General features: G+C 43.7%; 3 protein-coding genes across 3 annotated transcripts; all 3 read left to right on the plus strand.

The window, feature by feature from the left end:
- Nucleotides 1-715: 715 nt before the first annotated feature.
- On the plus strand, nucleotides 716-3,933 carry LOC311100659 (KIF-binding protein-like; the record flags this gene model as incomplete). Its single annotated transcript, XM_084141592.1, has 7 exons — nucleotides 716-1,165; nucleotides 1,389-1,487; nucleotides 1,722-1,801; nucleotides 1,896-2,079; nucleotides 2,317-2,410; nucleotides 2,528-2,640; nucleotides 2,737-3,933. 7 exons carry the CDS (start codon nucleotides 716-718, stop codon nucleotides 3,613-3,615), a joined length of 1,899 nt encoding a protein of 632 aa, XP_083997718.1. The 3' UTR covers nucleotides 3,616-3,933.
- A 9,971-nt stretch (nucleotides 3,934-13,904) lies between these two features.
- On the plus strand, nucleotides 13,905-19,093 carry LOC311100706 (uncharacterized protein). Its single transcript, XM_084141663.1, has 3 exons — nucleotides 13,905-14,106; nucleotides 15,780-15,918; nucleotides 17,628-19,093. Exons 1-3 carry the CDS (start codon nucleotides 14,034-14,036, stop codon nucleotides 17,839-17,841), a joined length of 426 nt encoding a protein of 141 aa, XP_083997789.1. The 5' UTR covers nucleotides 13,905-14,033; the 3' UTR covers nucleotides 17,842-19,093.
- A 27,479-nt stretch (nucleotides 19,094-46,572) lies between these two features.
- LOC311101111 (vacuolar protein sorting-associated protein 26A-like) lies at nucleotides 46,573-55,157 on the plus strand. Its single transcript, XM_084142175.1, has 9 exons — nucleotides 46,573-46,674; nucleotides 48,521-48,670; nucleotides 49,583-49,658; nucleotides 50,158-50,314; nucleotides 50,521-50,685; nucleotides 52,479-52,585; nucleotides 53,039-53,107; nucleotides 53,288-53,430; nucleotides 53,905-55,157. Exons 1-9 carry the CDS (start codon nucleotides 46,672-46,674, stop codon nucleotides 54,019-54,021), a joined length of 987 nt encoding a protein of 328 aa, XP_083998301.1. The 5' UTR covers nucleotides 46,573-46,671; the 3' UTR covers nucleotides 54,022-55,157.
- The last annotated feature ends 200 nt before the right edge of the window (nucleotides 55,158-55,357 follow it).

Raw genomic sequence — 55,357 nt, forward strand, 5'->3', positions numbered from 1 at the left:
CATTAGCTCATTGTTATGGATGTATCCAAAGAAACGTAATTAGAAAAAAGCTTAAACAAGTTCAAATGCAGCTACTTTGCTGTTATTCTAGCTGCACTTTTTGACGCGACTGTAAATTAGCCGTAGTTGGCTAGCTAGCAAGCAAGGGATAAGAACGTTGCCAGCCAGTATGGCAATGGAACATTTCGAATGAACGACTGGGTCACGTCCATAGATACAGAACAAAAAGACTGAATGACTGGGTCGCGTCCATAGATACAGAACAAAAAGACTGAATGACTGGGTCGCGTCTCTAGCAACCGAACCGATAGAACGAACGACCAGCCGACTTGGGTAGCAACCCGAGATTTGTGTCGGGACTATATATTGTGGAAGGATGAAATAGTATTAATAAATTCATCAAAATAACGTTTTTAATGAAAATATGTAAATCAATATTTGAATATGTTGGCAACTCGTTGTATAAAAGTGCTAATGCCCTCAAAGCCGGTGTTTGGAGGATATGTTATCACGGTTTGCAGGCCCGAGACTAACACCCGTGCCAATATATCCTCCAAACACCGGCTTTGAGGGCATTATCACTTAATTGTCCAACACTAAATGCTCGTTTTTGTTTTCTGTTGCAAAAACGTTTAGCAACGGTGTGCCCTAATGGACACGACTCTGAGCACCCCCAACTACGGGTCCTCGGTTGAGTCAGACTGAAATAACAAACATGGCTTCCCCATACAGTCATGAGTGGAGAGCAGTTTGCGACAAATTTAATAATGCTCAAAATCTATCTGAAGTAGAATCAAGAAAAGACCCAGAAAATGACCCTTTTCGGTCGAAGTATAAGGCAAGGGAGCTTTTGAGAGAGATATACTGCTCTTTGAAGAATTTCGATGTCGGTGAAAACGAGAGCGTCAATGATGAAGCCGACCAGCGCCCGACAGAGCAGCCCGTTGACGGAGGAATGCAGGAGGGCTTTGGGAGAGGCCACTATGGAGCCTCCCCAGCCGGATCAAGAGCAGCTAAACTCGGGGCGGTGGAGTATTATCTTGGTGTAAACCACGTGGAAACAGAAGAGCTGTCTGCTGGAGAGGAACATTTGATGAATTGCATGACATTGCTGGAGAAGTGCAGCATATCACCAGAGAACGTGTCTTTGTTCATCCAAGTCAGGGTAATTAAATTAAATTAAATTGTATTCGTCACATACAGTTTACAGCCGGTATGTGCCAGCTACCTCAATCTAGCTATCTTTAATTTAGTTGCAACTAGCAGTCCAGTGCATAATATTTGTACAATGATCTATGCACACACATTGTCTAACTAACCTTAGCTAAAGATAATGAAGTAAGTAGCTAGTAAAATTCTGTGAACTGACTTTATTTTTATTTTTTCAGAATCAACTGGGCATTCTGTGGGCTGGCAGGGATGAAATTGAGAAAGCCCAAGGATTTTTGGAAACTGCAGAAGCAATGTATATTCGGTACATGAAAGAGGTAGCAAGGCATGAGACTGTCTAGATGCATAATTTACCTACTTAGCTAGGTTCGTTTTGGGACAAGAGCAAACAGCAGCATCATCATGCCTCATCATCTTTCATCAGGAAGGCCAGCCGCAGTGCATTCTGGATTATTGTCCTGTCAGACTGAATCCTATGGCGGCTGTTTAAGAATTTTGACCTTGAAAATGCTGAAGAGATAATCTATTGTTTTGTTTTATTCACACCATAGGATGGGCAACCCCCAATGGACCTAACTGAGTTCTTTGTGGCAGAGGAAGATGCATTACCCCAACAGGAGAGGACCAAGAGGTAGTGATGTCATTCTTGTGTGGAGTCTTTCAACAGTTTCAGAAATAAATGACATTGCTCTTTTAACTTTTCCCTTTTCAATCTCTTCAAACAGATTTGAAATGGCTTATACCCACACACTGTACTATCTTGCACAAGTGTACAAGAACTTGGAGCAGTATGAGAAAGCTGGGGGCTACTGCCACAGCACTCTGCAGAGACAGCTGACATTCAACCAGTTCATTCCTCTGGAATGGGCCATCAATGCAGCCACGTTATCACAATATTACATCACCAAGGTAAATGATAAACTGTAAATATGTGTTGTCTTCATCAAGATGAATGACTTGTCATGTATTTACAGTCGGTACATTACTTGATTTCTTCATAATGATATTTTGTATTTTATTAGGATCCCCATTAGTTGTTGCGAAAGCAGCAGCTACTCTTCCTTGGGTCCACACAAAACATGAAACATGACATAATACAGAACATTAACTATGGATTAATCTCACATGTTTTGTTCTTCCTCCCAGACCCTCTACATGGAGGGCAGGCACTGTCTATCTGCTGCCAGTGTCATAGCAGACCTGGCCGGGGAGGTCCCCTCAGAAGCCGCTGCCCAGGAGAGTAAGTTCTCACTCTGAAGTCATATACTCAGCCTTGACAGTATATGTTATTTCTGAAATGTTTAAGTTGTCTTTCTTTCTATACTCATTAATACACATCTCAAACCTTTTTCTTTAGGTGAAGCTGAAGCTGAGAAGCGAGACCAACTTAGACAGAAGAGAGCTGAAATAGCCAGGTGTTGGATAAAATACTGTCTTAATTTGTTGCAAGATGCCAAGAAACTTCTCGAGGTAATTTAGATATCTTCAGATCTAATGTAATTCCGTAGATGATTAGCCTGTAATTGTGAGACAATATCTTATTGTTATGTCTACTGCTCTGCACAGGACAACATTGGAGAGCTAGATATGGATCGTCAGGCGGAGCTGAGAGCAACACGGCTACATGAGGAGGAGAAGAAGGAGAGGGGAAGGAAGAGTGCTGTTCTGTTTGGTTCCAGTGACACCTTTGACTCCATCTGTGGCCTGGAGGAGAAAGTGAGTTGTGTCTTCCCCGTGGACTTTGAGGAGGCCCGCGCCATCTTCCTGGTTGGCCAGACCTACGTAAACCAAGCCAAGGAGTACTTTGAGATGGACGGCCACGTCACAGACCACATCGAGATCCTGCAGGACCACAGCGCTCTCTTCAAGGCCCTGGCCTTCTTCGAGGACGACCTGGAGAGGCGCTGCAAGATGCACAAGCGGCGAGTGGACATGATGGAGCCCATCTGCAAAGACCTGAACGCCCAGTACTACCTCCTCATCTGCCGCCAGCTGCAGTTTGAGCTGGCTGAGACCTACTACGAGATGATGGATCTGAAGCTGGCCGTGGCCAACAAGCAGGACGACCTGGATGCGCACACAGTCAAGAAGTTTAACCACCTCTGCTCCTCCTCCACTAAGTTCTACCAGATGTTCCTCGACTCCGTCCGCTCGCCAGAGGGCAAATGGCCAGAGAAACTGGAGGACGAGGTGCTGAGGCCGGCACTGGTGGCTAAGTTCCGGGTGGCTCGTCTACACAGCAGGCTGATCTCGTCCAGCACAACCGTTCAGCTGGAGAACCTGAGCCGCTCCCTGGAGTGCTACAACTTTGTGGTCCAGTACTGCAAGGACAACCCAGAGGCTAAAAGCGCCATCGAGACAGAGCTGGAGCTGAGCGAAGAGATGTCCAGCCTTCTGCCCCTCAAGATCAACCGACTCAAGGCAAAGTTGGCCTCCTCTAACTGACTCTGAATATGGACCTAAACTCCACACTACAAAGCCTGCTTAAACACCCCTATCATATATTGCATATGTAATTCTCCTCAACCCCCATCTGCATTTCCTGATGTCACTGTGTAACGTCTGTTACTTTTGGATAAATTAACCACACCTTTAATAACTTAAAACAATTAGCTATATGCATGATACCACATTATTTGCCTAATTTATTTGTTCTCCTAGCTGATTGAAAATAACTGTCATGTTGTATGGTATGTAGATCTGTTTATTTCCAACTGACAACACAAAATAAACATAAGGTGCAAATAACCTTACTTGTCTCTCAAAAATGTTCATTGTTGAAGTTAATTTGAACAATTAGGTTGGTTATGACGATCTGTATGTGTTCTTGTCCAGCAAGTGACAATTGTGTTTTTAATACAGTATCAAATCGTATCTATGTATTAGAGTTCCAAGCAGATTTGTTGCTGCATCAGAGCGGTCAGCCCTCGTCTGAGAGTAGGGCTTATAAGGAAACTGTAGAGGGCGCTGTTACTCATCAAATGGCTTCTGACGTAGATTTGCATGAAATGCGTTTAACAAAAAAAAACATTTTTCTCAGACCCGCACATACGATGATAGATTCGTGCAATACTTTTATTAATAATATCCACAGGCAGAGGGTACAGTGGAAGTCATTTCTCTAGCTACTTCATTCTATTAGTAGTACTACAATAACTTTCATTGTCAGAACTATACTAATTTGAAATGTAAATATACCCATTGCCCTCAGGCTAGTACAAGCATACAGTGGGGAAAAAAAGTATTTAGTCAGCCACCAATTGTGCAAGTTCTCCCACTTAAAAAGATGAGAGAGGCCTGTAATTTTCATCATAGGTACACGTCAACTATGACAGACAAATTGAGAAAAACAAATCCAGAAAATCACATTGTAGGATTTTTAATGAATTTATTTGCAAATTATGGTGGAAAATAAGTATTTGGTCAATAACAAAAGTTTCTCAATACTTTGTTATATACCCTTTGTTGGCAATGACACAGGTCAAACGTTTTCTGTAAGTCTTCACAAGGTTTTCACACACTGTTGCTGGTATTTTGGCCCATTCCTCCATGCAGATCTCCTCTAGAGCAGTGATGTTTTGGGGCTGTCGCTGTGCAACACGGACTTTCAACTCCCTCCAAAGATTTTCTATGGGGTTGAGATCTGGGGACTGGCTAGGCCACTCCAGGACCTTGAAATGCTTCTTACGAAGCCACTCCTTCGTTGCCCGGGCGGTGTGTTTGGGATCATTGTCATGCTGGAAGACCCAGCCACGTTTCATCTTCAATGCCCTTGCTGATGGAAGGAGGTTTTCACTCAAAATCTCACGATACATGTCCCCATTCATTCATTCCTTTACATGGATCAGTCGTCCTGGTCCCTTTGCAGAAAAACAGCCCCAAAGCATGATGTTTCCACCCCCATGCTTCACAGTAGGTATGGTGTTCTTTGGATGCAACTCAGCATTCTTTGTCCTCCAAACACGACGAGTTGAGTTTTTACCAAAAAGTTATATTTTGGTTTCATCTGACCATATGACATTCTCCCAATCCTCTTCTGGATCATCCAAATGCACTCTAGCAAACTTCAGACGGGCCTGGACATGTACTGGCTTAAGCAGGGGGACACGTCTTGCACTGCAGGATTTGAGTCCCTGGCGGCGTAGTGTGTTACTGATGGTAGGCTTTGTTACTTTGGTCCCAGCTCTCTGCAGGTCATTCTGGGATTTTTGCTCACCGTTCTTGTGATCATTTTGACCCCACGGGGTGAGATCTTGAGTGGAGCCCCAGATCGAGGGAGATTATCAGTGGTCTTGTATGTCTTCCATTTCCTAATAATTGCTCCCACAGTTGATTTCTTCAAACCAAGCTGCTTACCTATTGCAGATTCAGTCTTCCCAGCCTGGTGCAGGTCTACAATTTTGTTTCTGGTGTCCTTTGACAGCTCTTTGGTCTTGGCCATAGTGGAGTTTGGAGTGTGACTGTTTGAGGTTGTGGACAGGTGTCTTTTATACTGATAACAAGTTAAAACAGGTGCCATTAATACAGGTAATGAGTGGAGGACAGAGGAGCCTCTTAAAGAAGAAGTTACAGGTCTGTGAGAGCCAGAAATCTTGCTTGTTTGTAGGTGACCAAATACTTATTTTCCACCATAATTTGCAAATAAATTAATAAAAAATCCTACAATGTGATTTTCTGGAGAAAAAAAATCTCAATTTGTCTGTCATAGTTGACGTGTACCTATGATGAAAATTACAGGCCTCTCTCATCTTTTTAAGTGGGAGAACTTGCTCAATTGCTGGCTGACTAAATACTTTTTTTCCCCACTGTATAGGTCTTACCCTATCATAACCCCAATCTAAGACTATTCTTCCATTACTTAGGTTTTTGTAACAATTTTAGTGTTTAGAAAAAAACTGTGTATATATAAAAGGTATTATGTTGATGTCATGAACTTTCAGTCCTTGTGTCTATAGCTCTGTAAATGAATTTTGAATGTGGTTACATTTCCTCAGCCACATCTCTTAGTTTACCAAACAAAGTGGGAGGGCCAGGCTGATGAAATAACAAATTGTGCCTTTAATTGGAAATTACCCTTCTGCTATCTGTATTAGCAGATGTGACCATTCTTATTATGAATCACAATCTTTTCCTCTGATAAAAAAAAGCATACACATGCCCATCCTCATTTACAAACAAATATATCGTTTTTTAGATAAGCAAGCCTTCACTCAAATATGAACGTGTTAATGTGTTAATAGCTGAATATGAAAACATCTGATAAGCTTCATCTATTGCCAAATTATAAGTTCCTCACAGACAAGTTACCAAGAAGACATTTTGTTAGGCAAGTCGTTAAGCAGCATCTATCTATTGATAAACAGTGTTTTGTACAGTTGAAGTCGGAAGTTTACATACACCTTAGCCAAATACATTTAAACTCAGTTTTTCACAATTCCTGACATTTAATCCTAGTAAAAATTCCCTGTCTTAGGTCAGTTAGGATCACCACTTTATTTTAAGAATGTGAAATGTCAGAATAATAGTAGAGAGTGATTTATTTCAGCTTTTATTTATTTCATCACATTCCCAGTGGGTCAGAAGTTTACATACACTCAATTAGTATTTGGTAGCATTGCCTTTACATTGTTTAACTTGGGTCAAACGTTTCAGGTAGCCTTCCACAAGCTTCCACAATAAGTTGGCCCATTCCTCCTGACAGAGCTGGTGTAACTGAGTCAGGTTTGTAGGCCTCCTTGCTCGCACACGCTTTTTCAGTTCTGCCCACACCTTTTCTATAGGATTGAGGTCAGGGCTTTGGGATGGCCACTCCAATACATTTTTTTACATTTACATTTACATACCTTGACTTTGTTGTCCTTAAGCCATTTTGCCACAACTTTGGAAGTATGCTTGGGGTCATTGTCCATTTGGAAGACCCATTTGCGACCAAGTTTAACTTCCTGACTGATGTCTTGAGATGTTGCTTGAATATATCCACATCATTTTCCTTTCTCATGATGCCATCTATTTTGTGAAGTGCACCAGTCCCTCCTGCAGCAAAGCACCCCCACAGCATGATGCTGCCACCCCCGTGCTTCACGGTTGGGATGGTGTTCTTCGGCTTGCAAGGTACCCCCTTTTTCCTCCAAACATAACGATGGTCATTATGGCCAAACAGTTCTATTTTTGTTTCATCAGACCAGATGACATTTTTCCAAAAAGTAAGATCTTTGTCCCCATGTGCAGTTGCAAACCATAGTCTGGCTTTTTTATGGCGGTTTTGGAGCAGTGGCTTCTTCCTTGCTGAGGGGCCTTTCAGGTTATGTCAATATAGGACTCGTTTTACTGTGGATATAGATACTTTTGTACCTGTTTCCTCCAGCATCTTCACAAGGTCCTTTGCTGTTGTTCTGGGATTGATTTGCACTTTTCGCACCAAAGTACATTCATCTCTAGGAGACAGAACTCATCTCTAGGAGACAGAACGCGTCTCCTTCCTGAGCGGTATGACTGCTGCGTGGTCCCATGGTGTTTATACTTGCATACTATTGTTTGTACAGATGAATGTGGTACCTTCAGGCGTTTGGAAATTGCTCCGAAGGATGAACCAGACTTGTGGAGGTCTACAAATTTTTTTCTGAGGTCTTCGCTGATTTCTTTTGATTTCCCATGATGTCAAGCAAAGAGGCACTGAGTTTGAAGGTAGGCCTTGAAATACATCCACAGGTACACCTCCAATTGACTCAAATGATGTCAATTAGCCTATCAGAAGCTTCTAAAGCCATGACATCATTTTCTGGAATTTTCCAAGCTGTTTAAAGGCACAGTCAACTTAGTGTATGTAAACTTCTGACCCACTGGAATTGTGATACAGTGAATTATAAGTGAAATAATCTGTCTGTAAACAATTGTTGGAAAAATGACTTGTGTCATGCACAAAGTAGATGTCCTAACCGACTTGCCAAAACTATAGTTTGTTAACAAGAAATTTGTGGTGGTTGAAAAACAAGTTTTAATGACTCCAACCTAAGTTTATGTAAACTTCCGACTTCAACCGTATCTCAATCATTGCTCTGCTACAGGATCCAGCAGAAACTTAAATTCATCTTAGTTCGCCTTTGAAAGGTTCACAAATGCTTGATGATCATGTGTATGAATACTTTTTTTTATTTTTTATAAAGGAAACATTTTATTGTAACATTCACACAAACATGTAATAAATGACTTACATAGGAAATAGATAATAGCTCTGTGACTTAGCTAGATGTACATAATTGTAACTTTCAGGAGCTGTGAGGATTCTGAGTTAATTACAGAACTCTGTTGTTTTACATTTTAAGAGACATAAATGTGTCTCTGTGTCAAGATTTATTACCACTTCAGCTCTGTAAATATACTTTGAATGCAAAACCATCCAGATGGGGATTTTTTGTGTTGTTACCATGTGAATTCTCCTGAGCAAGACGCAAACGAGGCTGTGGGAGGCATTTAGCTCAAACTTGGTGTGACTTGGCTGTAGGATGAAACCTCAACCTGACAATGACAGTACAGTCTCTCTCTTCAAAAGCCCAATGAAGAGGAGTTATCTTTTCTCTGTATGTGCTAAATAGAGACTACAGACAGACAAGACAGCTGACGAGCATGCTTGTTATTTTATAAACATTCAAAATAGTAGCTAGTACTTATTTTTATTAAAGCTGGTTTCGGTGGTTGTCACGATCGTCAGGGAGAGAAGTAGACCAATGCGCAGCGTGATGAACGAACATGTTACTTTATTATATTAAAGCACAAAACAATAAACGACTCGTGAAGTCCACGGTGACAATGACCGAACACGGAACAAAAACCCACAAACACCAAGGGAAAACAGACAGTATAAATATGGCTCCCAATCAGAGACAACCAGCCAACAGCTGACACTCGTTGCCTCTGATTGGGAGTCACTCAGGCAAACATAGAATACACAACCTAGAACACCCAACATAGAAACAGAACACATAGAATGAACACACCCTGGCTCAACATATAGAGTCCCAGAGCCAGGGTGTGACAGTACCCCCCCCTAAAGGCGCGGACTGCGACCGCGCCTCAACAAGAGCAAAACAGGGGAGGGCTGGGTGGGCTCACCTCCTCGGCGGCGGCTCCGGCCCCGGCCTTGCCCACCACCCTCCAATAAACCCCCCATAGCGCCCCTGGTCCGGTCTGGCCCCGCTGGCTGGAGCTGACCTGGACGTAGCAGGAGCGGCTAGCTTCAGCTCCGTTGTGGAGCAGTTGAGCGGTACCTGATTTGGCACCGATGACCCAGGCACGGGTTGTGCCAGACTGACGACGCGCACCCCTGGCTTGGTGCGTGAGGCAGGAACTGACCGGACCGGGCTGACGATGCGCACCCCTGGCTTGGTGCGTGGAGCAGCAACGGGCCGGACCGGGCTGACGATGCGCACCCCTAGCTTGGTGCGTGGAGCCGGAACGGGCCTCACCGGACTGACGACTCGCACCCCTGGCTTGGTGCGTGGAGCCGGAACGGGCCTCACCGGACTGACGACTCGCACCCCTGGCTTGGTGCGTGGAGCCGGAACGGGCCTCACCGGACTGACGACTCGCACCCCTGGCTTGGTGCGAGTAGCAGGAACGGGCCTCACCGGACTGACGACTCGCACCCCTGGCTTGGTGCGAGTAGCAGGAACGGGCTGGACCAGGCTGACGACTCGCACCCCTGGCTTGGTGCGAGTAGCAGGAACGGGCTGGACCAGGCTGACGACGCACACCGTAGGCTTGGTGCGTGGAGCAGGGACTGGCCGGACTGGGCTGGCGACGCACACCGTAGGCTTGGTGCGTGGAGCAGGGACAGGCCGGACTGGGCTGGCGACGCACACCGTAGGCTTGGGGCGTGGAGCAGGGACAGGCCGGACTGGGCTGGCGACGCACACCGTAGGCTTGGGGCGTGGAGCAGGGACAGGCCGAACCGGGCTGTGGAGACGGATAGGAGACCTGGAGTGAAGAGCGGCCACAACCCGTCCTGGCTGAATGCCTACCCTCACACACTCTGTGTGAGGCATCCGCACAGGACGTACAGGGCTGTGTACCCGCACTGGCATAACAGCACGTGACACTGGAGCAGGATATCCGGGACCGCGGAGAGGCATTGGAGACCACGAGCGTTGAGCCGGCACACTCCGTCCTGGCTGCATACCCGCCTTCGCACGACATGTGCGGGGCGCTCGCACAGGACGTACAGGACTATGCCGGACCACTCGTGGCACAGAACGCCGCTCCGCATACCGCGGAACCTGCCCCGTCCCATGCTGCCATGCCTGAGTACGGGACGTTGGTTCCGCTCTCCTTCCAGGCTCCGCCAACCTGCCTTCTGGCCCCCCAAACCCGGTGGCCTCCTCTCCAAATCGCCCTGTGGCAGCCTCCTGCTGCCCAGCCGCCCATGCAGTGTGCCCCCCCCTAAAAAATTTTGGGGGTTGCCTCTCGTCCTTCCGACGATGACACTGCTGACGCCGCTGCTCCTCTCTCGCCAGGGCCTTAATCCTTGCCCATGGCCCTTTGCCCCCGAGCATGTCCTCCCAGGACCACGATTTGCCCACCTGGGCCATCGCCAGCCTCTCCATCTCCTTTCCTGGCGCTTCCTCCCATGTCCAGTCTGCCTGCTCCTGGACACGCTGCTTGGTCCTGGTATGGTGGGTTTTTCTGTCACGATCGTCAGGGAGAGAAGTAGACCAATGTGCAGCGTGATGAACGAACATGTTACTTTATTATATTAAAGCACAAAACAATAAACGACTCGTGAAGTCCACGGTGACAATGACCGAACACGGAACAAAAACCCACAAACACCAAGGGAAAACAGACAGTATAAATATGGCTCCCAATCAGAGACAACCAGCCAACAGCTGACACTCGTTGCCTCTGATTGGGAGTCACTCAGGCAAACATAGAATACACAACCTAGAACACCCAACATAGAAACAGAACACATAGAATGAACACACCCTGGCTCAACATATAGAGTCCCAGAGCCAGGGTGTGACAGTGGTAATGTGGAGAATCGTTATTTTTGTGCTTCAAAAATGCACATTTGATATCATTTACTCAACAAAAATGGTGTCCGCAAAAATAAACTAAAAGAAACAATATTTCAGTAGAAAAAGTATTTGTCCCTACCCTAGAAAAATTACTGATTTAAGGCATTTCATTTACTAGGTCATCAAACGCTTCAGTTTTTGCTCAGCTAGGGCATTTTACTCTGAATGATATTTGAGACAGAGACAGCCAGCAAAAAATCTAGATGACCTCATTCACTGCAGTCTTAATGGTAATACTGTTAGGGACTTGTCTATGCAGACAATAACATGTCTCAAATTTCTACACTTCTCCAGAAAATATTCTGTTTACATGCATGAGTGCTCAACATGGAGTGGTTTCCGGTGGACATAGATTGAGCCTAGTCCTAGACTAAACATTATTTTCAATGGATATTCTCCACTGAGCTTTTTCGTCCAGGACTAGGTTTCATCTGTGTCCGGGAAACTGCCTCTATGAGCTAAAACATGTAGCTCAGTTGGTAGAGCATGGCGCTTGCAACGCAAGGGTTGTGGGTTCGTTTCCCACGGGGGGCCAGTATGAAAAATGTATGCACTCACTAACTGTAAGTCGCTCTGGATAAGAGCGTCTGCTAAATGACTAAAATGTCAATTGGATCACAAAATTTTTTACAACAACAGCATGAGTACAAGTAACACAAACAGACACTTCACTATCAGTCATAAAATGTCAAAGTGCTATTAGTAAAGTTAGTCCAATAGTTTCTCAGTATAATTTGTTTTCATGTGATACATGGTTGAAGGATAGACTAATGGAGCCTAAAAGCAAAAAAATGAGATTCCTCAGCACATCAGCATGGGTCTCCAGTGCAATCTTCTCTGAAAAGGACAGTATGACTCTGACAGTTGCTCCAACAGGTGACCTAATACAACGGTTGCTTTGAATGACGTTGCTGCAATAGGGTTATGACAGCAACAGGGTCCTGACAATGTTAGTAAATTGTGAATAAACTCACGTTTTTCCTGTAAGAATTGATCACTTTCACTTTGAACTAAAAACTTCTAACATGTTTTAGCCTTCATACTTTTGAAGCCAGCCATGTTATTCATGAGATCAACACAGGACAGCAGTAGAGGTGCCTGGCCTGGGGAACATACATAGCCTATGCAGTTTGTCTTAAGGGGGAGATGCCAGGAATGTAAAAGACGGTTTAGGCCAAGCTACACTTTGTTTTCAGCCAGTGGCCCGTCAAGTTATGTGCAGCGTTGGATTTCTCAGTGAAGAGAATGAAGTGTCATTTCCTGAGAACAAAATAAAAGCACCCGATAAACCCACTTCCTCTTCCATCTCACAGCTATGACTACGCTACGCATCAGCTGAAAATAAACATTCATACACATGCACGTCACCTTTTCTAAATACGATTTTAAAGAGGCCAATTAACAAGACAGAGATCAATCATCAGAATCTAGAGAACACTGTAAAAAAAATATGTGTCCCAACTCAAGCTCTTTTAGTAAGTTTACTCAACAATTTGGAGTAGTGTTGGTCCTCTGTAGCTCAGTTGGTAGAGCATGGCACTTGCATCGCCAGGATAGTGGGTTCAATTCCCAGGACCACCCGTAAGAAAGAAAGAGAGAATGCATGATTGTACATTTCTTTGACTAAAAGTGTACGCTAAATGGCATATTATGAATAAACATCCACATTTTAAGCATGAAGGACACCATATTGCTTGCTAATATCGAGATTCGAACCCACAACCTCTGCCTCACAAACAGTCGCACTACTGAAGAGCTAGCTATTGGGCAATGTACGTGGAGACACTGCAGGTCCCTGACAAGTCAATTGACTACAATATAGTAAAATACAACACAGTATTTTAAGTTGCAAAGCTCAGCAAACTACATTTTCAAATTCAACTCACACTGAGCAATAATTTTTAATTAATGTACTTAGAATTTCTATAAAGTGCTTAGATTGCTTGTCAGATCCATCTAATTCTAATATTCTCACTCTTGTGTATTTTGAGTATGGTTTGAAATGCACTTTGCTTCCAAGTTGTGTGGTGTTTTCTACCCACAGTTTTACATTTGAGCAGCAATTTGTTTGGTCGACGCCGACCACATCCAAGACGGTGACTAACCACATCTCAACATTTCGCCTGTTACCAATAACATCTGTTAGATATATAGTATGCATACAGTCACAATACATAGAATTTGCATAATTTCTTCAAGATTCTTGAGAAATTAGTCACAGGTAATCAAATGTGAAATACAGCTCATTCATTTGCTGAAAATTCCTTTCAGCAAATTAATTGCGGACACAACGATAAGCCTTTGGAGAGCTGTTATAGCATACCACGTCTCCAAACCAAAGAGACAACGTGTTTGAGGTTTTAGGTGTTATTTGGTCATCTAGGCCTTCATCTATTGGATTTTGGCTACTTATTGGGCCAAAGCTTGATTCAAATTAGGCTATGTGACATTTTCTATCAATAGATGATGGTCTATTGCAGTTTTACAGTGTGACTACCAATTTGTATATCCGTGGAATTTCCAGATTAAGCTACTGTGTTTATCATCTTTTTTAACGCTAGACCTAGCCTATGTTACAAACTAAATGCGTTGCATGCCAGATATGGAAGAAAATTACTTTCCATTGCGGATGTTAAACTTCTTGCGAAGACGTCTGGTTTCAGGAAACAATGACGCATAAATGGGCAGGGTTTATTCAACAGTGCTATTAAGTGTATTTCAGAATATTCACACACAAAGGTTCTTTTTAAAAGCATATATTGTCGTCTCCTTATTACAGCATCGAAAATAATGAAGGGACTACTGAATTTGAAGATCTGGCTGACACTGGCTGTCATCTTCGTTCTCGCAGATAACGGACATGGTAAGTTTAAAATAAATTGTAGGCTATATCACCTTTTTGCATTAGCCACATATAGGATACTAGAATATTTAACTATTGAGAAAAGTAAGTAGGGATAGTTAAGGATTTTTAACAATAACATTAACGTTGATTAATTCATGTTGATACGTTTAACAGCGCGTCTGCTATCAATTTGATGTCTTCTGGCACGCTTGACAAAATAGCCTATAGGTTACTGCCCATTTTGTCTGAATTGGTCTGTATTTTCTGACAGGAGGACACATTTTACTACCAGAATAGAGTACGAGTAAGAAAAAGGTTGAGTCCCCACAAAATAGAACAATGCACATGTTGTTCATAACTTTAATCTGCCATTTGTAAAATGGGTGGTTGCATAAGTGAACATGTAATTTGATCATAGTATTGACATAGTCTATTGTAGGCCAACATCATACTGTGAAGACATTTTAATGTCTTATAATAATAATGTAGGCTAAATGTGTGAATGCAGAGTAGCCACTGCAAGTTTGTGTGAATAAGGTATTTCTTTGTTTTCTGTTAAAAAAATCAATATAAGTAGGCCTATATCCATTCTAAAAATGTTGTATGGTCCTGCCCAACAAAGACTTAAGCTGTAGGCTACCTATTTTGTTTGTTTGTTTTTTCAAAAGGGAAAATGTACTCACAGATTGCAAGAACAAATTTACTAGCAAGAAATGGGAAAGTGTCTCACATTAGGAGTACTGATCAGGTCCTCTCACAGTAGGAGTACTGATCAGGTCCTCTCACATTAGGAGTACTGATCAGGTCCTCTCACAGTAGGAGTACTGATCAGGTCCTCTCACATTAGGAGTACTGATCAGGTCCTCTCACATTAGGAGTACTGATCAGGTCCTCTCACAGTAGGAGTGCTGATCAGGTCCTCTCTGTCCATTATGATCTTAAAGTCAAAACTGATCCCAAGTCAGCACGCCTACTCCGAGACGCTTGGTACATACGGACCGAGAATAGTTTAGAGTACATGTTTTTGGAAAATTGTCAAAATTTACCCCCAAAACAAGTTGCTTTATACTTTAACATAATTTTTGTTGGGCAGGATGAATGGTGGCAAGCACACTTGTTCATATCAAAACTCCCAGGCTCCTCTTGGGGATGGGGGCTACCTTGACTTGTTCCTAAACCATTCCAAGGGCCTTTACAGTCTTTTCAGGCCTATTGATTATTCCCGGGCATTATAAATCAGCATCCAGATACGGGTAACTGCTAAAATAAAGGAAACCCCAACATAAAGTGTGTTAATAGGGCGTTGGGCCACCACGAGCCAGAGCAGCTTCAATGCACCTTAGCATAGATTCTACAATTGTCTGGAACTCTATTGGAGGGATTTGACACCATCTTTCTATGAGAAATTCCATCATTTGGTGTTTTGTTAATGGTGGTGGAAAACGCTGCCTCATGCGCCGCTCCAGAATGTATTAATGTTCTGTATTATGTCATGTTTTATGTTTTGTGTGGACCCCAGGAAGAGTAGCTGCTGCTTTCGCAACAACTAATCGGGATCCTAATCAAATACCAAATACCAATGTTTAAAAGCATGTATTTCATATTTCATATTCAATAGGAATATTGTCGATGAAGATCCTCTGTCACAAATGAGTTATGTTTATATATTGTCATTCCTTTATGAAACACAGGCGCTCCAGCAAAAGGCAGATATATGTGGGTTAAGTGCAGGCCAGAAGCCAAGAATGCCAACTGTGAGACACAGAGGGGTCCCTCGATGGACTTGCCCGGGCCTCCTGACAGACTCCCTTCATTTGCCGTAAAGGAAATGTAAGTATATGTCATCATCACAGATGAATTTGTCAGGAGACCAAGGCTCTATGGGTCAATGAATTTCAGAATTGAACAGAATGTGACAGAATTGTTCAAACTTTAACTTCTTTGCGCCATTGCTTTTGATGAGCGATGTCCCCATAAAGGATTGCAATAACGAACATTGACAAATTGTGTCACAAACCCTGACTTTAGCAATAACACTTCCGATTTTTTTCAAGAATCACTTCACAATTTCCTGTAGGAAATGTTATTAATGACAGAATCAGCCCGGTATGTGCGTACTGTGACTTGAATGGCCTCTGATATTCGGTCTCATTCCGAGAGCGATGGTAGCATACACAAAGTGAGCACTTTGTTGACTTTTTATTAGTATAAACTACACACGGTGGGCCGACTCAATGGTTCTAGATTATCCTGCTGAAAGATCAGTGTTAAAACTACAAACGATATGGTTTAAGTGATCTGATTATAGATGTGTGAAGGAGCACCCAAGCATTGATTTCTGCACTCATTATATTACGGCAGACAGAAGAGAACAATATGCACTCAGCTCTGTTAAACTCTCTGTTCAACGTTTTTACTATTGAGGAAGCTAAACATTTGCTATCATATGGCCTAAGACACCACTAGTGGTCTAAGTCCTCAGCAAGACATTGTATCAGTTAGAAAAACACCAAGACGCAAAAGGGTTGAATCTCACGAAACCCTCTTCCTTATACTGTTGTTTGCAGAAAAAGTTATTATTGTTATAAAGTCCCTGTAGGCATGATGAAATATAAAAACCTGCCTTATACGACAATAAAGTACATTGCCAAAAAGTCAGGAATATACTGTTTAATTTTAGGTTTTGTGTATTACACTTGCTAAAAGTACCATGCAAACAGAAGCATCAGTATTTGAATAAAACCTGTGTAGTAGTGCGGTTATTATGTTAGGAACAACACTGTATTTTATGCAATTACAAAGCATTTCCTAAATAATGACTATGTAACAACATATGAATCCAATATAGTGACTGTAGTAATAACAGTGTTTCTTCACAGGTATCAGAGCAAAGTTTTACAAATGATTAATCTAAATGTGTTTATTTTCACATTCACTTGAAGCTGCACTATGTAGAAATCGCTCTACCATTTCCTGGTTGCTAAAATTCTAATAGTTCGCCTAATTTCAGTTTATGTGACAAAACAAGCAACTATGTTGTAAAATATTATATTTTCAGCTGTTTGAAGCTGGTGTACAAAACCGAAAGTAAAAGACGCAAAAACTAAACTTAAGAACAGGAAGCCTAGAAATAACGCACATAGAACAGATCTACCGCTTCTTAGACTTGCTTTCAATGAAAATGACAGATCTATAACACACATTTCTATGTACATTTGGTCAGGTTGCCCAAAAAGTTACATATTGCAGCTTTAAGTTGATAAAATAAACAATTGGACACTATTTCAACAATATATTCTCTGCCAAGAACTGTTATAGAGTTATCATACACTCAGCCTTTCTTGTTAAACGCTTTGTGAAATATTGTTGATTCAATACATAATTCAACTTAATACGATCCAAGGCTCTCAGTCAAACAAAGCAGGGAGGATGGGCGTGTTGAGACGCCCCGGCCTGCGCTGTTGTGAAAAATCACAGGAAGAGCTCAGAGGATGTAGACTGTAATGGCTAATGGTACTGTGCTTCTGTTTTTCTTCCAGAGTGCCGGAAGAGGCTGGCTCAGAGCCGGAGGAGCAGTCAGGCGAGGGTTCTGCCACTGGAATCCTTTTCACTGAGCAGGGCTCTGGCGACCAGTTGGCCAGCGCAGATGTGGATGGGAATGACTACCCTGGCTTCGTCTTCCCACCGAAAATTACCATGGATCAGGCTCTGCCTCCTGCTCGGGAATTGAAAGAGGATCACCTGATCCTGTAGTCTGCCAGAATGCTAAATATTGAAATTGTGATGTCAATCCGGTTGTGTAAAATAGATTTTGCAACCTCTCATGATTACATGAGCACCTTAACAACGGAATGCCCATTTGAATTATTGTATTTTCTGGTCAAAGCTATCTGCATCTTGTGAAAGTAGTACCATGCTATTTGACCCAGGTATTGATGCTTGGCTGTGTAAGATTGTATTTAGGTAACTGAAGTGTGGGCAATGTCGGTGGCTATAGCATAATTTGCACAGTTGAGTTATTTTCCCATGGAACCAAAGAGATCAAATTACTCGCTTTTTTGTGTGTTTTTGTTTTTAATTAGATTTAACCAGTAGCCTTTATTTCTGAGCTCAGCAAATTATATTTTTCTTAAGGTTTTAAAACGTGTGGTTTTCTTGGGGATATTGTGCTTTTATTGTTTTCTTTTGCAATGATATCTATAAGATATAATATGATAGTCTTTCCCTCTTGAAATATTGTCAATACATAATACTTTATTCCGAATTTCCACGATTGTCACAATTTGATATTATATCATTCCACACTCATATATTTTTTGAAGATTTAAATAAACATGTTTTGATCATCCAATGGTTCAAATACTGTTTTAGGATATGGGATTGGGCTCCCTATCCATCGTTAGTGGACATGAGTTGGGCTCATGGTCTCGTGATCAGGTCCCACTTGGCACACACTGGTTGAATCAATGTTGTATCAACGTAATTTGTCCACGTATTGTGACATGGAATCAATGTGGAAAAGACATTGGAATTGAAAAAAGTCATCAACCAGTACTACTTTCATCTCATTTCAACCAGCATTGTAAACATTTAAATAAGGGTAAGTGTCACGGTTTCGGCCGAGGCTGCCTCTCTCCCTTGTTCGGGCAGGCTTCGGCGTTCGTCGTCTCCGGAATTCTAGCTGCCACCGATAGATGTTTCATGTTCGTTTGCTTTTGTCTGTTTGTTTCCACACCTGTTTCTGTTTTACGTAATTAGTGTCCTATAAGTTTCTCGTTGTGTTTGTCTAGTGTTGTGTATGATTGTTTCCGTCAGTGTTGTGTGTTGCTCGGTTGAGCGTATTTCTCCACTGTGCTGGAGCTTAGTTGCACTTGTGTGTGCACCGTTTCATTTTGTCGCACCTGTTAGTGCGCATTTGCCTTTCGCCTTCGTGCGTGGTTTTGCTGTCGGGCTTAGTTGTCCTGTTGCCTGTGTTGGGCTAGAAATACAGCTTTTGGAACATTCAGGCTGCGTCCTGCATTTGATTCCTACACTACACCATACTACACGCCCTGACAGAATCATACACCACCAATGGAATCAGCAGGAGCCGAAGCAGCCCAGACGAGACTGGAAGCCCAGGTTCGGGACCAGCAAGAGCAGCTCCTGCAGATGGGGACCGCCCTGCAGGAGGTGATTACCACACTCCGAGGCTGGGGTGCGCCTCCACCGCCGCCCGCCCTGCCAGCACCATCGGCCAGCCCGCCCATTCCAGCGCCGGAACCTCGAGGAGTCCGACTATCTCTCCCGAGGGCCTACGACGGGACCGCGGCTGGGTGTCAGGGATTCCTGCTCCAGGTAGAGCTATACCTGGCCACAGTGCACCCGGCACCTTCAGGGCATGAGAGCGTGTCCGCCCTGATCTCCTGCCTGGCCGGAAAAGCGTTGGAGTGGGCCAACGCGGAGTGGAGGAAGATCGACGCCACGACGATTACGTACACCGAGTTCTCCCGCCGCTTCAGGGCGGTGTTTGACCATCCCCCGGAGGGGAAAGCGGCGGGGGAGCGTCTGGTCTTCCTCCGGCAGGGGAGGAGAAGTGCCCAGGAATTCGCGCTCGAATTCCGGACTCTAGCGGCAGATGCAGGGTGGAATGATCGGGCCCTCATCGATCTATACCGATGCAGCCTACGAGAGGACGTCCGTCGGGAGCTGGCGTGTAGGGACACCAGCCTCACTTTCGACCAGCTGGTTGATATGTCCATCAGGCTGGATACCCTGCTGGCTACCCGCGGACGTCCTGCGGAGGGTCCGTCCATTCCACCCTCCAGCGCCTCCGAGCCTTGTCCTATGGAGCTCGGGGGCGCTGGCGCTAGAGAGAGGAGGAGTCGGCAGGCTAGGGGGTCCATCCACTGCACCAACTGTGGTCGGGGAGGACACACCGCGGCTAGGTGCTGGGGATGGCCTCCTAGGGGAGATGACGACAGGTCCCGCACTGGGGATTCCCTCCAGGTGAGTAGGCGCCCCACTCACCCAGAGCTCTCTGTTGCCCATTTTTGTATGCCTGTACGTTTTCCACAGGTAGCACCTCATTCCCAGCATAAGGCGCTGGTAGATTCAGGCGCGGCTGGGAATTTTATTGATAAAAAGTTTTGTTTAGCGTTAGGGATTCCCCTCATTCCTGTTGAGGTTCCTTTTCCCGTTCACGCCCTAGATAGTCGTCCGTTGGGTACGGGCTTAATCAGGGAGGTCACGGCGCCACTTAGGATGTGTGCGCAGGGGGATCATCAGGAGATGATTCAGCTGTTCCTGATTGACTCTCCTGCGTATCCGGTGGTGCTGGGCATGCCCTGGTTGAGTACCCATAACCCAGTGATTTCGTGGCAGGAGAGGGCTCTGATGGAGTGGTCTGCTCAGTGTGTGGGTAGATGTTTGGGCGTTTCCGTAGGGGCTACCTCGGTGGAGAGTCCAAACCAGGTGCCCGCATTGCACGTTCCGCCTGAGTATGGGGATTTGGCTATTGCGTTTAGTAAGGCGAGGGCGACGCGGTTGCCACCCCATAGGCAGGGGGATTGTGCGATAAACCTCCAGGCAGGAGCTGCGCTCCCACGGAGCCATGTGTATCCTCTGTCTCAGGAGGAGAAGAAAGCTATGGAGATTTACATAGACGAATCGCTGAGACAAGGATACATACGGCCGTCCACTTCCCCCGCGTCCTCGAGTTTCTTTTTCGTGAAGAAAAAGGATGGTGGTTTGCGCCCATGCATCGATTACCGTGGTCTCAATCAGATTACGGTGAAGTATAGTTATCCACTCCCGCTGATTGCGACCATGACTGAGTCGTTGCATGGGGCGCGTTTCTTCACGAAACTAGATCTCAGGAGCGCGTACAACTTGGTGCGCATCAGGGAGGGTGATGAATGGAAAACAGCCTTTAGTACCACCTCGGGCCATTACGAGTATCTGGTCATGCCATACGGGTTGATGAACGCTCCATCAGTTTTCCAATCATTTGTGGATGAGATCTTCAGGGACATGCAGGGGCAGGGGGTGGTGGTGTACATTGATGACATTCTCGTGTACTCACCTACCCGTGTCGAGCATGTGGCCCTGGTGCGCAGGGTGTTGCGGAGGCTGGTGGAGCACGACCTGTATGTGAAGGCAGAGAAGTGTCTGTTTTTCCAGGAGTCGGTCTCCTTTTTGGGTTATCAGTTGTCTGCGTCAGGGGTGAAGATGGAGGTAGACCGGGTGTCGGCCGTGCGTAATTGGCAAACACCAACCACTGTGAAGGAGGTGCAGCAGTTTTTGGGGTTTGCAAATTACTACAGGAGGTTTATCCGGGGTTTTGGACAGGTGGCAGCTCCCATCACGTCTCTGTTGAAGGGGGGTCCGGTGCGTCTGCAGTGGTCGGCCGAGGCGGACAGGGCGTTTGGGAGGCTGAAGGACCTGTTTACCTCGGCCCCGGTGCTGGCGCATCCGGATCCCTCTTTGCCGTTCCAAGTAGAGGTGGACGCGTCGGAGGCCGGTTTAGGCCTCCCTGTGCTTTTTATTCTAAGAAGCTCAGTCCGGCGGAGCGGAACTATGACGTAGGGGACAGGGAGCTGTTAGCCGTGGTACAGGCTCTAAAGGTGTGGAGGCACTGGCTTGAGGGGGCTCAACACCCTTTCCTCATTTTGACGGACCACCGTAACCTGGAGTACATCCGGGCGGCGAGGAGGCTGAACCCTCGCCAGGCAAGATGGAGTATGTTCTTGACCAGGTTTACTTTTAAGATCACGTACATCCCTGGGTCACAGAATGGCAAGGCAGATGCGCTGTCTCGGCGGTATGACGCGGAGGAGAGGTCCGTGGAGCCCACTCCCATACTGCCTGAGTCGTGTCTGGTGGCACCGGTAGTGTGGGAGGTCGATGCTGAACTCGAGCGGGCGTTACGCACCGACCCTAGTCCACCACAGTGCCCGGAGGGTCGGAAGTACGTTCCGCTCGAGGTTCGGGATCGATTGATCTATTGGGCTCACACGTCACCCTCCTCTGGACATCCGGGTATCGGCCGGACAGTGCACTGTCTTAGTGCCAAGTACTGGTGGCCCACGTTGGCAAGGGATGTGAGGGTTTATGTTTCCTCCTGCTCGGTGTGCGCCCAGTGTAAGGCGCCTAGACATCTACCTAGGGGTAAGTTGCTACCCCTGCCCGTTCCACAACGGCCATGGTCCCACCTCTCAGTGGACTTTATAACAGACCTTCCCCTCTCCCAAGGGAATACTACCATCCTGGTCGTTGTGGACCGGTTCTCTAAGGCCTGTCGTTTGCTCCCCATGCCGGGTCTTCCTACGGCCCTGCAAACTGCCGAGGCATTGTTTACCCATGTGTTCCGGCACTACGGGGTACCCGAGGACATTGTGGCTGATCGGGGTCCCCAATTCACGTCCAGAGTCTGGAGAGCGTTTATGGAGCGGTTGGGGGTCTCGGTGAGCCTCACCTCGGGTTACCACCCGGAGAGCAATGGGCAGGTGGAACGCGTAAACCAGGATGTGGGTAGGTTTCTCAGAACATACTGCCAGGACCGGCCGGAGGAGTGGTCAAGGTACGTTCCCTGGGCCGAGATGGCCTAGAAATTCCCTACGCCATTCCTCCACTAACCTAACTCCATTTCAATGTGTGTTAGGTTACCAGCCGGTTCTGGCACCCTGGCAGCAGAGCCAGATCGAGGCTCCTGCGGTGGATGAGTGGGCGCGGCGCTCGGAGGAGACTTGGAACGCTGCACACGTCCACCTGCAGCGGGCCCTCCGACGTCAGAAGGCGAGCGCTGATCTCCACCGCAGTGAGGCACCGGTGTACGCACCTGGTGATCGAGTCTGGCTCTCTACCAGAAACCTGCCCCTCCGCCTGCCCTGTCGGAAACTGGGTCGGCGGTTTGTAGGGCCATTTAAAGTCCTGAGAAGGTTGAACGAGGTATGTTATAGATTACAGCTACCTGTGGAGTATAAGTGTATTAACCCCTCGTTCCATGTGTCCCTTCTCAGGCCGGTGGTAGCGGGCCCACTCCAAGAAGATGAGATCTTGGAGACTCCTCCGCCCCCGTTGGACATCGAGGGGGCACCGGCGTACTCCGTGAGATCCATCTTGGATTCGAGACGTCGGATGGGGGGTCTCCAGTATCTAGTGGAGTGGGAGGGGTACGGTCCGGAGGAGCGGTGCTGGGTGCCGAGGAGAGACGTGTTGGACCCGTCGCTCCTGACGGAGTTCCATCGGAGGCATCCGACGCGCCCTGCGCCGCGTCCCCCTGGTCGTCCCCGAGGCCGGAGTCGGCGCACGTCTGGAGCCGCGCGTCAAGGGGGGGGTACTGTCACGGTTTCGGCCGAGGCTGCCTCTCTCCCTTGTTCGGGCAGGCTTCGGCGTTCGTCGTCTCCGGAATTCTAGCTGCCACCGATAGATGTTTCATGTTCGTTTGCTTTTGTCTGTTTGTTTCCACACCTGTTTCTGTTTTACGTAATTAGTGTCCTATAAGTTTCTCGTTGTGTTTGTCTAGTGTTGTGTATGATTGTTTCCGTCAGTGTTGTGTGTTGCTCGGTTGAGCGTATTTCTCCACTGTGCTGGAGCTTAGTTGCACTTGTGTGTGCACCGTTTCATTTTGTCGCACCTGTTAGTGCGCATTTGCCTTTCGCCTTCGTGCGTGGTTTTGCTGTCGGGCTTAGTTGTCCTGTTGCCTGTGTTGGGCTAGAAATACAGCTTTTGGAACATTCAGTCTGCGTCCTGCATTTGATTCCTACACTACACCATACTACACGCCCTGACAGTAAGACTTAAGACTCAACTTAAATACATTGACTTAACCTGACTAACAGGTCGTTACATCAATCTAATTTCAACATAATCATCAGAATTATGTATACGTTGAAATTGCGTAGAAAGTTCCACATAGAAACATACAAAATATTTTTCATCTTATATGGGGCGGTTCGTAGCCTAATGGCTAAGAGCGTCTGCTAAATGGTTAAAATGTAAAATTCAATACAAAATAAAGCAAACACTTGAGTAAATGAGGGTTCTGGCGGCTTTGTTATGGTGTGGGGTGCATTTTCCTGGCATGGTTTAGGTTCACTCAACCCCTTAGAGGGCAAGGTAAACTCCAATAAATACACAGCCATTGTTTGAGTGATGACCTTCAACCTATGGTGAATCATTTATATCCTGATGGTAGTGGCGCTATTAAGACACTTTATGTTGGTGTTTCCATTATTTTGGCAGTTACCTGTATATTGGGTGGTTGAAATTATGCAGAACTTCCTATTTGATTAGACATATGTTATTTGACCTTGTTTTAATGTTGATAGCAAAATAGTGTTTCAATGTCATGCCATCAACCTAAATAAAGAGGTATATGAATGGCACTACAGTGAGAATGAATCTACCATCCAGATGCCTACCTCTATGTACACTGCTTAGCTTTGGAAACAAGCTGTGCATGTTTCAGCTGAGCTATCAAGTTAACATGTTTAGTCATAGATTGCATATAGATTGCAAAATAGTTGGGAAGAGATCTTTGACGTACCGATCCCATGGCATAGTGTTTATGAACTGACACGCAAAACGACACCGGATTCAAAAATTAGAATCTTTCAATTTAAATTATTATATAAAATTCTTGCTACCAATAGAATGTTATTTATATGGGGGATACAATCTTCCCAGCTCTGCAGATTTTGCTGTGAAGAGACAGAATCATTAGATCATTTGTTTTGGTTCTGTCCATTTGTAGCTTGTTTTTGGACACAGGTCCAGGAATGGCTAAAGGATTGCAATATTTACCTGGAACTAACCTTGCAGATAGCATTACTGGGTGATCTGAAAAGTCATAGTCAATCAATCAATAATATAATAATACTTTTAGCAAAAATGTTTATTTTTAATTCACAATCTGTAGAAGCAATGAGAATAGAAAGGTTCAGAACTTTTGTAAAACATCACAGTACGGTTGAAATATATATGGCAAATAGAAATAGATGGGAGGTATTGAATAGAGTTGAAGGATGGGACTAATAACAAATAACAACAAATAATAACAAAGATAGCTAATAATGTAAGCATACTGTGTCCATAATAAGTATATAGGTTGTATGTTGGGAGCTTTTGGGAAAGAGCACAGTTAGAAAGATATGGCATATAGAAGCAAACCGGATGGACATCATGAAAATGATCGGAGAGGTTGAGAGTAGAAGAAGTTCAGGAGCAAAAAAAACAAACACCTTATGGACAGAGTTAATTTTACAATAATTATATTATATATATATATATATATATATATATATATATATATATATATATATATATATATAATAGAATTATTGTAAAATTAACTCCGTCCATAAGGTGTAGATAGTAAGTATAGACCGGAAGTAGAGGCCTGGGCATTGTTGTTCACTAATTTACTCCAAGTAGGGAAAGGATGGTGGGGTTGAAAAGTAATAAAGGGGAGTATATATATAAAAAATAAAAAAAATAAAAAAAACATGGGGGATTGGAAGTGATGCAGACAATTACATTGATAGAAGATACAATCTATCTGCAATATTAAGCTGATCCATTCCCCCCCAAAAAATTAAAAAATTAAAATTAAAAATAAAAAGTAGTAGTAGTAGCAATAGTAGTAGTAGCAATAGTAGTAGTACTAGTAGTAGCAATAGTAGTAGTAGCAATAGTAGTAGTAGTAGTAGCAATAGTAGTAGTAGCAATAGTAGTAGTAGTAGTAGCAGTAGTAGCAGTAGTAGCAGTAGTAGTAGCAGTAGCAATTGTAGTAGTAGCAATAGTAGTAGTAGCAATAGTAGTAGTAGCAATAGTATTAGTAGTAGTAGTAGTAGTAGTAGTAGCAGTAGTAGCAGTAGTAGCAGTAGTAGTAGCAGTAGTAGTAGAAAAAAAAAAAAAAAGATTAAAAAAAATAATGATAAAAAAAAAAAAAAAAAGATACATGTTTAGTCATTGATCAGCTTCCATTATGGAGAGATTTCAGTGCCAACAGAAATTCTACTTGAATTATATAATTTTGAATTTGTATTAGGATATTGAATTTGAATTTAATATTTTTGAATGTGTATTACCAATTACCAATTACCAATATTCAAATTCAATATTTACAGTATATATTCAGTTTCAATATGGTAGATATTGCATTCATTGTCTGTGTATCAAATTTACAAACTATCATTTCAAGTTTATCAAAGTTTCACATATTCAACTTCTCAGATGCATTCAGATTCAGTTTTCAAATTCAGTTCTCTAAATTCAGATTCAAAACCAGAGACAAGGGCAAGGAGGATAGTTAGTCAGTTGCACAACTGAATACATTCAACCGAAATGTGTCTTCCGCATTTAACCCAACCCCTCTGAATCATACAGGTGCGGGGGCCTGCCTTAATCGACGTCCACGCCATCGGCGCCTGGGAAGCAGTTGTTGTTCCTGATATTTTGCCAGCCAGGAGAGGTAAAGGAAACAGATATAATCAAACGCTCTCTGTGGTAAACCAAAGCTTCTGTCGTTCTGAAGCCAAATTGGCATGTTGAATTTATTTTATTCTTCCAGCGTTTGAACCGTTTTAGCTATAAGCTATTATACTCTCTGGAACATGGACGTGCCTTCTGTTCCCCTCTATGATGATCACAGGCCGAGCAGGACAAGTTACATGCTGACCACACCGCCCACGTTGCGTGTGCGATTGTTGCAAAATAAATCTACACATACATGTTATTCAATCATTTCATCCAAACTGCTCACGAGCATCTGCGTAGCCAGGTGCTAAAATAGAACTTGGTTCTATCTTTGACGCTTGACGCGCTGCAAGTCCCGCATCTCTCATCTCCTCATTGGTTTTAGGAGCATATACCCACGTGGTGATTGAAAGATGAACTAAGGTCCACACTCCAGTCCAGTTGGTGGTGGAAATGCACCTTAAAAGTTAATTGCCAACCGCCATATAAAGTCCACAGAAGAGGAAGAAGACTGAAGGAGGAGAGATTACTAGAAACTAACTAGGATTCCCCTTTTATCTGTGGATTAATTATCGGAGTAGAGAACACATGATTTTATGTTACTCAAAATGGGTCCGAATTCTACAAAGATCCAGAAAAAAAGCCCTTGTGCATTTCAGGTAAAATAACAACCCAAGGACAAATTAGCTAGCAACAGCAAGCTAGCTAGCTAAATGTCCATGAATGTTTCATGTTTCGACTTGTCCCCAAATGAATATACAGTGAGGGAAAAAAGTATTTGATCCCCTGATGATTTTGTACGTTTGCCCACTGACAAAGACACGATCAGTCTATAATTTTAATGGTAGGTTTATTTGAACAGTGAGAGACAGAATAACAACAATAAAATCCAGAAAAACGCATGTCAAAAATGTTATAAATTTATTTGCATTTTAATGAGGGAAATAAGTATTTGACCCCTCTGCAAAACATGACTTAGTACTTGGTGGTAAAACCCTTGTTGGCAATCACAGAGGTCAGACGTTTCTTGTAGTTGGCCACCAGGTTTGCACACATCTCAGGAGGGATTTTGTCCCACTCCTCTTTGCAGATCTTCTCCAAGTCATTAAGGTTTCGAGCCTGACGTTTGGCAACTCGAACCTTCAGCTCCCTCCACAGATTTTCTATGTGATTAATGTCTGGAGACTGGCTAGGCCACTCCAGGACCTTAATGTGCTTCTTCTTGAGCCACTCCTTTGTTGCCTTGGCCGTGTGTTTTGGGTCATTGTCATGCTGGAATACACATCCACGACCCATTTTCAATGCCCTGGCTGAGAGAAGGAGGTTCTCACCCAAGATTTGACGGTAAATCGCCCCGGGATGGTGTTCTTGGGGTCATAGGCAGCATTCCTCCTCCTCCAAACATGGCGAGTTGAGTTGATGCCAAAGAGCTCCATTTTGGTCTCATCTGACCACAACACTTTCACCCAGTTCTCCTCCTCTGAATCATTCAGATGTTCATTGGTAAACTTCAGACGGGCATGTATATGTGCTTTCTTGAGCAGGGGGACCTTGCGGGCGCTGCAGGATTTCAGTCCTTCACGGCGTAGTGTGTTACCAATAGTTTTCTTGGTGACTATGGTCCCAGCTGCCTTGAGATCATTGACAAGATCCTCCCGTGTAGTTCTGGGCTGATTCCTCACCGTTCTCATGATCACAGAGAGTTTGGAATCTGATTGATTGATTGCTTCTGTGGACAGGTGTCTTTTATACAGGTAACAAACTGAGATTAGGAGCACTCCCTTTAAGAGTGTGCTCCTAATCTCAGCTCGTTACCTGTATAAAAGACACCTGGGAGCCAGAAATCTTTCTGATTGAGAGGGGGTCAAATACTTATTTCCCTCATTAAAATGCAAATCAATTTATAACTTTTTTGACATGCGTTTTTCAAAATCAGCAGGGGATCAAATACTTCTTTCCCTCACTGTAGTTGGTTCAGAGTTCATTTTGATATTTCAACCTGCGTGTCTGTGACGAGTACTGAGGATACGAACAGGCAGGACGCAGATGCAGGAATCAACAATGTAAAGGTTTACTTAACACTGAGCAAGAGAACAACAAAGTGCGAGTACACGACAAGACACAAACAATCACACACAACACAACACTGAACAGTCCAGGGCTATATAGGGGTAGTGATGAGATGATGAGGTGCAGGTGCGCTGGAGGTGATTAGGGTGCGTTGGGTTTCCATTCCGGTGTTGCTGAGGTGGTGCGCTCAGACCGGTGGCTCAGTAGACCAGCGAATCAGAGCGCCGGAGGGGAGCAACGGGAGGAGACGTGACAGTGTCCTGATTGCGTCTGGTGTGGATGGACAAAATCAACATGCGCGCTATGGCGCACGCAGACTAGTCAGCATGTTAGAAGTGTATCAAAAAAACAAAATTTGCCCCACATAAGAATATAGTTGAATATCCGTGTCATAGCCCTTCTAAGGATAGCCTTTCCACTCCCTATTTAATCTTGTTATTGTTTCTGACTGGGTTCAAGCCAGGTCTCCTGCATGTCACAAGACTGTGTTAGCCCACTTAGTTAAAGCCCATAGTGATGAGGAAGCTAACACAAGTCTTCAAGTCTCCAGCAAGGTTAGTCATCAAAAGAGCGTGGTTCATCGAACCACCTAGGCACCATTTCACCCCCCTTTGACCTCATACTCAGAGATCAAGGCACCAATATAACTGACTGGGTTTAAAATCAGGCCTACTGCACAACAACACTTTCTGTGGCAAACAGAAGCAGAAGGATCTGTGATCCCATATTCCTGTAAAGCTTAGAGAGGATCTCATGTCAAATGTTGTTGAAGTGCTGTGGTTGCAAGTTCTCCTGTCCTCTCAAGAGGAAGCATCTAACTGTGACTAATGCCTGTAATGACCCAGGTTATCACTCAACCAACTAGAGTGCATACCAATAGTGTTGGATCTGTGACATCCACTTGTATTGATCACATCTTAATAATGCTGCAGAGCTTTGCTCCAAAGCAATATCAGTTCCCATTGGCTGTAATGACCATAAGAATGTGCCAATAACAAGGAAAGCCAAAGTACCAAAGGTTGGGCCTAAAGTAATTTGTAAGCGATCATACAAAATGTTTCCTCAGGACTCTTTTGTTGAAGATGTCTGATGGGCACGAGGAAGTGAATCCAGATGCAGCTGGTAGTATTTGTAAAATGATTCATGCCAATTGTTGACAAGCATGTGTTAGCAGTTGATGTTACTCTTCAATAACACAGACCCCAAAGCAAATCAGGGGGAGTAAAATATATTTATTCAAAGAGAACAAATCATAGTTGTTATGCTGGAAAGTGGATGGTATATGTTCATTCTTCCCTGTTCTCAGTGTTTTCTCCACTGAACAAAGAGGACAGGATGTAGTTTATACCCAAGCCAAGCCTGTGGTTGACCAAGTACAATTCCTTGCAATAAAATTGGGCCAATGGCCAAAATACCAAGTATCTCGTTTCAGGTTCAATGTATAGACAATTTGGACAAATGAGAACTTGCCACATGTAGCTATGAGTCCCGGACTGGAACCCCTACACAGATTCTAAACAGATGTTGAACTGAAAAACTGCCCGTGTCCCTGATCCACTAATCTTCAGTTCCCCATTACAGAAAAACAACTATTTCCATTCATTGTTAATTCCCTGCGTGGTGTATTTTTTGTGTGAATATTCTTACACATGCACCTGTTAAGAAACTAACTGTGAAAACAGTTAGAGCCCCCTGGATTGATGATGAATTGAAACATTTTAAAGTTCAAAGAAATGATGCAAAAGAGGTGGCAAACAAGTCAGGCTGCTCAGCTGATTGGTTGACATACTGTAACTTGAGACATTATGTGACTAAACTTAACAAAACAAATAAGAAATTATATTACCAAACCAAGGTAAATTACATAAAACGTAATGGGAAAATACTTTGGAGTACATTAAATTATATCATATGCAGAAAACCAAATTAATCTCCATCATTCATTGAAGTTGATGGGTCATTTATAACAAAACCTTGTCGATATTGCCAATCATTTTAATGATTATTTCACTAGTAAAGTGGAAAAACTCAGAAGTGAAATGACAACATTGAACCATCATATTTTGGTATAAATGATTTAATAATGAAAGAGAAGGAAGAAAAGGTGTAAAAACTATTGTTATCCATCAATAGTGATAAGCCACCTGATATAGCAACTTTGAAGGGAAACTATTGAGAATTGTAGCAGACTGTATTGCCACCCCATTTGCTACATCTTTAACCAAAGCCTAAAGGAGTGTGTGTCCACAGGCGTGGAAGGAAGGTAAAGTAATTCCACTGCCTAAAAATAGTAATGCACCCTTTGCTGGCTCTAACTGCCGCCAATCAGTTTGCTGCCTGTTCTTAGTGAACTGATGGAGAGAATTGTGTTTGACCAAATACAATCCTATTTTTCAGAGAACAAAGTTAACTACTGACTTTCAGCATGCATATAGAGAAGAGCACTCAACTTGTACTGCACTGACTCAGATGACTGATTGGTTAAAATAAATGGATAATAAGATGATAGCTGGAGTTGTATTGTTAGATTTCAGTGCAGCCTTTGATGTTGGTGATCATAAATTGTTATTGAAAAAGCTCACTTGCTATGGCTTTGCATCACCTGCCATCACATGATTGTAGAGATATTTATCCAATAGAACCTAGAGAGAGTTATTCAATGGAAGCTTCTCTAACATCAGCTATGTACAGTGCAGTGTCCCTTAGGGCAGTTGCCTTGGGCCATTACTCTTCTCTATTTTTACAAATGATTTGCCACTGGTCTTACACCAAGCAAGGACTATGTATGCGGATGATTCCACCTCTACATGTCAGCACCCAAAGCCAGTGAGCTCACTGAAATTCTAAATAAGGAGTTACAGTCGTAAATATAAAAATAAAATAAAAGCATTGTATTTGGTTCCAGACATTCTCTAAGACCTAAACTTCTACTGAAGTTGTGCATAAAGGGTGTGACCATTGAGAAAGTTGAGGAAGCTAAACTCCTAGGTATTACATTTACATTTACATTTGAAGCATTTAGCAGATGCTCTTATCCAGAGCGACTTACAGGAGCAATTAGGGTTAAGTGCTTTGCTCAAGGACACATCAAGAGATTTTTCACCTAGTCGGCTTAGGGATTCGAACCAGCAAGTTACTGGCCCAACGCTCTTAACCGCTAGGTTACCTGCCACCCATACAGTACTTGTGCCAAGCTGTATTTAAGGTGGAGTGGTTGTGTTATGTTGGTGACCTGCTGGTAAGCTGTACCTGTCTTCCCAGTTGAGTGAGGACCTCCTTAATGACAGAATCCACAGTGCTGTTCTTGGAGATGTATATGTATGCCACAATAACCCTGTAAACAGACCCAGGTAGTAGAGATGGGAGATATCAAAGGTATGGTATGAGGGCAACTGTCACCTAGTCGGCTCGGGGATTCGAACCAGCGACCTTTGGATTACTGGCCCAACGCTCTTTTGACCAAAGCATATTCTGATGCCTAATGAGTCCTTTGAGACACTGGATGGTCAGTTATCATGGTCAAGTCATACTGACAAAGTTGTTGTGAAGATGGTGAGTGGTATGTCTGTTATAAAAATATGTTCTGTGTTTTTTTTACACAAAAAATCAACTGTACTAGTCGTTAAGTCTCTGGTCTTGTCCCATCTTGATTACTGTCAGGTAATATGGTCAGGTGCAGCCAAAAAATACCTAGCTGGTTCAAAACAGTGCAGCACACCTTGCTCTTAACTGCACATACATAACGACTTGAAGGTTGACGAGAGATTAACTGCTTTTCTTCTAGTTTTTATGAGAACTATTACTGTGATGAAAATTCCAGATTGTCTACATAATCAAATAACATACAGCTACTAAATATACTTTCCTGCAACCCGCCTCACTCAATGTAGAACAGATTCTATTATTTACTCACCTTTATCTAGAATCTCCAGTTGAAACTAGCCAGCCAGCTAACTAGCTACTTGCTATTAGCCACCGTTAGCGGTTTTCACCCAGAACATCAGATTTTCTTCCGGAATAACTGAATCACTGGACCTTAACACCGGATCACAACTAGCTAGCCGCAACCGAATGGATGTCGAATGGATGTTGCTGTATGCTAATCACCACTGCCCCCGAAGCAAGCATCAGTTAGCCTCGAGCAGGCCCATATCCCGGCTATCTACCGCTCTGTCTACCGGACGGGAGTAGCCAGCTAACCAGCTATCTAGCTACTTGCTATTAGCCACCGTTAGCGGTTTTTCACCATTGTCTGTGGCCTGCACTACCTACCAGCCAGCTCTAGCCTGGACTATTATCGGCCAGTCTGCACTGTCTGCACAGCGCGTTATCGACCCAGAACCTATTGGATTTTCTGCCGGAATCACTGAATCACTGGACCTTTAACACTGGATAATCGCAACTAGCTAGCTGCAACCAAATGAACGTTGTTGTTGGCTAATCCAATTTGTAAGTCGCTCTGGATAAGAGCGTCTGCTAAATGACGTAAATGTAAATGTAATCAGCCTTGAGCTAGCCTTGAGTCAGGCACATCTCCCGGCTATCTACGTCTCTGTCAACCGGACGGGACCTCATAGAGTCGACACGGAGCCCCGCCGATCCATCACGACTGTTCTGCCAACGTAATCGTCTGTGGTTTCAACAGGCTTTCCGTTGCGACGACCACGAAGATCCATCTGCTAGCCCCGGCCCGCTAGCACACGCAAACGACAGCCGTGCTTCCTGATCGCTGTGCTGTAGTACCAATTCGAACTGCTCTCAGACTCACATATTGCTGTTCACTGGACCTTATGATCACTCAGCTGCACAGCTGATGCCTGCTGGACTGTTCCTTTACACAGTACCCTGTCCTGTTTATCTGTTTAGCCTCAGCCCAAACTTTATCGCCATTACCAGTTGTTGTCTTAGCTCTCTCTAATAACACCTGTGATTGCTTTATGCCTCTCTCCCATGTCAATATGCCTTGCCTATTGCTGTTCCAGTTAGTTCTTATTATACAATTTCACTGTAGAACCCCAAGTCCCTCTCAAACTGCCTCAAATACTTCCTTTGTTCCACCCCCCATACACGCCGAGACCGGCTCAATCGGTGCCTCCAGTGATGCTATCTCTTTCATTGTTACCCAACGCTTAGGTTTACCTCCACTGTACTCCTGACTCAAGGCTAGCTCTGGGCTCCTGAGTGGCGCAGTGGTCTAAGGCATCGCAGTGCTAACTGTGCCACTAGAGATCTTGGTTCGAATCCAGGCTCTGTCGCAGCCGGCCGCGACCGGGAGACTCATGGGCGGCGCACAATTGGCCCAGCGTTGTCCAGGGTAGGGGAGGGAATGGCCGGCAGGGATGTAGCTCAGTTGATAGAGCATGGCGTTTGCAACGCCAGGGTTGTGGGTTCGATTTCCACGGGGGGCCAGTATAAAAAAAATATGTATTCACTAACTGTAAGTCGCTCTGGATAAGAGCGTCTGCTAAATGACTAAAATGTAAAATGTAAATGTACTCATATCCTTCCATATCCTTGTCTGTACATAATGCCCTGAATCTATTCTACAACGCCCGGAAATCTTCCCCCTTTATTCTCTGTACCTAACGCACTAGAAGACCAGTTCTTAAAGCCTTTAGCCGTATCCTTATTCTAGTCCTCCTCTGTTCCTCTGGTGATGTAGAGGCTAACCCAGGCCCTGCAGCCCCCAGTATCACTCCTACTCCCCAGGAGCTATCATTTGTTGACTTCTGTAACCGTAAAAGCCTTGGTTTTCTGCACGTTAACATCAGAAGCATCCTTCCTAAGTTTGAGTTATTCACTGCGTTAGCACACTCCGCCAACCATGATGTTCTAGCAGTGTCTGAATCCTGGCTTAGGAAGGCCACCAAAAATTCTGAAATGTCCATCCCCAACTACAACATTTTCCATCTAGATAGAACTGCCAAAGGGGGTGGAGTTGCAATCTACTGTAGAGATAGCCTGTAGAGCTCTATCATACTATCCTGGTCTGTGCCCAAACAGTTTGAGCTTCTACTTCTAATAATCCACCTGTCCAGAAATAAGTCTCTCACTGTTGCTGCTTGCTACAGACCCCCCTCAGCCCCCAGCTGTGCCCTGGACACTATATGTGAATTGATTGCCCCCCATTTATCCTCAGAGTTCGTACTGCTTGGTGACCTAAATTGGGATATGCTTAACACCCCGGCCATCCTCCAATCCAAACTAGATGCCCTCAATCTCACACAAATGATCAACGAACCTACCAGGTACATGCCTAAATCCGTAAACATGGGCACCCTCATAGATATCATCCTGACTAACTTACCCTCTAAATACACCTCCGCTGTCTTCAACCAGGATCTCAGCGATCACTGCCTTATTGCCTGCGTCCGTAACGGGTCCGCGGTCAAACGACCACCCCTCATCACTGTCAAACGCTCCCTAAAACACTTTAGCGAGCAGGCCTTCCTAATTGACCTGGCCCAGGTATCCTGGATGGATATCGATCTCATTCCGTCAGTAGAGGATGCCTGGTTGTTCTTTAAAAGTAATTTCCTCTCAATCTTAAATAAACATGCCCAATTCAAAAAATACAGAACTAAGAACAGATATAGCCCCTGGTTCTCCTCAGACTTGACTGCCCTTGACCAGCACAAAAACATCCTGTGGCGTACTGCATTAGCATCGAATAGCCCCCGCGATATGCAACTTTTCAGGGAAGTTAGGAACCAATATACACAAGCAGTTAAAAAAGCAAAGGCTAGCTTTTTCAAACAGAAATTTGCATCCTGTAGCACTAACTCCAAAAAGTTTTGGGACACTGTAAAGTCCATGGAGAATAAGAGCACCTCCTCCCAGCTGCCCACTGCACTGAGGCTAGGAAACACTATCACCACCGATAAATCTACAATAATCGAGAATTTCAACAAGCATTTTGCTACGGCTGGCCATGCTTTCCACCTGGCTACCACTACCCCGGCCACCAGCTCTGCACCCTCCGCTGCAACTTGCCCTGCTCTTAAACACTAGTAAAACTAAATGCATGCTCTTCAATCGAACGCTGCTGGCACCCGCCCACCCGACTAGAATCACTACTCTCGACGGGTCTGACCTAGAGTATGTGGACAACTACAAATACCTAGGTGCCTGGTTAGACTGTAAACTCTCCTTCCAGACTCACATTAAGCATCTCCAATCCAAAGTGAAATCTAGAATCGGCTTCCTATTTTGCAACAAAGCCTCCTTCACTCATGCTGCCAAACATGCCCTCGTAAAACTGACTATCCTACCGATCCTTGACTTCGGCGATGTCATTTACAAAATAGCCTCCAACACTCTACTCAGCAAATTGGATGTAGTCTATCACAGTGCCATCCGTTTTGTCACCAAAGCCCCATATATTACCCACCACTGTGACCTGTACGCTCTTGTTGGCTGGTCCTCACTACATATTAGTCGCCAAACCCACTGGCTTCAGGCCATCTATAAATCACTGCTAGGCAAATCCCCGCCTTATCTTAGCTCATTGGTCACCATAGCAACACCCACCCGTAGTATGCGCTCCAGCAGGTATATCTCACTGGTCATCCCCAAAGCCAACACCTCCTTTGGCCGCCATTCCTCCCAGTTCTCTGCTGCCAATGACTGGAAAGAATTGCAAAAATCTCTGAAGCTGGAGACTTATCTCCCTCACTAACTTTAAGCATCAGTTGTCAGAGCACCTTACCGATCACTGCACCTGTACACAGCCCATCTGAAATTAGCCCGCCCAACTACCTCATCCCTATATTGTTATTTATTTTGTTCATTTGCACCCCAGTATCTCTATTTGCACATCATTACTAATTGTAATTATTTTGCACTATGGCCTATTTATTGCCTTACCTCCATAACGTGCTACATTTGAACACACTGTATATATATTTTCTGTTGTGTTTTTGACTTTGTTTTATTTTACCCCATATGTAACTCTGTGTTGTTGTTTTTATCACACTGCTTTGCTTTATCTTGGCCAGGTCACAGTTGTAAATGAGAACTTGTTCTCAACTGGCTTACCTGGTTAAATAAAGGTTAAATAAAAAATAAATAAAAAATAAATAAAAACACCCATACATACCCCACAAGACATGCCACCAGGGGTCTCTTCACAGTCCCCAAGTCCAAAACAAATTCACGGCAATGCACAGTATTGTACAGAGCCATGATTGCATTGCCATCTCCAATTACTCAAGCAAACAGCAAACATCTCATAACAACATCTCATGGCACAATAGGGACTGTGAAATGACACAAACACACACACACACACACAATATTCTAATAGTGTGAGCTGTGACAACCACTTGTATTGATCATATCTTCACTAATTTTACAGAGCTTTGCTCCAAAGCAAAATCAGTTCCCATTGGCTGTAGTGACCTAAGATTTTGGCAATAACAAGGAAAGTAAAGGTGCCCAAGGTTGGGCCTAAAGTAATTTATAAGAGATTATACAAAATGTTTTCTTAGGGGGCCTGCCGAGTGGCGCAGCGGTCTGCATCGCAGTTCTAGAGGCATCACTACAGACCCGGGTTCGATCCCAGGCTGTGTCGCAGGCAACTGGGAGACCCATGAGGCGGCGCACAATTGGCCCAGCGTCGTCCGGGTTAGGGGAGGGTTTGGCCGGCCGGGATGTCCTTGTCCCATCACGCTCTAGCGACTCCTTGTGGTGTGCTGGGCACATGCACACTGACTTCGGTCGCCGGCTGTACAGTGTTTCCTCCGACACATTGGTGCAGCTGGCTTCCGGGTTAAGCGAGCAGTGCGGCTTGGCAGGGTCGTATTTCGGAGGACGCATGGCTCTCAACCTTCGCCTCTCCCGAGGCAGCGATGGGACAAGACTGTAACTACTACTACCAATTGGACATCACGAAAAAGGGGGGTAAAATATTTTTTACAATGTTTTCTTAGGACTCTTTTGTCAAAGATGTAGTACACACATTATTCTTTAGTTGTATTGTTTGTATTTCGTTGTATTTTAAATTTATGTGACTGTTCTTGTCTATGAGTGTATCAGTGTTTTGTTACTTGTCGTGTTTTTTTGTTGTTGTGTTGGCCCCAGGAAGAATAGCTGCTGCTTCGGCAAAAGTTAGTGGGGATCCAAATAAACCAATAAACCCCATTTAATGAGAGTGCAACAGAGGTGGTTTGGTGATCCATGCATGTGATGAGCAACCTTGCCTGAGACCTGAAGACGTGTTAGTATGACTGATGGGGATCTTGAAGACTTGTATTAGGATCTGTGAAACTCCCTACTCAGCCTAAAGTGTTGCCCCTTACGCAATTGAAGAAAGCCCTTTTTAATAGTAAGATGGGTTGGAATGCTTCAGTGGGGCGGTCATGTGTGTTTTCGAGCCAGAAGGCCTGAGTTTGAGTCTCGGTATGAGCTGAATCTGGGGGAACTGGTACACGTTAAGCAAGCAGCATGTTGTCCTTTACACAAACTTCCTGAACTTATCCCTATAATCAAATCTAATTTCTAGGCTTTAGCTAAGTGGGCTAACACAGCCTTGTGACATGCAGGAGACATTGGTTAGAACCCAGTCAATCACAAGAGCAAGATTAAATAGGGAGTGGAAAGGCTATCCTTAGAAGGGCTATGGCAGGGCTATTCAACTATATTCTTATGGGGGCCAAATAACCGGTTTTTGTGACACTCCCTTCTAACGTGTCCTGCGCTGCATTTGATTGTCATAAAGGGGAACAGAAGCCATATCCATGTTCCAGAGAATCTTAGCTTAAACCCATAATGGTTCTAACGGTAGAGCCAAATTCATAATGTCACATTGGCTTCATAAACCACTAAAAGCTTCTATTTACCAGAGATTGCACTTGATACTATCTGTTCTCCTCTACCTTCCTGGCTGGAAAAATACCAGGATGTTGTCTCTGGTTTTGAATCTGGTTTTGAATTTAGAGAACTGAATTTGAAAACTAAATCTGAATGCATCTGAGAAGTTGAATATATGAAACTTTGATCAACTTGAAATTATTGTTTGTAAAGTTCAATTTATGAATTCAATGATTCAATTTGTGCTTAACAAATGCTAAAATATTAAATTAAAATGCAATATCCTAATACAAATTCTAAACTATGGAATTCAAATACAATTTCTGTTGGTACTGAAATTGCTCCATACCTGCCTGTCACTCTTTGTGGTCTAACTGTTCTTATGTGGGTTTAATGGCCAAGACATTAGTTTCTCCCGTGGGAAACAAGGGTTCAGATACTTCAACCACACTGTGTCACTTCCTGAACTGGCCATAGTCCATTATCACACCTTCATGTTGAATATTTCCCTGAGCCTTCTCTGTAAAGTACCTAAGGACCTACAAAACTGCCAGTTTTGTCATGCTGTGACCAAAATATGTTTTTTTTACAGATGAGCCCTGAATTACAGAAAGTACAGAAATACACACATCAAAATACAAATATGAAAAAATGCAAGCAGAAGGAAAACAAAAACAGTTATAAAATAGATTCACCTGTCAAGAGTTGGTCAGCGCACTTGCCTCTCTTTTTCATAATTTTCAAGATGAAAATGCAGGAAAAAAATTATAGACTGTATTGTTTCTTATTAAACTGGTTGTTTGGATCATGGATGCTGATTGGACGAGCAGCATTCCAAGCCGTGCTGTATGTATTGGCCGTCATATACACAGAATGAACGGTGCCCAGACAACTTTTTCTGAACCAGTCGAAATCACTCATCAATGTCATTATCATGGACATATCATCACTCATCAATGTCATTATCATGGACATATCCAAGTAAATGCCGATAGAAAAAAAGCTCAAACAAACGAAAATGCAGCTAGGATACTGTCATTCCAAGTTCAATGTTTGACTTGACTGAGTTAGTGACATGAACGTTATCCAGCCTGCATAGCAACCATTATGTTTAAAACGGACGACCAGGCCTCTTGCATAGCAACTATGCAAAAATAATCTATTTTAGTGAGTGCCCTCGAAGCCGGTGTTTGGAGAATATATTGGTACAGGTGTGTCTCGGGACAGCAAACCGTGCCAAAATATCCTCCAAACACCGCTTCGAGGGCATTATCACTTTTATACAAGGGGTTACCAATATATTCAAATAATGATTTACATATTTTCATTAAAAACGTTATTTTGAGGAATTTATTCATACTATTTCATCCTTCCACAAGATATAGTCCCGACACAAATCTAGGGTTGCTACCCAAGCCGGCTGGTCGTTCATTCTATCGGTTCGGTTGCTAAAGACGAGACAAAGTCTTCAGTCTTTTTGTTCTGTATCTATGGACGCGACCCAGTCAAATGTTCCATTGCCATACTGGCTGGCAACGTTCTTAACCCTTACTTGCTAGCTTGCCAACTGCGGCTAACTTACAGTCACGTCAAAAAGTGCAGCCAAAATAACAGCAAAGTAGCCGCATTTGCATTTGTTTAAGCTGTTTTCTAGTTACGTTTATTTGGATACATCCATAACAATGAGGTAATGAGGCGCGATTTCGCCTGGCATGTGTTGATAAAACAAGTTTACTGGAGAACTGAGACCAAGTAGAGACTTTGGACAGGGTGGATATGGTATAATAAAGGCAGTTTATTCAGAGGTAAAGATATCTGGAATCGCGTGCACGGACCCGTTCGTCAATCTCGTAGGGAGATATCTGAGAGAGCCCCGAAACATTGTGTGCTGACATTTTATACAATAAAATGAAGTAGGTTGAATCTAGTAGTTCTGATCTTCTGATTGGTCCTGATGAGTTGGGCGAGGTCCCCTCCAGGTTAGTATCACTGTTGCATTGGCTCTGAGTCGGGTTCTCTGTCTTCAGATGTTCAGCCTAAGAGAAGGGGATTTTTGTGTGTGTGTGTGTGTGTGTGTGTGTTATCAGTGATGATGTGTGTGTGTGTGTGTGTGTGTGTTTATCAGTGATGATGTGTGTGTGTGTGTGTGTGTGTGTGTGTGTGTGTGGGTGTGTCCTCAGAGCAAGAACTCGTGAGTTGGAAGAACTGAGAGACCTATGGCGTGGGTGTTGTCCTTAGCCACCTGCTGACAAGGCTGACAAGATAGGACTCTTTTGTCCATTGTATTGAATACAAAGGCCCAACACAAAATGGGTCATGCACAAGATTTTAGTCAGACCAAGCTATAACATTATATATTTACTACGACAAATGGAAATGTGCTCACTCGTCAGGACACTGTTGAGAGGAGCTAGCCAACAACACAGCTAACACAATCACTTCAAACTGAAGCTGGAAAGACAGCAAACTAGGTGCACTTCGTTTCGTTGTACCTTTTTTCAATGTACATTTCTTTGTATATATCCATAAAAATGATGCCAGTTGATTCATGATTTCGACTGGCTGAGAAACGCTGTCTGTCTCATCCCGACACCTGACATGTTCATTACTATGGACAGCTGGAGATCACATTTGAACATTGAAACAATGTTGCAAATGTAGGAGAGAAAGACAGACAATCTCCGCTGTTGAAAATGAAATGTTAGTCTAAAAGAAATGTGAGATAATGTCTAGATGCTTTTTATACTGGAGATCAAGTTTATAAATTGCTTGGCTGGGCTGATGAGACAGTGGATTGCGCAGTCAGAAAGAACAGAGTAAATGGGGCGGCAGGTAGTTTAGTGGTTAAGAGCGTTGTGCCAGTACCCGAAAGGTCGCTGTTTCTAATCCCCGAGCCGACTAGGTGAAAAATCTGTCGATGTGACCTTGAGCAAGGCACTTAACCCTAATTGCTCCTGTAAGTTATTCTGAATAAGAGCGTCTGCTAAATGACTAAAATGTAAATAGGCATCTTAATGTCATAGATTTAGCAGGTGGTAACTTGTGGAATAGACACCGGCTGGAATGCGGTTTAACCAATCAGGATTAGACCCACCTGTGGTATAAAACAACATGACCAAAATAACTAACAAACCGCATTCCAGCCGGTGTCTATTCCACAAGTTACCACGTGCTAAATCTATGACATTAAGATGCCTATTTACATTTACATTTTAGTCATTTAGCAGATGCTCTTATCCAGAGTGACTTACAGGAGCAATTAGGGTTAAGTGCCTTGCTCAAGGTCACATCGACAGATTTATCACCTGCAAGAATTAAATTGTATGAATTGACTTGTCAAAATAATGTTTTAATGAAAATATGTAATTCATTGTTATTTCAATATGTTGGTAACAGTAAAAAAAAAAAAAAGCAATAAGGCACTCGTGGCAGTGCTATATAATGAATAGTCACAGGTAAAAAAGCCATCCCCATCCCCCTCCTTTGCAAACAATGTAATATATATATATATTTATTGAGTTAATAAAGCCTCATATAAACATGGTCTCTTTTTTGCTTTCTTGAGTAAAGCAGCTCCAAAATGCAGGTGTTTCACCCTAGCTGGTGGAGGGGCAGGCAGCGGAAAATACAGAGCGAAGGCGTTGGTCAGCTTCTCTAATTGCGCCGTGATTGGCTCAGTGTTCTGTCACTCATGGGGACATTAGGTCACTGCAGAATCTACAGGGAGAGCTAGGCAGTTCAAGCCCCCTTGGGTGCTGCCATAGATTTACATTAGAAGTGCCCATCCAAGAAGGCTCAAGGTCATTGGCCACAGATAACATGACATCAAATCACAATACATCTACCGTAGCTTTGATTGGACTGATCATGTCAAAATCATACTTTCAAAATCTTAGCTAGGAAGCTAGACAAGCAGTCATCATCATGAATCATGTCGACAATCTACTGGCAAATCCTTGCTTTGACTTCTTTCTCCCCTCTCTCTCCAGATGAAATCCTGGGACTTGTGACGGCCGGCCGCCCAACAACCTGCCCGCTTGACCCTATCCCCTCCTCTCTTCTCCAGACCATTTCCGGAGACCTTCTCCCTTACCTCACCTCGCTCATCAACTCATCCTTGACCACTGGCCATGTCCCTTCCGTCTTCAAGAGAGCGAGAGTTGCACCCCTCCTCAAAAAACCTACACTTGATCCCTCCGATGTCAACAACTACAGACCAGTATCCCTTCTTTCTTTTCTCTCCAAAACTCTTGAGTGTGCCGTCTCTAGCCAACTCTCCTGCTATCTCTCTCAGAATGACCTTCTTGATCCAAACCAGTCAGGTTTCAAGACTGGTCATTCAACTGAGACTGCTCTTCTCTGTGTCACGGAGGCTCTCCGCACCGCTAAAGCTAACTCTCTCTCCTCTGCTCTTATCCTTCTAGACCTATCCGCTGCCTTTGATACTGTGAACCATCAGATCCTCCTCTCCACCCTCTCCGAGTTGGGCATCTCCGGCGCTGCTCAGTCTTGGATTGCGTCCTACCTGACAGGTCGCTCCTACCAGGTGGCGTGGCGAGAATCTGTCTCCGCACCACGTGCTCTCACCACTGGTGTCCCCCAGGGCTCAGTTCTAGGCCCTCTCCTATTCTCTCTATACACCAAGTCACTTGGCTCTGTCATATCCTCACATGGTCTCTCCTATCATTGCTACGCAGACGACACACAATTAATTTTCTCCTTTCCCCCTTCTGATAACTAGGTGGCGAATCGCATCTCTGCATGTCTGGCAGACATATCAGTGTGGATGTCGGATCACCACCTCAAGCTGAACCTCGGCAAGACGGAGCTGCTCTTCCTCCCGGGGAAGGACTGCCCGCTCCATGATCTCGCCATCACGGTTGACAACTCCGTTGTGTCCTCCTCCCAGAGTGCAAAGAGCCTTGGTGTGACCCTGGACAACACCCTGTTGTTCTCCGCTAACATCAAAGCGGTGACCCGATCCTGCAGGTTCATGCTCTACAACATTCGCAGAGTACGACCCTCCCTGACACAGAAAGTGGCACAGGTCCTAATCCAGGCACTTGTCATCTCCCTGCCTGTGCCATTAAACCCCTACAACTTAGCCAGAACGCTGCACCGTTTGGTGTTCAACCTTCCCAAGTTCTCTTATGTCACCCCGCTCCTCCGCACACTCCACTGGCTTCCAGTTGAGGCTCGCATCTACTACAAGACCATGGTGCTTACCTACGGAGTTGTGAGGGGAACGGCACCTCCTTACCTTCAGGCTCTGATCAGATCCTACACCCAAACGAGGGCACTACGTTCATCCACCTCTGGCCTGCTAGCCCCCCTACCTCTATGGAAGCACAGTTCCCGCTCAGCCCAGTCAAAGCTATTCGCTGCTCTGGCACCCCAATGGTGAAACAAACTCCCCCACGACGCCAGGACAGCGGAGTCACTGACCACCTTCCGGAGACAATTGAAACCCTACCTCTTTAAGGAATACCTGGAATAGTATAAAGTCATCCTTCTACCCCCCCCCCCCCCCCCCCAAAAAAATAATAATAATAATAATAATAAATAAAGGGGTTGTCCCACTGGCTATCATAAGTTGAATGCACCAATTTGTAAGTCGCTCTGGATAAGAGCGTCTGCTAAATGATGTAAATGTAAATGTAAGAGCTTTCATTGTCTGCTTATATGCCCCCTTTATTTATCCTACGGTTCTGACTTGGTGTACAGGGAGAATACTGTAAGAACGGTCCATGTTCTGAATTCTGTCACTGTACATTTTAAAAGTGCTGAACAAATAGTTATATTGACTACATCCGTCTTATCTTAGTCCCGTGTAGCTCAGTTGGTAGAGCATGGCGCTTGCAACGCCAGGGTTGTGGGTTCGTTTACCACGGGGGGCCAGTATGAAAATGTATGCACTCACTAACTATACGTCGCTCTGGATAAGAGAGTCTGCTAAATGACGTAAATGTACAATTTCGCTCATTACTGACTTAATTGAAATTACCTCTTATCCGCTCATCGTTCCCTTATGCCAAATTTGTACATCTCAATTGTCAGTAGAAACCACATTTGTTTAAGCAAGTCAGCCATATCAGCTATGTTTTTTTAGAAGGCAGTAAATAAGGCTGAATTAACTGTTTCGCTGCCAGACAAGTCTCTGCTGATAGCCAGATGTAGCAGTGATAAGGATTCACTCCATGGTGCTGAAAAGAAAGCTCTGCTGTTGGGACAGCTTTATTGGCAGACTAAATAGCCTTGGTTTCTCAAATGATTGCCTCGCCTAGTTCACCAACTACTTCTCAGATAGAGTTCAATGTGTCAAATCGGAGGGCCTGTTGTCTGGACCTATGGCAGTCTCTATGGGGGTGCCACAGGGTTCAATTCTTGGGCCGACTCTTTTCTCTGTGTATATCAATGACGTCGCTCTTGCTGCTGGTGACTCTCAGATCCACCTCTACGCAGACGACACCATTTTGTATACATCTGGCCCTTCATTGGACACTGTGTTAACAAACCTCCAAACGAGCTTCAATGCCATACAACACTCCTTCAGTAGCCTCCAACTGCTCTTAAACACTAGTAAAACTAAATGCATGCTCTTCAACCGAACACTGCTTGCACCCGCCCAGAATCACTACTCTCGACGGGTCTGACCTAGAGTATGTGGACAACTACAAATATCTAGGTGTCTGGTTAGACTGTAAACTCTCCTTCCAGACTCACATTAAGAATCTCCAATCCAAAGTTAAATCTAGAATCGGTTTCCTATTTCGCAACAAAGCCTCCTTCACTCATGCTGCCAAACATGCCCTCGTAAAACTGACTATCCTACCGATCCTTGACTTCGGCGATGTCATTTACAAAATAGCCTCCAACACTCTACTCAGCAAATTGGATGTAGTCTATCACAGTGCCATCCGTTTTGTCTCCAAAGCCCCATATAATACCCACCACTGTGACCTGTACGCTCTTGTTGGCTGGTCCTCACTACATATTCGTCGCCAAACCCACTGGCTCCAGGCCATCTATAAATCACTGCTAGGCAAATCCCCGCCTTATCTTAGCTCATTGGTCACCATAGCAACACCCACCCGTAGTCTGCGCTCCAGCAGGTATATCTCACTGGTCATCCCCAAAGCCAACACCTCCTTTGGCCGCAATTCCTTCCAGTTCTCTGCTGCCAATGACTGGAACAAATTGCAAAAATCTCTGAAGCTGGAGACACTTATCTCCCTCACTAACTTTAAGCATCAGTTGTCAGAGCACCTTACCGATCACTGCACCTGTACACAGCCCATCTGAAATTAGCCCGCCCAACTACCTCATCCCTATATTGTTATTTATTTTGCTCATTTGTACCCCAGTATCTCTATTTGCACATCATCTCTTGCACATCTATCATTCCAGTGTTAATACTAATTGTAATTATTTTGCACTATAGCCTATTTATTGCCTTACCTCCATAACTTGCTACATTTGCACACACTGTATATATATGTATTTCTGTTGTATTTTTGACTTTGTTTTGTTTTACCCCATATGTAACTCTGTGTTGTTGTTTTATCGCACTGCTTTGCTTTATCTTGGCCAGGTCGCAGTTGTAAATGAGAACTTGTTCTCAACTGGTTTACCTGGTTAAATAAAGGTGAAATAAAAAAATAAAAAAATGTAGGCCCTAACAGTTTGTGGGCGCCGTTTGTCACCATTATAGTGCAATTAATGTATTGTTTAGTGTTGTGTTGCGTTAACTGTAACTGTGCCGCTGGCAACAATTTAATTGCGTTTTTTTGCCAACGTTAACGGACACCAGTCATATTAAACGGGTGTTGTGGGTTAGTAAATGTATCCATTATTCTGCGCTCTGACACACTCAAACGAGAGTGCTCTGAAATCGGACTACCTAGATACCCAGAGTGAATTTATGAATGCACCTCAAGTAACGCTGGTTTGATACACAAAGTGCTGCTATATCAAAGTCAAAAGATATTACAGATAAACTGCCTTTTCTAAGGAAAGTTACTTTAGACAATAGAGATTTTGCCAAAACCTTCAGAAAAGTATTAAATCATCTGCAAACAGTGAATGTTAAAATGTGCACTAGACGTTGGACTTTTATTTTGTAATGTATGTTGCCATTGCTTCTGTATTCACAGGAGCAGTATGCTACTCTGGTTTGTGTATCATCACGGGAATTAACAACACGGAGGCTAGCTAGCTGTCTACACAGCAGTTTAAACAGCTGAAATGGTGAGTTCAAAATGAAAGAAGTAGCAAGACATACATAAACAGAGATGTGCTAAAGGTATTGTCATCCTCGGACCCTTTGTTTAGTTTTTCTTTCTAATTCGTTTGCTAGCTTGGCTAACGGCTAGCTAGTCTAGCATAACGTTAGCTTCGGTATCAACACAGACGGGTCGGAGGCCCACTGTGTTCTTCCTAGCTAACACGTTTTAGTTGGTGGCAATTGGCTAATGTAGCAGTTATATCGTTTCCCACTTTGTGGTGATTATCGATGCAAGTTACGCAAAATTGCTGGCTAACTAGCTTGTCTGGATGTCACGAGAAATGTTATTTTTTGTTGAGGTTTAATGGCGAAGTTTGGAACCACAAAGACTCTTCCTAGAGCTGGCCGCCCGGCCAAACTGAGCAATCAGGGGAGAAGGGCCTTGGTCAGGGAGGTGACCAAGAACCCCATGGTCACTCTGACAAAGCTCCAGAGTTCCTCTGTGGAGATGGGAGAACCTTCCAGAAGGACAACCATCTCTGCAGCACTCCACCAATCAGGCCTTTATGATAGAGTGGCCAGACGGAAGCCACTCCTCAGTAAAAGGCACATGACAGCCCGCTTGGAGTTTGCCAAAAGGCACCTAAAGGACTCTGACCATGAAAAACAAGACTCTCTGGTCTGATGAAACCAAGATTGAACTCTTTGGCCTGAATGCCAAGTGTCATGCCTGGAATAAACCTGGCACCATCCCTACGGTGAAGCATGGTGGTCGCAGCATCATGCTGTGGGGATGTTTTTCAGCGGCAGGGACTGGGAGACTAGTCAGGATCGAGGGAAAGATGAACGGAGCAAAGTACAGAGAGTCCTTGATGAAAACCTGCTCCAGAGCGCTCAGGACCTCAGACTGGGGAAAAGGTTCACCTTCTAACAGGACATCTAAGCACACAGCCAAGACAACGCAGGAGTGGCTTCGGGACAAGTCACCTGTGAATTGAAATGCATTCCAGGTGACTACCTCATGAAGCTGGTTGAGAGAATGCCAAGAGTGTGCAAAGCTGTCATCAAGGCAAAGGGTGGCTATTTGAAAAATCTCAAATATAAAATATATTTTCATTTGTTTAACACTTTTTTGGTTACTACATGATTCCATATGTGTTATTTCATAGTTTTGATGTCTTCACTATTATTCTACAATGTAAAAAATAAAGAAAAACCCTTGAATGAGTAGGTGTGTCCAAACTTTTGAATGGTACTGTAACTCCATCTCATAATCAGAGTTGGGCATGGCTCGAGAAACCCTCCGTTTGCACACAATGCATGAACAATCCTCCATTCATCTTTAGCAAGGGCACGCGGAGCGCTCAATCCAGTCAAAACTACTAGAAATGTTGACTGCGTTAACGTCAGCTGTCAGGTTAGCCGATTAAATGCAACTCCACGATTTACGATGGAGTTGAGCGGCGACTTGTACGGGCGGACTGTAGCTCCAAAGTCACATGAAATAAAGATTTCAGCTCCCAAAGAATAGCCCACTGTTACATAAGACACCTGAGCTTGGCGTTACATAAGACATTGTGGTCCTCTGTAGCTCAGCTGGTAGAGCACGGCGCTTGTAACGCCAAGGTAGTGGGTTCGATCCCCGGGACCACCCATACACAAAAAATGTATGCACGCATGACTGTAAGTCGCTTTGGATAAAAGCGTCTGCTAAATGGCATATTATTATTATATTATTAAAGCCCCATGGGAAAAATGACTTGGTACTTGGCAGGTAGATGTTAGGTTATTTCTGTGCCTGTGTAACGTTATATGATTGTATGTGCCTTTGAGATGATTGTATAATTATGAAGTCTTCTTGTGTTTCAGAGTTTCCTGGGTGGTTTATTTGGTCCTGTGTGTGAAATTGACGTCCTACTCAATGATGCAGAGACTAGGAAGACCGCAGAACTCAAGACAGAGGATGGAAAAGTGGATAAGAACTACCTGTTTTATGATGGAGAATCTGTCTCTGGGAAGGTGAGCGTTGCGCACACACACACACTTGACATGACGGCGATCAATGCTGTGCACCTGACTGCTTCCTATGTCAATAGGCAGGTTTCCATTGACCAAGGTTTATTTGACAAAAGCAATGACAAAAAAATCACTTTGACAGGTGTTAAGGAAAGGGCAGATATAGGAGAAACGTTCTAAAGACAGACAAATAAAATGATATGTTCCACGGGTGGATTTCTCTTTTGACAAACGTTCTTTATTGTGACAAATAATTTTGAAGGTACATGGGGCACGTGAACTCATCGCGTAACTATAAAGTGCCACTCCACATTTCATTTGATATGCCTACTGCTTGCAAAATCAAAATGTTCAACTATAAAAGTAATGTTTCTTTGCAGGACAGTGATTGTCCTGACTTTCAGGAATGCCTGAATTGCTTCACCTTGCTTTTCTGGTTGGTTGGCAAGTTTCACCATCCAATTATTTCAGATCTACAGGAGTTCAAGTTTCACCATGGCACGGGCCGTGGCGATATGTTGACACGAGAATTATTAGAATATGGCAAATATTTGTCCATTATTGCATTCTATCCATGCTGGCTTTCGCAGGGCTACCTGAGACATGAAACAGATATGTGGGAGGGTATAGGCTACAGGCTGTCTGCAATTTATTAGGCAATTTGCCTAAATGGGTAATGGAAACACTTCAACCACTTCATTTTTATTCGACACTGTAGGTTTTTGCGAAAAAGCGTTTTATTTTAAATGTCTGATGTCATTACTTCCAGCTGTTTTGATCGTCAGGATAGTTACATGGAAATGCACCGTAGCATCTATTTTCTATGCGAACTTTCTAAATGTCGACAAGTTAATGGAAACATAGCTACTGTGTCCTATGCCAATACCCCATAACTTGTTTGTGTTTTCTTGTAAGGTGAATCTCAATGTGAGGCAGACAGGCAAGAGACTAGAACACCAAGGGATTCGAATTGAGTTTGTTGGGCAGATTGGTGAGTTTGTGTAAATTGATATTTTGACATTGTAACCTAACAGCAGCGCCCACCTCAAACACCAGCCATGCATTGTTCATTGGTTCACAAACCAAGTGCGCTGTCAGTCTCATTTATGCTAAACCGCTTAGCAAAGCATGTGCTTGTCATGTGAAAACCGCAGTTGTCCACACTCCACACCACACACTCTGGCCTGGTGGCAAAACATTTCTGTGAGGATTCCTTGACCATTACTGAGGGTTGGTTCAATGTTGTCAAACCGACTGAGGAAGTTTGGGGAAGCCTTCAAATAACATATCTGATCATAGGCCAAAAGTTAAAATCTAATACAGGACAATCTAGGTTATTAGATTTAGGCCTCCTTCCCTATTTATACTTTTGTTCAAATAAATGTTTCCGTCAGTACAACTGATGTGCTTATTGGAAATGTGAGGTTCCTGTGTGTGGTGATGTGATGAACCTAACAGAGGTGTTTAAACTTGGGGTCTATGTCTTTCAGAGCTCTTCAATGATAAAAGCAACACACATGAATTTGTGAACCTGGTGAAGGAGCTTGCCTTGCCAGGGGAGTTGACCCAGAACCGAAGCTACGACTTTGAGTTCATACAGGTGGAGAAGCCCTATGAGTCTTACGTTGGAACCAACGTCCGACTCAGGTTAGCGCACAAGACTCTGTCATACCCAGACATCCTCTGCATCGTCCCTTTCTATTGGCACAGCTTGAGATGATCAGTGAAACTGCATCAGATGGCTTCTTGTTGTCATTGCTGCATTCACCTTATGAATATAAGCACCGTGTCAGTTGAATGTAATTTGCATTGTTGTAAGCCATCCATAACTCTCCAATTGTTATTTCCTGTAGATATTTCCTCAAAGTGACAGTAGTGAGGAGACTGTCTGATCTGGTGAAAGAGTATGACCTCATTGTCCATCAGCTGGCTACTTACCCTGATGTGAACAATTCCATTAAGATGGAAGTTGGCATTGAAGACTGTCTGCACATAGAGTTTGAATACAACAAGTCCAAGTAAGATATATACCACGATAAGACATTCATGCATTCAAACCACTTTTTAATAACCATAGCACAATAGCAAATGCATGTCAAAATCAGTATCAGATTTAGAAATCATAAATTAAATGATTATAGAATTTATATATACATTATTATAAATACAGTGAGGGGAAAAAAGTATTTGATCCCCTGCTGATTTTGTACGTTTGCCCACTGACAAAGACATGATCAGTCTATAGTTTTAATGGTAGGTTTATTTGAACAGTGAGAGACAGAATAACAACAACAAAATCCAGAAAAACGCATGTCAAAAATGTTATAAATTGATTTGCATTTTAATGAGGGAAATAAGTATTTGACCCCTCTGCAAAACATGACTTGGTACTTGGTGGCAAAACCCTTGTTGGCAATCACAGAGGTCAGACGTTTCTTGTAGTTCGCCACCAGGTTTGCACACATCTCAGGAGGGATTTTGTCCCACTCCTCTTTGCAGATCTTCTCCAAGTCATTACGGTTTTGAGGCTGACGTTTGGCAACTCGAACCTTCAGCTCCCTCCACAGATTTTCTATGGGATTAAGGTCTGGAGACTGGCTAGGCCACTCCAGGACCTTAATGTGCTTCTTCTTGAGCCACTCCTTTGTTGCCTTGGCCGTGTGTTTTGGGTCATTGTCATGCTGGAATACCCATCCACGACCCATTTTCAATGCCCTGGCTGAGGGAAGGAGGTACTCACCCAAGATTTGACGGTACATGGCCCCGTCCATCGTCCCTTTGATGCGGTGAAGTTGTCCTGTCCCCTTAGCAGAAAAACACCCCCAAAGCATAATGTTTCCACCTCCATGTTTGACGGTGGGGATGGTGTTCTTGGGGTCATAGACAGCATTCCTCCTCCTCCAAACACGGCGAGTTGAGTTGATGCCAAAGAGCTCGATTTTGGTCTCATCTGACCACAACACTTTCACCCAGTTCTCCTCCTCTGAATCATTCAGATGTTCATTGGTAAACTTCAGATGGGCATGTATATGTGCTTTCTTGAGCAGGGGGACCTTGCGGGTGCTGCAGGATTTCAGTCCTTCACGGCGTAGTGTGTTACCAATTGTTTTCTTGGTGACTATGGTCCCAGCTGCCTTGCGATCATTGACAAGATCCTCCCGTGTAGTTCTGGGCTGATTCCTCACCGTTCTCATGATCATTGCAACTCCACGAGGTGAGATCTTGCATGGAGCCCCAGGCTGAGGGAGATTGACAGTTCTTTTGTGTTTCTTCCATTTGCGAATAATCGCACCAACTGTTGTCACCTTCTCACCAAGCTGCTTGGCGATGGTCTTGTACCCATTCCAGCCTTGTGTAGGTCTACAATCATGTCCCTGACATCCTTGGAGAGCTCTTTGGTCTTGGCCATGGTGGAGAGTTTGGAATCTGATTGATTGATTGCTTCTGTGGACAGGTGTCTTTTATACAGGTAACAAGCTGAGATTAGGAGCACTCCCTTTAAGAGTGTGCTCCTAATCTCAGCTCGTTACCTGTATAAAAGACACCTGGGAGCCAGAAATCTTTCTGATTGAGAGGGGGTCAAATACTTATTTCCCTCATTAAAATGCAAATCAATTTATAACATTTTTGACATGTGTTTTTCTGGATTTTTTTGTTGTTATTCTGTCTCTCACTGTTCAAATAAACCTACCATTAAAATTATAGACTGATCATTTCTTTGTTAGTGGGCAAACATACAAAATCAGCAGGGGATCAAATACTTTTTTCCATCACTGTATATAAATGTACCTAACCTCAACTGTCTTCTCAGATACCACTTGAAAGATGTAATTGTGGGTAAAATCTATTTCCTTCTGGTGAGAATCAAAATCCAGCACATGGAACTTCAGTTGATCAAGAAGGAGATGACTGGAATAGGTGAGATGAGGTTCACTTAAATGGCATAAGGTGTTACTCTATTTAATGATAACATTTTTATTTTAAATTATTTAATGTTTTAGATTCTTCAAATTTTGTGAAAACCTAAAACTGCCCTGTAATCTCGGCTTTTGCTTTAAGAACAGTGTGAAATGTACAGTACCAGTCAAACGTTTGGACACACCTACTCATTCAAGGGTTTTTCTTTATTTTTACTATTTTCTATATTGTAGAATAATAGTGAAGACATCAAAACTATGAAATAACACATATGGAATCATGTAGTAACCAAAAAAGTGTTAACCAAATCAAAATATATTTGAGATTTTTCAAATAGCCACCCTTTGCCTTGATGACAGTTTTGCACACTCTGGGCATTCTCTCAACCAGCTTCACCTGGAATGCTTTTCCAACAATAGTGTTTGTATTTGGTCATGTGAAATTCCTTCGCAGGGCCTAGCACAACTACAGAGACGGACACTGTTGCCAAGTATGAGATAATGGACGGCGCCCCTGTGAAAGGTAAGCACAATATGGTGTTGGTTTGTCCCAATATTATGATTTTATTTAATTTTATCTTGTTATTTCGCCCCACCAAAGCAGCATAATGTTTTCAGGACTTGTAGTGTACATGTAAATCTGTCTCTTCTTGCCATGGAACTTGTTTCACAGTCCTCTTCATGCCTGTTCTTTCGCTCTTAGGAGAGTCCATTCCCATCCGTCTGTTTTTGGCTGGCTACGACCTGACAGCCACCATGAGGGACGTCAACAAGAAGTTCTCTGTGCGGTACTTCCTCAACCTGGTGCTGGTGGATGAGGAGGACAGGAGATACTTCAAACAGCAGGTACAGAACATCAAAGCCAACCTCCATTTACTGGTTTGTCGTTATTGTTCCAAGACTGCAGATACACTGTATATACAAAAGTATGTGGACACCCCTTCAAATGAGTGGATTCGACTATTTCAGCCATACCTGTTGTTGACAGGTGTATAAAATCGAGCACACAGCCACAGCCATGTCTCTGCCCTGCTAGAGCTGCCCCGGTCAACTGTAAGTGCTTCCCAGAAGAGTGGAGGCTGTTATAGCAGCAAAGGGGGGACCAACTCCATATTAATGCCCATGATTTAGGAATGAGAGTGTATGTCTGTGGCAGCAACATATTACAGTAGTTAAATATTACAGTAGTTTGAACTCAAAACGAGGAAGTAGGCCTATAGTATTATTGAAAGCGATCATCTTATCTCAATATGCACATTTACAATAACCTATGAGAGGATCACTCTTACTAGTGTTGATGTAATACTTCTCTATTACCAGGAAGTCGTTCTCTGGAGGAAAGCTCCTGAGAAAATAAAGAAACGGAACTTCCACCAACGCTACGAGTCGCCAGAGCCACGGCTGACCCTTACTGCTGAGCAGCAACCCGAAATGTGAAGACCATCGGAGTGAAACGGAAAACGTTGAGACTGCTCCTGATTATGCTTAAAGCAAACAAAAAGAGAGAGGGGGTGCAACTTGACACGCAAGGAGAAAATGAAGAGTCAGCCATTTTAATACATCTACCTTCTGCAATGTGACAGTTAGCGTACTGTATGGACTCGTCTCTTTGACACACAATAGATAGCACTGGAACGGGAGCTACCATCAACCTAACCTCCCTGTAAAAGAGGCACTTGGTTTGGCTCAACACTGGAGACCTGGCATACAATCATTCACTACTAGATATTTCAAAGGACGTTCCAGTGCATGTAGGCAGGTCAAAGTGAATGTGATGGGTTAGTATCATGTCAACGCTGGCTGTCAGGGTCAGTTTCTAAAGTCAAGCTGTAAGACAATAGGCATTATTTGAGCTCAAATAGTGCCATGTTTATAATTCACTGAAAGACGTAAAATATTTCTATCTCCTAAGTTATTTAGTGTAGCTGGAACCTGTAGTTTCATTCTCTTTTTTTCATTTAACTTTTTCTTGTATTTTGCGCTTTTTTTCTTCAAATAGAAATATATTATATATGAATAAATGCTTTTGCTAGTGGATTGAGGCACCACAAAATGCTGTTTAAATAAAAATGTCAATGTGTTGTTTTCATCATCAGTAGTTAGGTCCTACATGTATATCTGTATGTCATGCTTGATGATGGTTCTGAGAATGGTTACTTACATTACATTTTTTGGGAGATTTATGGAAATACCACTTTAGGATAAATATTTATGCTCAGATGGGGCTGTGCTACATCTGAACACTATACAGGCAATATCTATTTTAAGTGCCTGAAAGGTCATGAAGAAACTGTTATGCCAAATACTGCCCTGACCCACAACTGCATGTTCAATTTTATACTGGGTCCAATATGTAACAGACTTGTGTTGACGTTGAACATTTGTATGTATCCAGCCTCAGTCTATATCCATCCATCATCAATTAAAGGAAATGCGAATTTAGACTTGTATGTATTGGAGTGATGTCTTTAATACATTCTGATTACTTATGCACTGAACCAAAATATAAATGCAACATGTAAAGTGTTGGTCCCATGTTTCATGAGCTGAAATAAAAGATCCCTGAAATTGTCCATACGCACAAAAAGCTTATTTCTCTCAAATTTTGTGCACAAATTTGTTTACATCCCTGTTAGTGAGCATTTCTCCTTTGTCAAGATAATCCATCCACCTGACAAGTGTGGCATATCAAGAAGCTGATTAAACAGCATGATCATTACACAGGTGCACCTTGTGCTGGGGACAACAACAACAACAAAAACACTCTAAAATG

Source organism: Coregonus lavaretus (genome assembly GCF_964263955.1).
Source record: "Coregonus lavaretus genome assembly, chromosome: 25".
NCBI classification, from domain to species: domain Eukaryota; kingdom Metazoa; phylum Chordata; class Actinopteri; order Salmoniformes; family Salmonidae; genus Coregonus; species Coregonus lavaretus.

What these genes read in the sequence shown, in the direction of transcription:
- LOC311101111 (XM_084142175.1), top strand. An exon ending in GAAGGAGATGACTGGAATAG is followed by an intron (nt 52,586 to 53,038) that starts GTGAGATGAGGT and finishes ATTCCTTCGCAG; the next exon opens with GGCCTAGCACAACTACAGAG. An exon ending in GGAGATACTTCAAACAGCAG is followed by an intron (nt 53,431 to 53,904) that starts GTACAGAACATC and finishes CTCTATTACCAG; the next exon opens with GAAGTCGTTCTCTGGAGGAA.
- LOC311100706 (XM_084141663.1), top strand. Translation starts at nt 14,034, where the DNA reads ATGAAGGGACTACTGAATTTGAAGATCTGGCTGACACTGGCTGTCATC. An exon ending in TCTCGCAGATAACGGACATG is followed by an intron (nt 14,107 to 15,779) that starts GTAAGTTTAAAA and finishes TATGAAACACAG; the next exon opens with GCGCTCCAGCAAAAGGCAGA. An exon ending in TCATTTGCCGTAAAGGAAAT is followed by an intron (nt 15,919 to 17,627) that starts GTAAGTATATGT and finishes TTTTTCTTCCAG; the next exon opens with AGTGCCGGAAGAGGCTGGCT.